This window comes from Pelophylax lessonae, assembly GCF_965119305.1.
Source record: "Pelophylax lessonae genome assembly, chromosome: 2".
NCBI lineage: Eukaryota > Metazoa > Chordata > Amphibia > Anura > Ranidae > Pelophylax > Pelophylax lessonae.
The window spans coordinates 100323347-100391209 of NC_138769.1; the positions used below are offsets into that span (position 1 = coordinate 100323347).

General features: G+C 43.3%; 1 protein-coding gene across 1 annotated transcript; it reads right to left on the minus strand.

The window, feature by feature from the left end:
• Positions 1-481: 481 nt before the first annotated feature.
• GART (phosphoribosylglycinamide formyltransferase, phosphoribosylglycinamide synthetase, phosphoribosylaminoimidazole synthetase) lies at positions 482-52139 on the minus strand. Its single transcript, XM_082247776.1, has 22 exons — positions 52002-52139; positions 49525-49671; positions 45785-45880; positions 45513-45687; positions 45258-45369; positions 38528-38596; positions 38010-38135; positions 37831-37918; positions 36045-36130; positions 34282-34450; positions 27762-27993; positions 21923-22017; positions 20233-20342; positions 19592-19790; positions 16666-16917; positions 16052-16204; positions 13589-13792; positions 11742-11891; positions 8211-8341; positions 7342-7483; positions 5259-5374; positions 482-739 (listed from the first exon to the last, which is right to left on the minus strand). The coding sequence occupies exons 2-22, from the start codon at positions 49667-49669 to the stop codon at positions 536-538; spliced, it is 3054 nt and encodes a 1017-aa protein (XP_082103902.1). The 5' UTR covers positions 49670-49671; positions 52002-52139; the 3' UTR covers positions 482-535.
• Positions 52140-67863: the final 15724 nt, after the last annotated feature.

A 67863-nucleotide genomic window follows, 5' to 3' on the forward strand; every position in this document is an offset into this window, starting at 1 on the left:
TCAGTTCATGGTGCTCAGATACAGTTTATTTCCACTGTAAGCTAACTTGGAAAAAGCTGGCTGGTTGTCATGTTGATCCACCATCTTTCACAACAAAAGATATGGAACAGATGTATGCAAATAGAAATCTGACTTTATCCTGCATGCTTGTTCCTGATTGCAAACTTTGAAACCCTTGATTCCAGAGACAGGCATGAAAAAGTATTGTTAGAAGCAGGTTAGATTTAGCAGACACTGGAGTTCTCACTGTACAGGTTTCCTTAAATTGGATTGGTTGCTATGAGCAGGGAAATAGATACTTCCTTTGCACCAGTTTGCAAAACTGAGCTCCATTGACTGGAGGGCCATTTCAAGCACTGTCATGTCATCTGAATAGAGGACTTGTCAGTTGGGCACTTGGTACGCTGCATATTAAACAGATCATCATCCATAGCAATCAATTAGATTACTGCAGTCAGCTCATTAAAGAACAGATGTGGGTTTGGTTGCTCGTGTCACAGTGCTTTGCATTCCTTTACTAGAAGGCTGGGGGCATCTAGTTTTTGTTGGCAGGAGTCCTGTCCCAGCAGATTTTGCCATCTGCTCCCAGCTTTGCCACCCCACTGGCCACAAGTTGCAAGGCCGCGGGAAAAGCTCGGTGCTCGGCCTTCTTAACCCTTTCAGACAAAGTTTCTTCTGTGTCCCCAAACTCCACTGGAACAGCCTCTTGAAAGATGATGGCCCCGGCATCAACTTCCTCCTAAAACAGTCACATATGGTAGCAGATTAAGAACTTTAACATCTGAAATATGTGCTTCCATTTGTAAAGGCTTACTTGACTTTTCTAAACATGTTTGATGTTGCACCCACATAAAGATCTCGTACACATGGGCCCTGAGGCCTATACATTGTGAACAGGTGGTTTGTTTAGGCGTCCTTAGTTGGCAGGTGCCAAGTTCAGGGAGCCCATTCAAGAGCTATACTGACACTGCTGCTTGTTCTGACAGGTGTGCTGGTGAACGGTCCCAAACACACGCTGGGGTTGATTTGCTAAAACCGAAGAGTGAAAAATCTGGTGCAGCTCTGCACAGAAAGCAGCTTTGTGTTTTTTTTTTTTTGTCAAAGCCTAATTGAACAAGCTGAAGCTAGATGATTGGCTACCATGCACAGTAGCAGTAGATTTTGCACTCTCCAGTTTTAGTAAAATCAACCTCATTGTCTGCATTCAGGGCCGCTCAGTCATTTGTCACATTAGGTCAAGTGACTGTGCAGCTGCTGCATCCTATGATTTGAATAGGCTGCCTGCATGCAGTACCTGCCAGCTAGGGATGCAAAAACTGCCAAATGACAGTCCTATAGTCCTCAGCACCCAGGTAAACCTAGCCTTAGGGTGCAGCATTAAACATGATCACATTCCCCAACTCCCTATCCTCAATCAGACCCCCCCCCCCCTCCACTTAACTGAATTGCAGGGTGCTCATCACCGCAGGCTTCTGTTTATGTCTGAATTCAGCACAGCTGTGCATGGCACCACCTGCACGGCCATGTCCTTAATTCACACTAATTTATGAATGGAAATACTACAAGTCCCATCCACCACCAGGGACCCAGAATGCACTGTCACCGCACTTGCAGTCCATTGTTTATTCCCTCCATCCCTGTAAATTAAGCTTTTTATCTCTATATGGACCTTGGGCTGGCATTTAAAACAATGCAGGAGCCTGTGCATTGCACCCATAACACACTGACCATGGTTGCAAAGCTCTGCTCTACAACGCAAAACTTAAGAAAAAAAAAAAAAAAAAAAGTTATTTTTTTACTTCCTTAAAAACAGTTTCGCTGAAGTTAATGGACAGACACAGCTCCTGATCTTTTTGACCATTGGGTTTATACAGCCCCCTACAGAAATCTAGAAATGGTCGCAGATAAAGCGGATAGTCCTTTGAGGCCCATCCGTAAGCACGATTAGGAAGTCAGAATTCCTAAAAGACTCCCTAGGTGCCAGGTACACCCGAATAGCCAAAACCACATCCAGGGAATGAAACAGTTTCCTTAGGATGGTTTGGCCTGGGACACAGGGAGGGAAGGCAACACAATGTCCTCATTCAGATGGAAATCAGAGACCACTTTTGGAAGGAAAGACTGAAAGGGGCGAAGAACCACCAAATAAGGGGAATGACAAGACCACACCGCCAAGTCCGACACCCTGCGCGAAGAGCTAGGATAGCCTAAGCAGGGGAATTTCCCGAATAATTTTCAAAGGGAGGCTTCTGTAGAGATCCCAAGGGGGTAATGTCAAAGCCATCAAAACCAGTGACTAAAGCAACATGGAAGATTGTCCCTTGGGACAGCAGATCCTCCCTGGGAGGTAGTCTCCCAAGGGGGCGTCGGCAACCAGCCACACCAGGTCGGTGTAGCAAGAGTGGCGTGGCCAATCTGGGGCCATTAGAATGACGGGAATTCCTTCAGCCTCAATACTGCACAAGAGTCTCAGCAGAAGCTTGAGAGGGAATGCGTAAATCAGATACTGGCCCCAGGGGGCCACCAGCACATCTATGGTATCTGCTAGAGGATCCTGTGTCCATGCCACAAACCTGTGCACCTTCCTGTTGAGTCAAGACACCAACAGATCGGGGGTGCCCCACTGGAGACACAGCTGGTGAAACTCCTCCGGATGAAGGGAAGAAGGCCGGCTACATCCAGAGCTGCCAATACACTTCTTGTTCCACCCTGGTGATTGATATAAGCTCCGGAAGTGGCATTGTCCAGGGGTGTCCGGTGCAAATCCAATCGAAGGCGATCCGTCCTGCGATTCGGGCATAGCCTGATCGCTCAGAGTTCTAGGACATTGATCGGGAGTCTGGACTCTTCCAGTGTCCAAACTGCGAGCGGAGTGCTGACCCAGGACACCTCCCCACCCAGACAGACTGACATCCGTGGTGACCACCGTCCAATACAAGGGGAGAAAAGATTTGCCACAGAGAAAAGCTGGACAGCGAAGACACCAGATCAGAGACTTGTTTTTCGGCTCAGCCGGTCCCATTTGGCCAAGATCTCCCTTTGCAGGGACCTTGTATGGAACTGTGCAAAAAAAAAAAAAAGGAGTAGAAACCATCAGGCCCAGCACCCTCGTGCAAGTCCAGAGGGACGACCACCCGCTGGAAAGCAAGAGATGAATCGCAGCATGCAACTTCTGGAGTTTGTCCAGAGGAAGAAATAACTGACTAGAGCAGAGTCCGACCCAGATAGTCCAGCCGAACGTAGGAGACTCTGCTTGCAAGAGGTCGTCCAGGTAGCCCAGCACTGCAGTTCCTCGCTGACATAATGCCAGCACCGGAGCCAACACCTTTGTGAAGACCCCAGGAGCAGAGGCGAGACTAAAATGTAACGCCACAAACTGATAATGCTCCTCTCCCAGGGCAAAGCGGAGGAAGCATTGGCAACAGACACCTATTGGAATGTGTAAACATCCTTGATGTTGATAGAGGCAATAAAATCCCCCTGAAGCAAGGATGCCACCATCGTGCGAACAGACTCCATTCTGAACTTCAGTACCCGCACAAAGCAGTTCAGGGCCTGGAGATCCAGAATTGGAGCACTTTGCCTTCTTTCTTGGGGACCGTGAACAGTTTTGAATAAAACCCCTGAAAAAATTTCGGAGTTGGAACCGGAACAATTACCCCTTGAAGTAACAGGTCTTGCACCGCCCCGAAGAGGGCTTGCAATGAGTCCAGGCACAGATGCACATTGGAAGGGGAAGGAAAGAACCGCTTGAGGGAAAAGAACAAAACTCGATCTTGTAGCTGGACCATATTACTTCATGGACCCACTTGTTTTGCACCAAGGAGGTCCAGGGGCTCCGAAAACCAGCGAAGACGCCCCCCCCCCCCCACGCACTGGTGAGGGTGCACCTTCATGCAGAATGAGCCTTGTCTGCGGGTCTGGAGAACCCCCGCTTTGGACTTGTCAGACCAAGTTTGCTTGGATACTCCCGAAGAGGCCTGGAAAGGCTTTGAACCCTTCTCAGCCAACCATGAGGGAGGAACAAACTTCCTGTGAGCCGAGAAGGACGGGCCACATCTGTGACAAGGTTCCTTACCCTTACTAGCCTGTGGAAGAAAGGTGCTCTTCCCCAACCCCCCGCCCCCCCCCCCCCCCGGTGAGACTCTTAATGGAGGTCATCCAGGGTAGCTCCAAACAGGTGATCTCCTTGAACATGAAGATCAGTTAAGGCTTTTTTATAGGTCAGACAACATTTGAGCCACAAAACACGCCAAGGCCCACTGGTGAGACAGACAGTCTAGAAATCAGGGGGCCGTGTCCAAAGAGGCATCAAAGATCAAACTGCAGCCCCTGGACCAACTGGTTCGCCAATCGGGGAATAGATGGCCCACAAGAACATCAGACTCAAGGGGAGGGCCTTATGGGAAGGAGGGGAACCCGGGTGTCTGACTGTCCCAGGGAGGGGCCCGCGTCAACCCCAAAACCCTCCAGGGGGAGTTAGCTACTCACCATACCAGAAACCAGGCAGGCACCACTCCAGACAGAACCTCCTCATCATCGAAATGGGGGGCTGTCGGCCAGGAGGAACACTGCGACGCAAGCCGAGACCTGATCATATGCGATCTCGCAAGGCGTTTAACTTAAAGGCCCGTGGGGCCATGTCGCAGCCAACCTAGGGCAGAGCTGAGGTCTGCGCGCGCTTGTTGGCCAGACTGGGGTGACCACTGGATCTGGATTATCCAGCCCATCGCCCAGTCCAGCAGTTGATTGTAGATCTCACAGGGGGAACAAAAACAAATCTTATCTAAAGAAAAAAAATTGCCAGGAACAGAGATCCCAGCAAGAAACTAGGTCCTTACTCCTGAGTAGGCAGAAAAAATACCTATAGCAGAAAGGGGGGGGGGGGAGGGGGAGTGTACCTCCTGGAACTGCCCATAGGCGTAGTCAAGTTCTTTTTCTGTCTAGTGTCCTCCTCCTGTAGGGGGCAGTAAAACCCAATGGTCAAAGAGATCAGGAGCTGTGTCCACCAATGAACGAAAGAGAAATGTAATAAACGTACATATTTTATTTATGGGTTTGCATTTGTACAATTGTAATGACTAAAACTGCAGAAAAGCCAGTTTCTGTGGGTAACAGACATGCCATTTATAATAATCATCACCAGGGTTACCCTCCTACTTTTACATCTATCAAGTTAAGTTTGTTTGTGTGTAGCTACAACGAAAAGAATGATAATCCTAGAGTTCTACAAGGAAACCGCAGATCTAGACACTTACTGCCACAAAATGAACCGTACATCCAGTGACTCGCACTCCTGCTTCCAAAACCAGCTTGTGTGCATGGGCTCCTTTAAATGACGGTAGCAGTGATGGGTGGACATTAAGAATCTTCCCTGCAGTCATAGAACAGTTTTTTTAATTACTGACAGAATTTATAACAGTACAGTCAATATGAGGGGCTCTACCCTCAATCTCGAATATATCACAATAAGCGATATAAGGCTGCTGACCCTTTTATACTGCAAAAACACTACACAATAAATTAATCAAAACAGTAAGGTGTGCCTATTAACCCAAACAAAAATGTATGAAACTCCATTTAGTGCACAACTCAATTAGAACATGTATAAACAGCCTTTTTCAACCAGGGTGCCCAGAAAAAATGCCTAAAAATTGTATACAAGCCAGCGTGTGGATGAAGCCTGCCTTTTAGTTACACTAAGTCACATGATTTCATTGTGCACCATTACAGCCTCCTAGCTGCCGGCATCCTGATGACCAATGGCATCAACAATTAATATGGAGGATGTCAGTCGCCTGCACAGCATCCTTGTTTGACCCTCTCCGGCTCTCTCTGCCAGTGCTGGGGTCACATTAGTGAGTGATGGAGAAGAAGAAAAAAAAAAAAAAAACCCCACACACTGTGGGAAAAGAGCCATTGAAATACTAGTCAGTACCATTGTGCAAAAGTGTATTGATTTGGAAGAATAAATCACCTCTAAAGGTTGGGTGAATATTTATGTATTATGTAAAACTATTAGAATCGTTTTTTTACATTTTTATAAATAGGGTGCCTCGACACTGTCCATAATTTTAAAGGGGGCCTTGATGGAAAAAAAGGTTGAGAAACACTGATGTATAAATTCAAAAGTTCATAGTAGTGATGACCTATAAAGTATAGTTAAGTATAAAATCAAAAGTCCATATATAGTATATACTCCTTCTTGTGATCATACTGGATTATTTATATTACAGTGATATAGAGTGGGAGAGTGAGGAGACTACTGGAAGAATTTGAACTGCTACCCTGAGAGGTGGATTTGGTTATTACCTGCTCAATGGTCACTTTGTTAGCCAGATGGTTCTGGTGAGCGCATATTTTACACGGTGAAGCACTGTTTACTGAAGAGTATGGCACAAATTAAATTTTTTTGAAGAGCACGGTAATTGGTCATCTGTTACCATATGGGCTTTTGATTTTATACAGGTTTTATTTGTGCCCCTAAATGGTGTTTTATACATTTTTGTGTTAATAGTAGGTCAGCCCCTCCTTTTTTTGAAGAATTTATAATAGTATAAACAATAACTTACCATATATATATATATATATATATATATATATATATATATATATATATATATATATATATATATATATATATATATATATATATATATATATATATATATATATACATACATACATACACACACACATACATACATACATACATACACACACACACGTTATTATGGATTTTCCCTTTTTTTGTCAAAGCTTAAATGAAGAACTATAGGTAACCCCTCCCCCCCCTCATTTCGGATAGAGTAAGGGAGAGTTCTAACCCGGTGAGGTTTATTTTTGCCATCTGTGTCTCATTAGGGAGACTTCCCTTCCTGTCTGCTAGCCAAAACAGGAAGTGAGAGGAGATCCCTGTAAATTAAATAAATGTCTTGGGGCCTCTCAGGTCACCAAAAGTAGCGACCCCCATTGGAAGATTTCCCCTTCATTACTTTTCTGGGGACAACCCACAATTTGGGATTTTCTTTCACTTTCAATGATCATGGTAAACAGGACAAATAGAGGGGCGATTTGCCCTGGATAGGGACAAAGAAAGCAATAAAAATTGAATAAGTGTTCCTATCTACATACATACATACTAGCGCAAGAAATTAAAACCACAAAAAGGTGATCAAATACCACCAAAAGAAAGCATAAGAAAATTTTTTTTTTTGGGTACAGGGTCATATGACCACGCAATTGTCAGTTAAATGTAACGCAGCGCCGTATCGTAAAAAAATGACCTGATCATTAACTTTTTTGTTCACTTATAAGTAGGAATCAATATAAAGCACTCACCGCTCCACTTCCTGACAAAAGGTCCTGACAGAATCCTCATGAAGCCGGCCAGACACACAAACTGGATAGAGAATTCCTCAAGAACCTTATCGACGGCATTGTCAAATTCTTCCCGGCTCCTGTACTGCCTGTGGTCAATGACCTGTAGCGAGGAACAAAAATTTAGTTGACAGACTTTGTGGGCTGCAATCTGAAAGCAGTCATATCAATCCTTTGTTTTAAGCTGAACCTCAGCCTAACCTCCAGTCTTGCCAAGTGTACCGACGGTTTCCTATGGTGGCACACCTGTGGGCTCGCTCCTGACCCTGGCTGTGTGCGTCTATTGACAGGATTTAATGAACAGCAGAAGCCAATGGATCCCGCTGCGAGTCTCGCTGTGAGTTGTGAATGGCCGGGCAATCTTCTGGGACCTGTGACGTGTCCCAGAAGATTGCAGGGAGGGAGGGGGAGAAGAGAACTTCGGCTCGAGCCGCCTAGGCGGCCCGAGTGGAAGTGGGAACCTGTCAAATCTAGGTGCCCGCCCACCCCCCCCCAAAAATGACATGCCAGGGGGTTAGCAGTATTTAAAGTGAAAGTTCCACTTTTAGGTGGAACTCCGCTTTAAGTATAAAGGGACAATACAAAGATTTACCTTAATGCACTTTCCACAAACAGACTTTAGACAAAAAGATGTTTATACTAGGGACAGGTCATGGCATTCATCCACTCACAGATTCTTGGGCTGAGTATAGCAGTACAGTAAATGTGGTAATATTGGAGTCGTTTTTTTAAGTCAATGGGTTAGGAAACCATTTGATTGGTTGCTTTGGATAATACTTTCCACAGCCTCACTGGGACAACATCACATGACAAGGGAACCAGTCAATCACCTTTGTTGGAATACCAGCTGCCTCTGCCTTCTGCAGCCCCGCAACTCCGGCTTTGTTGGAGATCACAAGGGTGATGTGGGCAGCACTTGTGGAAGATTTGGTGCTCCTAATTAATGCCTCCATATTGGTACCTTTAGGAAAAAAAAAAAAAAAAAAAGAAGAAAAGAAAATTAAAAGTCTAGGTTAAATAGATTTTATAATGCTTTTGTTATACAGGTTAGCTTTTCGCGTCAAATAAAAAAAAAAAAAAAAACAACAACTTAGCACACTTGGTAACTTTTGAGAGGATTTTAAAAAGTTTTGGCTGTCACTTCCAATTGCAGCTAATGGAACACGATCTGTACTCCATTAACTTTAGTGGAGTGTGTAATGGTTGTGCGTATTGAGCCCATGAAAAGCTGTAAGACATTCATTTTGTCATGTCTCAGCCATGTTTGAGACAATAGCATTGATCTTAAACCCCCCCCGAATACATATGCTTAACTTGAACACACTTCAAAAGAGCCCATTATCTCAACTTAGGGAGGGATAGCAGAAACAGCTAATGGAGTTCTGGCAGGATGTCTGTTTCTGCTGACCAGGCCCATTGTAAAACTATGACCAAATCACCAAAACACCTGAAGGACTCCAAGATGGTGAGAAATAAGATTCTCTGGTCTGATGAGACCAAAATAGAACTTTTTGGCCTTAATTCTAAGCGGTATGTGTGGAGAAAACCAGGCACTGCTCATCACCTGTCCAATACAGTCCCAACAGTGAAGCATGGTGGTGGCAGCATCATGCTGTGGGGGTGTTTTTCAGCTGCAGGGACAGGACGACTGGTTGCAATCGAGGGAAAGATGAATGCGGCCAAGTACAGGGATATCCTGGACAAAAACCTTCTCCAGAGTGCTCTGGACCTCAGACTGGGCCGAAGGTTTACCTTCCAACAAGACAATGACCCTAAGCACACAGCTAAAATAACGAAGGAGTGGCTTCACAACAACTCCGTGACTGTTCTTGAATGGCCCAGCCAGAGCCCTGACTTAAACCCAATTGAGCCTCTCTGGAGAGACCTAAAAATGTCTGTCCACCAACGTTTACCATCCAACCTGACAGAACTGGAGAGGATCTGCAAGGAGGAATGGCAGAGGATCCCCAAATCCAGGTGTGAAAGACTTGTTGCATCTTTCCCAAAAAGACTCCTGGCTGTATTAGATCAAAAGGGGGCTTCTACTAAATACTGAGCAAAGGGTCTGAATGCTTCGGACCCTGTGATATTTCAGTTTTTCTTTTTTAATAAATCTGCAACAATTCTGTGTTTTTCTGTCAGTATGGGGTGCTATGTGTACATTCATGAGGAAGAAGAATGAACTTAAATGATTTTAGCAAATGGTTGCAATATAACAAAGAGTGAAAAATTTAAGGGGGTCTGAATACTTTCCGTACCCACTGATATATATAAATAAAAAACACCACACACACAAACACACTGTAAGGGAGGGCCACGATACTGTCAAACACAGGACATCCCATGGCAACGCCTCAGACGCCTAATTGGTCAGACGGCCTCTGTCAACACCCCTTTGATCCCAGAGAGGAAAAAAAAAAAAAAAGGGAGATGCCGAGATAGTTGACAGTTCTCATGTACCATCAAACCAGGAACATCGCTCAAGTTTGAGAACAGATATTACCTGGCTCATCGACTGAACTTTGCTAAAACCAAGAACACTGCAAGTTATCTTCCTTTTCAACTCTTTAACTCCCTGTTGCTTTGTCTCTTTACTACACCCTTTTTCTGTAAATATTTTATTTGCACCAATTTAACCTTTTTATTATTAAACCTTATTTTGAGAACTGTTAACCCTATCCCTAAGCTTTTAATGCAAAATAAAAAAGAATCTGTCTCTTGGAGGAGTGCTACTGTATAGTATAAATCCTATGAACATACCTGTCTGTGGTGACGATGTGTGTTACAGACTATCATGATTCTAAAATATGGTATTGCTAAGAGTACGATATTCCTCCTACTCGGTCAAAAAGGGGAGTTGGTAGCTTAAAGGGTTAATTGCCTAATTCAAATTTAGCCCAGTTACAAACTCAGGTTGCTGGCACCTAGATTGGGTCCTGCAAGCTGGAAAATCTTTGTGCAGGGTGCAGCTGAGAGTGGCATTGTTAGGCAAGTGACAGTGCAGTGCGAGATCGACCATGGCCAGTTCCATATCAGGAGTTTGTGATGGAAGCAGATATCAGATCCCTGCCTTCTTCACCGAGTGCAGTGGAGAACATGAAATCTAAATCGAACCCTGATGCTTAAAAGAGCATGTCACACAATGGTATCTGATATTCAATGTAATAGTTATAAAGTTATGTGAAAACAGTGTAATATATATATATATATATATATATATATATATATATATATATATATATATATATATATATATATATATATATATATATATATATATATATATATATATATATATAAAAAAAAAAAAAAAAAAAGGGACAAGCAAGTATTAAAAAATAAAGAAAAAAACCCACCACTACATAATTTATGCTGCACCTAGTTGTTACAGGTTACATGTCACTGCATACTCCAAAGTGGGAGTAATCAATCGAAGGCAGCCATCTAGCCATATATTGTTAGAGCATTTGTTACCCAAACACTCCATATGTCTGATATGTGCCTGCTGTACCATGTACTTAGATACATAGTCAGTCATGGGAAAAATATCCTGTTCTCTGTATCGCTTCCTTTATGTGAAATACCTGGTGTTTCTGCCAGTCCCTCAGCTTTCCTATTAGAAACTGACCACACTAAGCAAGAGAGCACACAAGGTCAGTTCTCTAGCTGTGCTGGGAACTCAGCCTGCTCTCCTCTAATGATTAGACTTGTCTTGACACGCCCCCACTGCACAGCCAATCACCGGGAAGCTCTGTGTGCTGCTGCTTCTCCTTCCCCCCAGCTCTTATGTAGCTGAGAACATAGGGATTGGGATTCACTTAATAAAAAAGAAAAAAAAAAAAATGTATCTATCATTTATTTTATTTTTAAATATAGATCCATCCACAAAAAAAAAAATGTTTTGCCTTTCATTCCTATGTTAAACTGAATGGAATGTTTTACAAGGTGATGGTACAAATCACTTTAACTCTAAACTGCTGACCTGCAAGGACTTTACCATCATTGCCTTTGGACAACATTGTGTACCAGGGTTTGTGGTCTCACAGGAACGCACACAATTTTTGGGGCTTGACATGTTGGGAGTCAAAAAAAAAAAAAAAAAAAACACCCGGGAAAACAGACTTTAATAATTTACCAAGAAGTTGGGTAACATTGTGCGCAATAAACATAACTATAGTTTCATTTTTTTTTTTTTACAGAAAAATGTCATATCCCCTTGAATACGTGCCATAAATATTAGAACTACCACAATTTTATTCACCAGTGTCTGTTTTAAGAAAATATGTTAACTAATCTTTAGGCCTAAAATGTACATTTTACCGAAAAGAAAAACCAGCTCTGGCAGTGAGTTAAATGCTTACCGGTCCCAGAGATGAGAACAGCCACTCTGGTTTTTCCTTCAGTCCTCTGGTCCTGTCCATTACAGACAGATGGGATCACATATTTCTGCAGCTGTACATTTGTCCCCTGCAGAGCTGCCATCAGATTTCGGACTTCCACACCGCAAGAGTCTATCAGAGACAACAAGTCACTTCTTCATACTCATCACCTGAATATTAACTACATCATAAAAATGCCACTTCTGTTTAGTACAAGATGTGTAATTTTCAGTAAGCTATAGCAACCAGTCAGATTTAATATCATGCAGCTTGCCGCCCCTTCGATGCATTTTCTGCATTCATTTTCTTCTTTCAGGCCTATTTTCCTTTTCTGCTATGGCTTTTTGTCTTTCATGAAAGTTTTAGTCTTCCTTTTGCAACATGTTGGAAATGTAGCAATACTAAATCAATGCGCATGTACATTTTTTGCAATGAAGCCTGCAGAGCATTGCACCCTAGATCAGTGCATCATGAGAGCAATGAACAGGCTTTCAATTTTTTTCCCCCAGCCTCAGGTCTATACGGAGGTACAGAGACCTGCTGTTCCCTAGCTAGAGGAAGTGTAGCTGGACTATAGAGGAGTGGTGTTACAGCACTGCCGATTCCAGCTGTGCCCCTCAAGCTTAGACACACGGCTGTAATTTATCCCCGAGAACGCACCTGGCACTTGTCCCCGAAACTGACAATACTTAGGCCTCATGTACATTGCAACTTGTAAACAGCCGTTTAGGAGCAGTTGGGCATCTTTATTTTCCGAAGCCCCTGAACCCAACTCCATGTTTTATTATCTGTCCATGTACACAGGGTCGTTTACAGTCATTTGCAGGCAGTTGAGTTCAGTGACGTTTTTTGGAAAGCAATTATTTGCGGTCGAACGTGTGTTTCCTGGCGTTTCAAACGCAAAAACGCGACCGAACGCGATGACCCGTGTTTAGCGCTCGCATTTTTCCATTTTAAAGGGGAATGATTTTTTGACCTATAGAAACGGTTCTAAAACACAAACGCCCGCTAAATGCAGGTGCAAACGCGACACAACGGACGTTTTAAACGTCCTTTAAATTCCAGCATTCAAGGGACTTTTTAAATATCCCATGTACATGAAGCCTTAGGGGAGGTATGAATAGAAAGGGAGACAAAAAAGGAGGGAGACCGAGTTGCGCATGCACAAGCCCTTTGACGGTGCAAAAAGGGAGAGGGAATCGCCAATGGGATACATAGGGGAATTTACTGATCCTAAGCCTGACAGTTATTTTAAATGGCCCCTTAATCTATCTAGGCAAGGTAACACTTCACATACATCTTCTGAAAATTCTAGAGTGCAGTGTTAACAAAAAAAAAAAAAAAAAAAAAAAAAAAAAAAAAATATATATATATATATATATATATTATCTCTTAAATGTTTGCAATAGGATGGGCCACTCTCTGGTCTCTGCCACTGGCAATCAAGACAAGTGGAGGATGTCAGTTTGAAACATGGACTCTGCCCCCATGATGGAAAGGGAAGTTGATCTATTCTGTTCCAAGGAAGACAAACTCTCAATCCATAATAATAATAATAATAATATATATATATATATATATATATATATATATATATATATATATATATATATATATATATATATATATATATATATATATATATTTTATATATATATATTAATGGCCAGGTGGGCATATACATTTGCCTGGGTGTCTGGAACATAGCTCCCTATACGGTGCTCTCTTTTTGCAAGGAAAGTGGCGTTACTTTAAATTGCATTCAGTTGTTTTGACAGAGCTTCCCATTATAAAATACACTCCTGCTTTAACTCCCACAAATACAAGACCTGGAGGGCGGGGCGTCATTTCTCCGATGATCCAAGCATCCTCTGCAGGCTGGAGATCCCTCAGAACCTCCTCAGCTCGTGTTCTCTCCACTACCAAGATGGCGCCAATCCCACAGTTAAAGGTCCGGCTCATCTCCTCCTCCGACAGACCTCCATGCTTCTGCAGCCAAGAGAATATTTCCGGGACCTTCCAACAAAGCGCATCTGAAAAGAGGGTCACATTAGCCGGAAACATGAATAAGAAGATAAATGGACATCGTGGCCTTTGGGGTAGAAGTCTAAAACTGCTAGCTACTCCAAAATCACTCATTCAAGGAACTTCAAAAAGATTTACCAGTCTAATAAAAACAAAAACCCCAAAAACAAACCCACAATCCCCTCTGGGTGATCAATGTACATTTCAGGGATTTTAACAAAAAGCGTAGTCGAATCGCTTTTGTTATTCTTAAGAAATAGCCGTTTGTTTCATCATGTAATTGAAGACCGAATTTGGTTCATTATAAAAGCATGGTGTACTTTGAGTGCTCTTTCACACGGACGCTCCGTATGTCCCCATGTATGTTTTCGGGTGATATACGGACATAATGAATGTCTATGTGGATGACCATCCGCTGACATCCGATTTTCGTCCTTTCAGTTCTGTTCCGTTTAGTTCTGTTCCGTTTTTTGGAACGGAACAAAACCCTATTTTTGTTACGTTTAAAAAACGTAACGGATGCAAAATCGGATGTCAGCGGTGTCATCCGCTGACATCCGCAATGCCCATAGACCTACATTATGTCCGTATATCATCCGCAAACGGATGGGATGATATGCGGACAGAGAGGCTGACACTTGTCCGTGAAAAAAAAAAAAAAAAAAAAGTGCCGGAGCGGATCGCAATACGGTCCGCTCCGTGTGAAAGAACCCTAATGAGAAAAGCTGCAGGGTCTGCAATCCTTCAGAAGTATTTAACCCCTGAGGGGATATCACACCAAGACTTTAAATACCTATTGCAAGGGGATGACTAAAATTTAACATTTTTCTGGGGGTGTTCTATACATTGATTGTGAACAGAACAACTCCAGGTTACCATATTGCATTTAATTTTACAGAAAAATAACAGCAGCTGCAGATTGAAAAGGAAAGGTAAAAAGGTTAATAACATTAAATCACAATATGGCTTGTGTAACAATGGTACATGCTAGATTTGTTTTGGCTAGATTTTTTCCACAAAAGTGTTAAATGTTATCAAGCTAAAGCCTGGTACACACTAGGATTTCTGTTCCCTTTAGTACACCGTTCTCTTCGGCCTATTGGTTGTGTTCTGACAGGGTGATGCAATTCCAAATCAGCAGTCTCCGCCATTGGCTGAGAGCGTGATCGGGAGTCAGTCGGCTGCTAGTTTTCCAGCATGCTTGTCCAACAGAAGCTGGCCAAACAGCCATCTTCTGTCGGACCGGCTCGCATACACATGGGCCGACCGTCGGCCAGCAATCGTCCCGGGTGTACGGGGCTTTATTTTGAAGGCAAGAGAAGCTGCCCATAAAGTCCTATATGAAAAAAATAAAATAAAATACAACACACACACACTTCACCATAACACAACACAAGACAACATCCAGGCTAATAGGCCCCAACATTATTTAAAGAAGAATTCCAGGTATGGATATTTTATACATAGTTGCATTGGTCCATCTCGTAAATTACTACAATACAGGATTTATATAGCGCCAGCAGTTTGCGCAGTGCTTTACAACACGAGGGCAGACAGAACAGTTACAATTCAATGCAGGAAGAATCAGGGGGCCCTGCTCGTTAGAGCTTACAATCTAATACAGACACACACTACCTGGCCAATGCCCCATAAAGCTGGAAATTCTAGTTACTCCAGTACTCTAGGTGAAGTGAGGTCACCTTGCCTCTCCATCACATCCAATCAGAACGCTTTCATTCATTCAGAATACACAAAGCATTCTCTGAATGGCACCGGTGGCAACAAGCTAACCCCTCTGTTGAGAATCCAGCAGGGCAGTCACTCAGCAGGGGACCCGGAAACAAGTGGCGATTACTGAATTAGCAGTGCCCAGGTTTCACCAGGTTCCAGTGGCATCAGTTTAGGTATGGTATATGCACATAGTTACCTAGGTCCAAATTGGACCAATGTAAAAATGTCTAAAATAACCATACCTGGAATTCATCCTAAATAACAGAGCTCCAAAACAGCAACAGTCTTCTTTATTGGTAGGATTATGTACACTGAAAAGCTGGGAGACATTGTGTTATGCCAGACCGCTGAAAAGAAAGCAACTGTAGGATTTCAGATGACATATGAACCCCATCATTTAAGCCGAGGTGTCCGATGCAAGAAAAAGTTTGCATCTGCAATTACATTTCCAGAGTTATTGTAATGCAAGTGTGAATACTCAGATCATTGTTCGATTTAGTTAGATCATTTTGCTTTTTTTTTTTTTTTTCTTTTACCTAAAGTGACTCCGATAGATGCAGGCAGAACTCTGGGTATGTTCTCCAACAGACCTCCCCCCGTGATGTGAGCATAAGCTTTCACATGGCCCGATTTTAGGATGGGTAAGAGTGTTTTGCTGTAGATTTTTGTTGGAGTCAGTAAAATCTCACCTGTTAGAGAGAAAAGAAAGAACAAACCACACACACTTTAAAAAAAGACATTAAATCATTAACAGTCATTTACACAGGCATCAAAACAGTGTGCGTTTAGATGCTTACAACATAGTTTTGTACGCATGTAAAAACACCGCACAATAGGAATCAAATGGAGCTATACACAATGCAGCGACAAAAGCGGAAAAACAAAAATACAAAAAAAAATAATAATAATAATAATAATAATAATAATAATAATAATAATAATAGCAGATTTTGACCAGTTCACCAGGAAGTAGCCAAAATGCACGCATTGTACAGCCAGCTTTGGTATCCAAATTCTTTGTTCACAAGAGGCTTCTGGCTGGAATATTTCATTCAAGTGATAGGTCACATTAAACTATACAGACAAGAAAGTGGTTTTAAACTTGCAAAAAACAGTCATTACTCGTTTACTTCATTAACAGCACACTCACCAAGTGTCTGCGTCCCACACCCAAAGGGAGCTGGAGAGGAGAAGCCCAGGCTGGAGTTATCCAGAATCTTCCTAACCAGACTGAAACCATTGCTATGGACCCCGGAGGAAGCCACACCGATAACCAGATCTCCTGCCGTGATCCTGTCCAGTAACGGCAGCATTTGGCCCCTCTCTACCGCTCCTACTGCAAACCCAGCCAGGTCATACTCCCCCGGGCCATACATGCCCGGCATCTCTGCTGTCTCGCCCCCTGCCAGAGAACAGAAGAAAAACATGACTGTACAACAACATTACCAATTACAATGAGTATAAATAAAAAGGCAACACAGAATAGATTTATCCAATCTTCTAAAAGGTGTCTGTTCTTGCAAGATTCAGGTTTCATTGTATAGCCCTTTCCTATGTTAAAGCTCAAGGAAAACTTTCCCCCTAGGTTTTGAAATAGCAGGATTAGAGCCTTTTCTAGTTTGCATTACTGTGTCCCCAACTTGGCAGACTTCCTGCCAGGACAAGAAGCAATAGCAAATCCTAATGGGGACACACAAAAAAAAAAAAAAAAACAAATTGACAAGGTTTTAAATTATACCTAGATCTTCCTTAGGAAGACAGAAAATCCCCATCCTCAAGCAATTGCTTGCATGGGTGTCACAGGGATAAGAAGGCAGGGCAAATCTCCACAGTGAGGTTACAGAATGATTTTATCCTCAAGCAACTGCTTGCATGGGTGTCACAGGGGATAAGAAGGTAGGGCAAATCTCCACAGTGGGGTTACAGAATGATTTTAACCCTTCCCCACCTGATCTAAAACTAAAAATGTGTTTGTGCAGGTGGTGGGAAGCATAAAGTGCAAAGTACAAATTGGATTTTGCCTTACCGCAAAATCCATTTCACTGTTCATTGAGGAACGCTCCTGATTCTTAACCATTGGGTTATACCCCACCCCCCCACAGCAGGACACTAGGCAGAAGAAAAAAAAAAAAAAAAAGTCTGGCTATACACCTATGGGCAGTCCCAGGAGGTATACTCCCTCTCCCTGCTATAGGTACTCAGTTGTGGTACAAGCAGTGTCAAAAAAAGCCTTCCCAGAAGAGTTGAAGATGTTATAGCTGTGAAGAGTGGGCCAACTCAATATTGAACGCTACAGACTAGGACAGGGATGCCATTAAAAAGTTAATGTGCATGTAAAGGAAGGCGTCCCAATACTTTTGGTAAAAACATACATACATAGTAGCTCGCAAAAGTGAGTACACCCCTCACATTTTTGTAAATATTTTTTTATATCTTTTCATGCGACAACACTGAAGAAATTACACTTTGCTAAAATGACACTTTGCTACAATGTAAAGTAGTGAGTGTACAGCTTGTATAACAGTGTAAATTTGCTGTCCCCTCAAAATAACTCCCAACAAAAGTGAGCACACTCCTAAGTGAAAATGTCCAAATTGGGCCCAATTAGCCATTTCCCTCCCCGTGGTCATGTGACTCGTTAGTGTTACAAGGTCTCAGGTGTAAATGGGGAGCAGGTGTGTTAAATTCCGTGCTATCGCACTCCCATACTGGTCACTGGAAGTTTAACATGGCACCTCATGGCAAAAAAACTGATGATCAAAAAACACACACACACACACACACACACACACACACACACACACACACACACACACACACACACACACACACACACACACACACACACACACACCCCCCCCTAGTTGCTCTACATAAAGATGGCCTAGGCTATAAGATTGCCAAGACCCAGAAAGTGAACTGAAGCACAGTGGTTTACTAGGACAGGTTCCACCCAGAACAGGCCTCACCATGGTCAACCAAAGCAGTTAAATGCACGTGCTCAGCGTCATAGCCAGAGGTTGACTTTGGGAAATAGATGTATGAGTGCTGGCAGCATTGCTGCAGAGATTGAAGAGGTTGGGGGGGGGGGTCAGCCTGTCAGTGCTCAGACCATACGCCGCACACTACATCAAATTGGTCTGCATGGCTGTCGTCCCAGAAGGAAGCCTCTTCTAAAGATGGTGCACAAGAAAGCCCATAAACAGCTTGCTAAAGACAAGCAGACTAAGGACATGGGTTACTGGAATAATGTCCTGTGGTCTGATGAGACTAAGATAAAAGAACATATTTGGTTCAGATGGTGTCAAGCATGTGTGGCAGCAACCAGGTGAGGAATACAAAGACAAGTGTGTCTTGCCTACAGTCAAGCATGGTGGTGGGAGTGTCATGGTCTGGGGCTGCATGAGTGCTGCCAGCACTGGGGAGCTACAGTTCATTGAGGGAACCATGAATGCCAAAAAGTACTGTGACATACTGAAGCAGAGCATGATCCCCCTTCCTTCAGAGACTGGGCCGCAGGGCAGTATTCCAACATAACGACCCCAAACTCCTCCAAAACAACCACTGCCTTGCCAAAGAAGCTGAGGGTAAAGGTGATGGACTGGCCAAGCATGTCCCCAGACCTAAACCCTGTTGAGCATCCTCAAATGGAACGTGGAGGAGCACAAGGTCTCCAACATCCACCAGCTCTGTGATGTCATCATGGAGGAGTGGAAGAGGATTCCAGTGGCAACCTGTGAAGCTCTTGTGAACTCCATGCCCAAGAGGATTAAGGCAGTGCTAAAAAAATAGTGTCCAGACAAAATATTGACACTTTGGGCCAAATTTAGACATATTCACTTAGGGGTGAACTCATTTTTGTTGCCAGCGGTTTAGACATTAATGGCAGTGAGGAGTTATTTTGAGGGTACAACACATTTACATTGTTATACAAGCTGTATACTCACTACTTTACATTGTAGCGAAGTGTCGTTTCTTCAGTAAGGTCACACGAAAAGATCTAAATAGATTTGCAAAAAATGTGAGGGATGTACTCACTTTCGTACTATATAATATACATACACACGAATAGTTACCCAGAAGAGCACATCCGGCCATCTGGCAGGCCTTGGCAATACCAGAGACCACAGAGGCCGCCACAGACACATCCAGGGCCCCACAGGCAAAGTAGTCCAGAAAGAACAGAGGTTCTGCTCCCTGCGCCAGGATGTCATTGATGCACATGGCGACTAGATCCTGTCCAATAGTGTCATGTTTGTTACATGCCTGTGCAATCTACAAATAGGGAACAATGGAAATAATAAGCTAAAAGATCCCAAAATAAAGAGATCAACTAAAAATGTTAAAAATAAAATCTAAAAAAAAAAAAAAAAAAACACGCCTTTTAGAAAAAAGGTATGTAGAGGAAAGGCAATAACAAATTTAATATGAAAATGAATTAGTTACCAGAATTCACCAGTGAATCTACGCGTTTAAAGTGTAGAGATAAACATATAGGCTACCACTCAGACCTCTTAAAAGGTAGGCTGGCTAGGATAGTGATCCCATAGCTCTATGGGATCTATGAACAATCCATAGGTGTGATGGTCAGATGTTTCCAAGCGTTTGGCCACTTAGTATATGTAGTCCAACACCTCGCTGATGCTACTCATAAAATTACTAACAGCCATCTACTGTATGTCAGCCATTAACAGATGCTTTTCTTGTTTTGGATTACCTTCAGTTTTGTTCCAACACCATCTGTCCCAGACACCAGAATAGGGTCTATATATCCTGCTGCTTTAAGGTCAAACAGTCCAGCAAAGCCTCCAAGCTCTGCATTGCATCCTGGAAAAATACTCACATAAAAGTATAAAAAGTAATACACAAGTGACAACCGCAATGACGGAAGCGCTAACTGAAACATGTAGAGGGCCATTTATATGGCCGTACTTCAGACACTTTCTAATTATCAATTCTGCACCATGTGTTTTCAGGTGGGATCTTATATTAAAGATCACAGTACTGGCATGCTGGGGTTCTCACACAGGTAAGCAAGCGTTTCATCTGCTCCTCCTTACTCCTGTTTATTCAGAAAAATGCTTTGCATTCTGTAAACCACAAAAACAAAAGGCATCCTGTGAATGGAGAGGTGCATAAGATGACCTGATCGCTTTGCTGTATGAGACCTCCAGCTCTCGTACCTACAGCATGCCTGAAGAACAGTGGTAGATGTATTTAACTGACACACAAAAGTAAGATCCGTGAAGATTTATTTATAATCTAGAACAGGGGTCTCCAAACTTTCTAAACAAATTGACTGTCTTTCAGACTTTAGGGGTGCCAAACTATGGCCATTGGGAGTAAAGATTTCCCTGGCGTCAGTGGAAGTAAACAACGCACTTTTGATATGGGGGGGGGGGGGGGGGGGGGTTGGAATAACGCCCCATCATTGGCATTAGTGGGAGAAATGATGCCCCGCTGATGTCAGTAGCAGGAATAAAGCCCCATTGGTGGTGTGTCAGTGGGAGGTATAGGGTCTTGTATCAATGGGAGGAAAAAGTGCTCCAAGGGCCAAATAAAAAGCAAGCAAAGGGCCTCATTCAGTCCCTGGGCTGCAGTTTGGAAACCAATGGTCTAGAACGGGGATCCTCAAACTATGGCTCTCCAGCTGTTGTGGAACTACACATCCCATGAGGCATTGTAAAATTCTGACACAGACATGACTAGGCATGATGGGAATTGTAGTTCCTGCACAACTGAAGGGCCATAGTTTGAAGACCCCTGGTCCAGAACATATAACCAGAGGTAACTTTCTCCCAGTTAAGAATTTATAAATTAGTTTTATTCAATCCTTACCTATTAAACACTCAATGGGATTAGGTCTTCAATACACTCAGACCACACTACTAATCATTGATCTGCCACTTTCCACCAAAACCACACGGTGCAATTAACAAAGACCTTGCCTTCCTCTATAGAGTTGACCTTTACCCAGCTATTGTCCAATGCTTAACAATTAATATTGGACTTCAGATTACTGGTTCAACCTTAAACTGTAGTGTCAAAATGTTGAGATTAGAAGGTAAAAATTTGGCTTATGCCCAGACATACACTTTGACAATACAGACACTTTGACAATACAGGCATTTATAGTCCCCAATTCACATTATTATGGAGAGGTCATGCCTCTATAGACATAACTTAACATTTCCTGTCTGACAAGAAAGTTCTTTGTCTTAACGGACTTGTGACCAGCAGCAGGAACAGCTAATCCAGCTCTGCACATCCTCCAGCTGCTTTATGGAGGAAAATCTCTCTCCTTATTTCACCCCTTTCACTATCTGATCTCCAGTGATGGGAAGCCCAGAACCCCCGGTCCACATACAACTCTACAATACCTAACCCATTGGATTGTTCTGGCTTACCTGGTCTAGCAGTGGCAGCAGCAAAAGGCTTAATTCTCTGCACCAGAGTGTTCCCAGCCTCTATGTCCACACCACTGTCTTTGTAAGTCAGGGGCCTGTCAGGACACAGGGAAATATTAATACCCAAGTATCTTAAATTCTAAGTAGAAAAATCTACATTCACAGTAGAAAGGTACATACAGGAACCGTAATGCATGCCAAAAAAGGTGTTTATACAATTAGCAGGCTCTTTGAATCTACCAACTTTTGCTGTGCTAGGCTGCTGCATCATGTATGGGAGAGCATTTTTTTTTTTTTTTTTCTTTTGGGAGACTGCAATTGCGTCACATTTTTGGGGTGGGGTTCGATATGTGCAAAGATAGGTCACAAATACTTAAAGTATAAAAAAAAAAAAAAAAAAACACACACACACACCATTTTCTTTTCAAGGGCCTCAGCTTTCAGAAAATATAGAATGTTTGGGGGTTCCAAGTGAACTTTCTTGCAAAAGCTGCAGATTTTTACATGTAAAAATTTTCAAAATTGCCCTGGGCAGCAAGTGGTTTAAGTCCTGGCACCTTTTATGGGCATTTAATTGGAGAATACAGCAATCACTGGAAAATTATTTGTTGCATCTATAAAAACACATTCACGACAACCAACTATTTTTCAGTAGTGCATGGGGGTTTCTGTAATATTAAAAAGGGCTGTAAAAGGTTTTTTTTTATCTGAATGCAGTCTATGCAAGAAGATAAAAAGCCTTCAGTCTGCAACAGCCGCCCTCCAGCACCCCCTAGTACACAGGTGTAAACACAAGGCCCGTGGGCCGAATGAGGCCCCCCATGCCATTTTATGTGGCCCTCGCACCTCTCCTGCAGCAATCCCCTGGTCTCTGCCCCCACCTTGTCTCAGTAGTCAGCAACAGAGGACAGAACTCCTTTGCCAGATCCTGTGGTTCTCTTTGCTGCTGCAGTAAGGCTTGTCTTGGTCCCCCCTTTCTCAGCAGTCTGCAGCAAAGAGGAGGGCAGACCTCCTCCTACAGATCCTGCACCTCTCTGTGCAGCCACAACACCACCTTGTCTCTGCCTCCCCTGGTTCCAGCATTAAGTAGACTCTGTAAGCAGAGTCCAGCCCTCCTTTGGTCATCCTCCAGACCTTGCACTCGCTTTCCAGATCCACCCGCATCTTCTTCCTGGCAGTAGCACCAGGTAAGGGGTTGCATTGTGATGTAAAAAAAAGGGTGGGTGACTCTTGACTTCTGATGGTGGAGGGACTCTTGACATCACATGCAAGGGTGTAAGGGGGGCGTTGGGTGCCCTGGACATCTAATCCTACAGATAACCGGCCCTTTGAGGGCAACCATAATGCTGAGGTGGCCTGCGATGAAATGGAGTTTGACACCCCTGCCCTAGTACTTACCGAGTCCCATCTTCCTCCAGCGATGTCGACGAGTTTCTTGGCTGTCCAGGGCTCTCCTCCTGATTGGCTGAGACACAGCAGTGGTGCCATTAGCTCCTGCTGCTGTCAAAGTCAGTTATTCAATCAGGAGAGAAAGGGGGCAGGGCAGAAACGGGGCTCCATGTATGAATAGACACAGGGAGCTGTGACTCCGCTCAGGTGCCCCCATAGCGAGCCGCTTGCTGTGAGGGCACTCAACAGGAGGGAGGGGCCACAAGAGCCAAAGGGGGGCTTGAGAAGAGGAGAAGAAGGAGGATCGAGGTGGCTCTATGCAAAACCAACCGCATAGAGAAAGTATAACTTTTTTTTTCCTCAAAATAAAATAAAAAGTGAGGAGACAAAAAAAAAAAAAATCACTTTAAGCCCCCATTTAGGTGGTTCCATTTGTGAGAACACATTCACCTTACAACTCACCTTTCAGTGCCAGATCTGCAAGTATGCCATCCTGCTATCAAATATATATACCATATTGACCATCTCCAGGAGAAAGAGCCCTTCAGCATGTCAACCATGGCTCATCTGTTGCACGAAAAAGTAATCTTCAGGTTTTTCCCAGATTACAGGTGAAGTTATTGTGGTGGTGTTTCAAAGTGAAGACCATTGTATATTCTAGGTTCAGAGCATGTGCTATTTCCGCACAAAATACCCCTTGAGGTGTAGGTTCTTGTACAGCTACCCACAAACTTTGATTCTTTTTGGAGCGGTTGTAGAGCCCAAATGAGGAATAAAGCTTTGACTGTGCTGTGCAATCCGTTCGCAGTTTTGGGCTTCAATGACGAGTGCCACTTCCTTGTCTCAACAAACTTGTAGCGTCATTAGTGTCCCCAGACTATAGATGCAGGTGCTGGCGGCACCTCCCAAACAGAAGTGTACACTCCTTCCACTTCCTACAAATTATGGCACAGTGGCAAAGTTTGAAAAAAAAAAACCTGCCTGATAGCCAATGGCATTGCAACCATAAACAAGGCAATGAATTGATAGACATCACAGCAGATTGGCCCAACTTTACATCTTTGTCCCCTTACAGAGCTCGAAAGCTGGAGCAAAAAAAAAAAAAAAAAAAAAAAAAAAAACCACTTTACAAAAAGTAGATGAGTCAGAGCAACTCCTCTTCCAATCTCCAGATTTTTGAAGGGGAAACCACCCCACCCCCCCCCCAACAAACACGGCTTTTGGGATTATCCCAAGGCCCAACAGAACACAAATGGATATTAAAAAACGTAGACACACCAAATGCATTTGTAGTGCTTTATTACAAAAAAATGTGTGGACAATACAAACTGTAGGAATAGTTCAAGCACAACAGTACTCCTTGAGATAAGACCACCCCCACATAATAAACAATGCCAACATTGAAGAAAATTTAGCCCAACATATGCACAACTACAGATTTTTGATTTGTGATCAGTCTAAGCTGCATACCCACAAAGCTGTAATCTTCTGGGGATGTGGGAATTAACAGAAGTGGTGAACCTGTGACAGGCACTAACCAAGAGTGCAGACTAGGCCTGCCCTTTCCACCCCTTCCCCATAGAAGCTGTACTATACCTTCCATCCAGGAAACCCTTCTAAAAATGGAGAATGAGGGGACAAAAGATCCACCTCCATTCATAAAGCACTTTTCATTCATAGAAGCTACAGTACAGCTTCCATGAATATTGGAGGGGGCAGATAGGACAGGCATATTCAACACTCGATGAGTTGTGACTAAAAACTTAGGGTTTAATATGTCTTCTGTTCATTTCACCAAGATGAAGCTCGCTTTTCCTAAAAATGTTCAATTAAAACAAAAATATGAAATAAAATTTCTAATGAAAAACACACTTTACCTGTTAAAAACCTTATTTTCCCAAAGTTTGTTGATTTTTGTAGAGTATAAGATCACCTCTGCTATAACCGTTACTTCACGCAGTAAACACCGAGCATTTAGTTGACACGGACTTTCAAAAATATCATTAAAACCTTGACAGTGCTCAAAATCTCCAGACTAAGGGCCTGTGTTGATGGGAGGCACCCATCAATGAATGGTGAAGGATAGATCTCATATGGATTGCAAATGCAATTGGAATATACTTGAAAACCCTGTTTACAAAAGGCCCAAAAATGTGAAGTGGGCATCTTACGCATCGCCTTGGCAGCAATTCACACATGGGGGTGAACATGCCTTCTTAACAACTGGCAACACAGGATTACAGCCTTGTAGCTGAGAATTGTGCATTGCATCTAACATGTAGGGGGGGGGTCCAAAAGCCTACAAGAGGCATGTCATTGGCTCCGACATGTGCTCAATCTAAATACAGCAAGTACTATTCCACGGCTGCTCAGTTTTTATTGGGGTCCTGACCCATCAGCTGCCAAGTACCAAATGCCATTACAGTAAACCCAGAGAGCTCAACAATTAAGCAAAAATCAAACAAGACTGCTAAATCGATCAGATGGGGAGGTCTCTAAAATCACTTTAAGAGCTGTCAAATTTTTTCTTGAACGTATCAAATTGACAGACATAAAAAAGAAAGGCAATACTAAACAAAATATATCCAACATGGTTTTATAACCAACACCAAGAACTAAAAGCAGGTTTTTTTTTCCAACAAGTCTCCAAACACTGATGCATCATTGGATTTGTAGTTTTTCTTTTAATTTCTGGTACAAGGTTTCTCAGTTCTGAGAACCATACCCTGCACAAACATCATAAATCCCATGCATTAAGTGAGCAAGGGGAAAAACAAGCACAAGTAATAGGATGGGGACTTGTAGGCAGGTTGGCTAGTTGTCTAGGCTGCCCATGGAGGGGGGGGGGGGTTTAAAACCTCTCTTTACATTTTCCCCAGGCATTGCTGGGCTCTGCCCTCCACCCTGTGCATTAAATAGCCCTCTGAACCGAACCATCTCCCTTTTTGCCTGGGCCTGCATGGGAAGAATTAGAAGGCCAAGCTTGAAAATTACAGCCACCGGCATATCTGGAATGCACTTTAGGAAGGACTTCCTGAGCCAGGCCTCTACCTCTTATGGACGCTCACCTATGGGAAGGGTATGCCTGGGTAATCTTGAGGTCTATGGACCTCAAAATGCATCAAAGTCAGACCAAAGAGTGTGCAGCGACTACTTCGAAGTCGCACAGATAGGAATGGTACTTCATTGGAAATCATGGGATACGACTTATGTGACTTTGCAGTCCCAAGTCACAGGACAAGTCGAACAAGTTTGAAAGGGGTCTAAAGCAAATTGGTAAACACAAATAGTTTGGCACTGTTACATGAAGTTCCAAAGTCTTTAGCCTTAGCCAAAAAAAGGAACAAGTCCATTGTTTCAGAGCTAGCCTTCAGGAGGAGGAGGGAGTCGAAGCAACTTCCCAAAACATGTATAAAAAAACAGAAAGAGAGGTGCCCGAGTGTAGACTGCAAGATTATTTTGTGTAGAATAAAAGAATCAACCTTGCATGGTTGTGTGTAACAAGCTTTTCAGGACTAGGGACGTCAGAGGCGAGTGCTGTGTTCCAGCATGCAGTCAACCCCTCAGTCCTGGCTGTCTCCTCATCCATCACAGACATTGCCGGCCAGAATCAGCGTTACCAGTGGCGGACACTGCTCCAGCATAGGCACTTCCAGCCCCTACACCTCAGAATGTCCCCTGGGTGATACTTCACCTGAAAGGCTTGTGTTCCATATACACATGGGAGTTTGATTCTTTTATTCTACAATAAATAACTCCACTCAGAGGTGCCTCTCTTTCTGTTTTCCTCTAAAGCAAATTGGGACTGAACCCATGGTACAGAGACTTCATGGACCGAACACAGGCTTGCCGGTGTCCCCCTCTAAATGCTATATTCAGAAGACAAGGTGTGCAGAGATCAGGGACAGGATTGTTTCACAGTAGGACTCTTCATGTTGATTCACAGCTGCACAAGGTGAATGGTTCTTTTAGTCTGGGTTCTGCTTTAGGTTGAGCTTCACATGACCACGCCCCTGCCAGGCCCCAAACATTAGCAAGCACATACACACGGAAATGTAACACCCGCGTACAGGCCGTGTCCGCAAAAATAATATTTTAAGTAAATCTACATTCTCTCTGCCCCCCCACCATTTTAGAGGGAGTAGAGGGTAATAAGCACTTTGCCCCATTGAAGAGATTACCCTTCCCTTCCTGTCCCACAGGCAAAAACAGGGAGAGGCAATCCCTCCCAGGGTCACCATAATTAGTGTATCCCATTGTAAGATTTTCCCTCTATTCCTGCTCTGGTGACGCAAAACAGACAGAGTGAATCTCCTCAACAGGGACCCCGATAAAACACCCTTCAGGTTTTCTTGCCATCTCCACTTTATCAAAAAAATAAAAAAAAAATTTGCCTTTGGTTACACTGTAAGGGCTTTAAACCAAAGTTTCAATCTTCCTATGCACACACCTGTTTTGCCTGAGATAAGCGATAGCTTGGTAACCAATGTCCTTTCTGTATATCGCGCCCGAGAACTTTACGGCAGCTACTCCTTTGTTGGCTTCCTCCAGAGCAGATACCAAGTCCCTCCTAAAGGCAGTGACCGTGAGAACACGCCCACCGCTGGTCACCACCTTCCCATCCTTCAGCGTGGTGCCAGCATGAAACACCTCCAGACCAAGCTCTTTGGCTTCATGTAGCCCTAAAAAACAAAACAAAGCGTGATTTAGTAAAACTAGCACAGAAAACCAACCCAAAATGGGGCCAGCGCCCACCACAACCCAAAATACATGCTTTGGATAATATGTGCAACAGATTTTGTAAAACAAAAGTTTCTAAAAAAAGCCATTACTCACATCAGTACATAGATAAAAGTGGACCTGGAATTCCTAAGCCGTAAAAGTGAAGAAAAAAGTATTAACACCCCCCCCCCCCCATTATAAATATATATTTTGCATATTTGTAAAGTCTATTCCTCTGATGTTCACTTAGCCATAGCGCCTGATCTTCTTAACCATTGGGTTATACTCCTCTCTGCTATAGGTACCCAGTTCTGGAAGCAGTGTTAGAAGAATTGCAACTCCACAGAGGGGTGGGTGCTGTGTTCGTCAATGATCATCAGAAAAATGGATTTTGCGGTAAGACAAAAATCCCATTTTCTCTTTCGCTCATTGACGGACACAGCTCCTGATCTTAAGCATTGTGACATCCCAATGCAGTCAGTCAAACGTGAGGGGAGGGAACAGCAAGATAGAAATTCCCAAGGATAAACCATTGCTCACTAAGTAACAGGAGCGCAACCAAACAACAACTGGCCAAAAGAAGCATCCGCAGATGCCAACACATCCACTTTAAAAAAACTTTGTGGACCGACGACCAGGTGGCCGCATTACAAACCCGCATCACTGACTCCTGAAAGAAGTCCCAGGAAGCACCGAGTGCCCGAGTAGAGTGCGCCTTGACAGGGAAAGGAGAAACCTGACCCTTGATTGAATAGGCCTAGGTCACCGCTTATCTGATCCATCTGGAAAACGGTCGCAGAGGAAGCAGACAGTTCCTTTCCGAGGCCCATCCGTGAGCACAAATGGTGAGTCTGACTTCCTAAAAGATTCCGTAGCTACCAGGTACACCTGAATTGCCCGAACCACATGCAGGGCATGCAAAGCAATTTCCTTAGGATGTTTTAGCCTGGGACACAGGAGAGCCAACACAATGTCTTCATTCAAATGGAAATCAGAGACAACCTTTGGAAGGAACGATAAGGTGTTGCTTCACCCCTGTCTATGTCTGAACTACCAAGTAAGGTGAATGACAAGGTAATAATGCCAATTCCGACACCCTGCACGCAGAAGTGATCACCCCCAAAGAGCCACCTTCTGGGACAGTATAAGCAGGGGAATTTCCTGAAGATTTTCAAAGGGAGGCTTCTGGAGAACGGAGAGCCCCAAGTTGAAGTCCCATGGTGGTAACGGAGACCACACTGGAGGAGCCAAGTGTCAACCCCCTGAAGAAAGGGACGCACCAGGGAGTGCGTGGCCAAAAGTCGTTGAAGAAAAAATAAATAAAAAAAAAAAAAAAAGTAAGACAGCCAAGGCCGACACTTGGCCCTTGATGGTACTCCAAGCCAATTTCTGCTCAACTCCCCGCTGAAGGAAGACCTGAGCCACCGAAAATGAGCGAGGGTGAACTCCAAGAGACTCAAACCACGAAATGTACGCTTTCCACGTACAATGATAGATCTTCCAAGAGCTAGACTTCCTGGCCTTCAACTAGGGATGCACCGAAATGAAATTCTTGGCTGAAGCCGAATAATAATGAAATGTTTGGCCGAAGGCCGAATACCGAACGCGGTGTTTCGCATTTTTTCCATTTATTTTGCCAATTTTTTGTCCTCTTGTCCTCTCGTGTCTCTCTCTCTTGTCCTCTGTCTCTCTCTCTTGTCCTCTCATGTCTCTCTCTCCCTAAATGTTACTGTAGGGAATGGGATTCAGTGCACACTGCAGCCTTGTACCATAGGGTTAATGTTAGTGACACTGTAGAGATTGGGAAGGATGCTGGGAATGAAAATCAGGAAGCATGCAGGCAGCCTTGTAAATTTTAATTGCAGATACAGGGCACTGGGCAGGTCAGGGTTAATATGGTAACATCAATTACTCAGTGACAGTCAGTCAGTGTCAGTGTGGACTCGATCAGATTATACAGTGACAGACAGTCTCTCATAGTGGTGGTAGTAGGAGCCTGGAAAGGAGCACAGCCGCATACATACATTACTCACTCATGCACTGCAGCCCGCCCCACACATTCAGTGAGTCTTACTCTCCTCCCTAGTTTTTTCAATGGCACATTCAGGAAGCCAATCACGCCGTGAGTAGCGGCACAGCGGAACCAATCAGGTGTGCAGGCACGCATGATTGGTTCGCTGTGCAGCTAATCACGGCGTGATTGGCTTCCTGAATGTGCCATTGAAAAAACTAGGGAGGAGAGTAAGACTCACTGAATGTGTGGGGCGGGCTGCAGTGCACGAGTGAGTAATGTATGTATGCTCACCGCTGAAGTGTCCCGGCTTCACGGAAGTCTGTGAGTCCTCCTCCGAGTCCCTTCCCCCTGCCTATGTAAATATCGTGACCTCGGCGATATGAATATCGCCTACGGCCACAGAACGATAGTCGATATCATATCGACTATCGTTCAGCCCTATTGTTCGGCACAAAATTATTCGGCCTTTTGACTTATTCGGCCGAACACCGAAAGTGCCATTTTTTCTATTTTCGGCCGAATAATGTTCGGCCGCCGAACATTCGGTGCATCCCTACCTTCAACAGCATTGGAATCACCAACACAGACAAAACCCAATCCTTCAGCACCTGGCTTTCAACAGCCAAGCCATCAAAGCCAGCGACTAAAGCAGGATGGAAGATCGGCCATTGAGACAGCAGATCCTCCCTGAGAGGTAGTCTTCCAAGTGAAGTTGGTGACCAGCTGCACCAGGTTGGCATGCCAAGATTAGCGAGCCCAGGAGCCACTAAAATGACTGGAATCCCTTCTGCCTCGATCCTGCGCAGGAGCAGGGGAGGGGGGGGGGGGGGGGTAAGAGAACTAAGGATAACGCCAAACTGAGAATGCTCCTCTCCCACAGCAAAGCGGGGGAAGCGGTGGTGACCGGCATACTGGAATGTGTAGGTAAGCGTCCTTGATGTCGATAGAGGCAAAGAAATCCCCCTAATGCAGGGACCCCACCACTGTGCAAATGGGCTATTCTGAACAAGCACAAAGCAGTTCAGTGCCTTGAGGTCCAGGATTGGACGCACCTTTCCCTCCTTTCTGGGAACTGTAAACAGGTTTGAATAAAACCCCTGAAGACATTCCGAAGTCGGAACAATCACCCCTTGAAGCACCAGGACTTGCCCCACCCCAAAGAGCCTGTAAGCAGTCCAGGGGCAGGCGCACATTGGAAAGAAAGAACCTTTCTGGAGGGAAAGATTGAAACTTGATCTTGTAGCTGGAGGTCTTGATCCCTTGTCACTTGACCCTGAGGGACGGAAAAAAAAAAAAAAAAAAAAAAAAAAACTTCTTGTGAGCCAAGGAGGAAGGGCCGTGTCTACAGGGACCACCAGACAAAAGATTAGGGGTGCCCAACAGGAAGGAGGGAAACCCAGGGGTCTTACCGTCCCCCAAGGAGGGGCCCACGTCCACCCTAAGATCCTCCAGGGGGAGAAAGGGGGGAAAGGGGGAAAACTACTTACCATACCAGGAAACAGGCGGGCACCGCTCCTGTCACAATTTCCTGGCCTTCAAAATGGGGGGGGATGTCGGCCAGGAAGAACGCTGTGACGCAGACCAAGACCCCTGGCGTTTTAGTCGCAGATCAGCCCCCGTCCGGTGGGGCTATGTCACGGCCAACCTAGTGCAGGAGTTGAGGTCAGACTGGATCTAGATTATCCAGCCAGTCGCTCAGTCCAGCAGGTGTCCTACTCCTGTAGGGGGCAGTATAACCGAGTGGTTAAGAAGATTACGAGCTGTGTCCGTCAAGGAACAAAAGAAAAAAAAAAAAAAACAAGTTTATTACAGTTCCATTTATGAATTAGCAAGGGGGGGGGGGGGGCTGGGGTTAATTACTTTCACATATGGGCCAGGCAGGTTTGGACAGCTTTTCTTCCCCCCTTAAATTAAATCATTTAAAAACTGCATTTTGTATAATATTAAAATAAAATTTGTTTGAGGATCTGAAAACTATAGGTATGATGGTTGCATACAATTTCTTTTTTTAGGCTTCCCCTGCCCCCACTCTTTATTTTCACCTGGTGATCATATCAGTAACTCTGCCTTATGCTCCACTCACACCTATGAATGTTTGAGCGTTTTGACACACGTTTCTTATGCGTATGATTCAATCTATGTTGTTTTTTTCCCCATTTCCCATTTTTATTTTTGCCAATTTGTTGTTGGGTTAAATAACGCAAAATGTGTCACTACATGCTTTTCTGCAGAGTCTCCATAGAAGTCTATTTAACCAAAAAAAATTTGCACTAGCAGATTTATATCCGATTGACTAACAAATTAAAGCTGAACTCCAGCTAACATTTTTTAATCAGTTACAGCAGTTTTTTTTCTCCATTGGGGATAAAGACTTTACATTTTATATTAATTTATTTCAGGTACTTCTATTGCACTGGCAATTTACGCAGCGCTTTACATATACATTGTACAATCACATCAGTCCCTGCCCTCAAGGAGCTTACAATCGAAGGTCCCTTACTCACATTCATACATAGTAGGGCCAATTTAGACAGGATCAAATTAACCTACCAGCATGTCTGGAGTGTGGGAGGAACCCGGATTACCCGAAGGAAACCCAGGAAGAACATGCAAACTCTAGGCAGGTAATGTCGTGGATGGGATTTGAACCAGCGACCCTTTTACTGCTAGGTGAAAGGGCTCACCACTACACCACTGTGCCGCTGCCCATCAATGAACACAAAGCAGGTCATTGTAAGCACCCTGTCAGTGGTATATGGTTGGTATTCTCCCTATAACTGTCATGGTTTGGTCTTGCTCAGAAAATTGGAAAAAAAAAAAAAAAAAAAAACCAAACACACACACACACACAAACGACTAGCTGCCTGAAGCAGGTGAAAATAAAAAATGGGGGATAAAAAAAAAAAAAAAAAAGGCAAAAAAAAGGAAATCAATGCAGCCACCACATATAAGAATGAGTCAGCTACAAAGAAAACATTTTTGTTTTTGGTTTAGCACTGCTTTAATATTCAAGAACATTTAGAAGTGTTAATTGTAGCAAATCGGTGCCTTAAAAAGGTCTCCTGAAAAAGCAATGTATCTGGGCTTTGAACCTACAGCTTAAAGTAGAACTCCACCCTAACACTAAAATCCCTGGATCTACAGACAACCACGATCTAACACTAACCTATCTAGCCCTGTAAAGAAGAAATCAGTATACATGCCTTTTTGGAAGCCGATCCGCACGCTGAGCGGACAGCTGCTGCTTCTCTGTGGAGGCAGGTGCCGGAGGACACAACTGACCACGGAAGCCCCATAGTAAGTCTATAGGTGACGTCACTCCCCATTCATTTCACAGCCGTTGTCAGCCGTGTCATCTGCTGGAACGTATCGGCTTCAAATAAGGAAGGTTTACTGATTACAGGGATTTTAGGGTTGACTTAGAGAAAATTTGACAGTTTCAAAATAATTTATTCTGTGGATTTGTAGGTTTGTTTTTGCCACCTATCTTACTGATTCTTGAGCATTACCCCACCAGTCATCGGTGGAGCAGCTCAGTCATAAACAAGCAAAAACTCATTGTCTACCAAGAGGGCCGCCTGCACACACAACAAAGCAAGGTAAATCAGTAACAAAGAAAAGATCAGCTGCAGGCAACCACAGGAAATATTGTTCTTTAAACTTGAATTTTCTTTTTGGTACATAGTGCCAAGCACTTAAGTTACGTGTAATGGTGTATAGCCTATTACTTGCAGAAGGCTGCGTCTATTGACTGCCTTCTTCGTGGCTGCAGAATATTGCTCTGAGCAGTTATCTTTAGGTGCTGTGAGAATTAACAGCAGCCAATGCTACTGAGAAAAGTTACTGTTTCTGCCCCCTACACCATACACAGAACTGAATGGCAGATCTCCACCACCCATCCACAGAATGCTATCAATAGAGAAGGCAGAAAGGGGGGCGAGCGAGCAGTGCAACATTTCTCAGGAGCCAGCGGCTGCTGCTCAGTTGTATCCTGAGGCGCTGAAACTGATATTTAACAGAAGCAGCCATCTGCAGGTATAGGGATATACACCATTACACATAACTAATGGTGTAATAGAAAATGCAGTTATAACTTGTACGAAGCTCCAGTATGAGAAGTATCAGTGAAGCTGCTAAGGTCTGAGATACTGCACCAACATAATCACATAAGCCAAGAAAAAAAATAAAATCATCATCAAAGAATTGCACAATGCACTGGAGACAAAGTTCTCACCTGTAATTTCCAGGCCTTTGGCATAGCTACCAGGATATCCCCCGCTAGCCATAACTACAGTAACAGCAGCATGGGCCTTCCGCCACACTGGCATAGAACCAGCAAGGCGTCCATCTAGAGTGGCCTGGATAACTTCATACAAGTCGCTCTGAAGAAGCGGCAGTATCACCTAAAAACACACAAAAAAAAGAGAATATATTATTTTCATAAATTATATATATTTCCCATATGAAATGCACAAGCAATGTAAGAGATCGCTTTGAGTGAGGAGTTGGCTTTTAACCACGTGATTTGCATTCGTCTCCTACCTCACTATAGCCAATATAATCTACATGCCTCATCTTAAAGCAGAACTAGCATCAGATCTGTTTTTTCCGGTCCAGTCCATCCATGCGAAGTAATGTTTCCCTCACTGGTTGAGGTGCGAATCAGGTCCAGATTTTTGTCCGAATTTCGCACCTGAATCGGACCCAAAGACTCACAGGCTCCTTTTTGAATACGGACTGCGGCCGCCCCATACATGTGTGATTCGGCTCCATTGAGAGCCGATCACACTAGCCTGTCATGCAAATTGGATGCGGTAGAAACATGCATCCTATTCGCATATACATGAACCCTGCCTAAAAGTAACACTTTCAGTTATTTGATAGCTCCCAGAAATCACATTAATCCCCCGCCTTTCATCTACTTTTACCTCCAGTAGGATGGAGCCATCTTTGTTCAGGTGTTGCTCAAAGCTACCGTTTACTCTCTGGACTGGGATACCAGCTCACAACCCTTGTGCCGGTGCTTGGTTTTTTTAAATGTCTAACACAGGGATTCCCAAACTACAGCCCTCCAGTTGTTCAGGAACTACAATTCCCATCATGCCTTGTCATGTATGTGAATGTCAGTTTTACAATGCCTCATGGGAAGTGTAGTTCTGCAACAGCTGCAGGGCCTTAGTTTGGGAATCCCTGGTCTAACACAAATCAGCCCCTGCTACAGTAGCCTTACACCTTGTATAACACAAGTTACAATGTTTCAGTCTGATAACTGAAGGCAGAGGAGACAGACTTCCTCCTGCCAGCAGCAGTGATGAAATCACCATGGCCTTGGCCAGGGGTGTCCAAACTTTTTCAAAGAGGGACAGATTTTAAGAAGTGAACATGTGTGAGGGCCGACCATTTTGCCTGACATTCTTTGGACCATTAAAATTAAATCCAAATTAACCATTTTATGCAAAGTTTATTGCAAATGGCATACTTTTAATTTCGTCACATGGATGACAAATCCAAACCGGTGTTAAATCACTCTGCCTTTCATATCTGAAGGCCAGGTGAAAAAAAAAAAAAAAAAAAATCCAGGAAGCTGAAACACGTCAGGAACATTGTAAAGTCCATTACACATTGGTAATAAGGGTTGTCTGTAAACTTTTAAGTTCATATGAACAGGAACAGAACATGTTGTATCCAAATATATTTATAACCGATTTAGACCAACTGACATTTTACAATGTAGTCATCTCAATTCGGAGCATGCGTGCTCCCTAATCAGTCACACAAGGGTTAACCACATAAGCGTTATATGAACCCACCAATCATGATTAATGATGGCAGCAATAACAATGATGCCAATGTATTTTTCCAAATTACCTGTGGGACCATATCAAAGCAGCCTGGACTTTGGACATGCCTGGCCTAGGTAAAACCACCTAACTGGAGCTCACAGACATACATATATACATAAATATGAGCATAAGCAAGTGTTACTCATTCACACACCTGACATTCTGGATCTCCAAATCGGCAGTTAAACTCGAGCACCTTCGGTCCATCTTTAGTAAGCATAATACCAGCATAAAGAACACCTGAAAACACATACATAAGACTGTCGTAACAGAAAATATACAGCAAGACATCAGTTATTACAGTCAGTCAAACAGTCTTATATAAATCTTCTCCGGCTAATACTTCCCTTATACCCAAGTTCAGACAGGCTTCCTCCATGTTGTGCAACCAGTTCCCAGAAGTCTCTTCTCTTTAGTGTTCTGGTTGTTGGTTGCACACAGATGTAACAAATTACACGGAAGGACCAATAGTTCTGCATTGTACGCAAGTAACCACCCACATCCCTGAGCGCTCAATGGAAGGGAAGAGCACCAGAACGAGGAAGATAAATTACACATTTGTAAGGAAAGCCATGCTCCTAGGAATGCTCACAGAAGGGTCCATAGAACTGTGCACAGAATTAGGACATTGCATGCATCTACACATGAACATTTGTTCGAGCATGCTTGTTGGAGCGACTTGGCACCCAGTGGAATATTTAAAGCCTTACAGGGCTCAGGTTTTATTGCCAAGTAGTCATAAGCTCATTCTGATTGGGACCTGATCCTGTGGTCATCCGTACCTTGACCCGGTTTGCTGATCCTGATCATCGGTTGCTGACTCTGGCTTGTGACCGGACCCCGCTTCTTGCTTGCTGTTCAGTACTACTTCTGCTTGCCCAGCGCTGACATGGATGGGATTCTGCTACCGGTTCCTGACCAGAATCCGCCTGCTGCCAGCTGGACTGCTTCAGCTCTGCCATCAAAAAATTCAGAACCAGATCTACAGGCACCTGTGCCAATATATCCAGTCATCTCCAGGGGGAAACACGAAAAGAGGTGATAGGACAGCCATCTCGTTAACTTGGTCTCAACCAGGTATGTGACAACCTTCTTTCCCTACCCTCCAGGCTTACAAACCTGTGTGCAGAGCACCCCCCATACTTACCTGAGCCCCATCTAGATTCCAACAATGTTGCACAAGAGACTCAGCTGTCCAGGACTTCCATCACTGGCTGAGACAGCAGGACGGCACCATTGGCTCCCGCTGCTGTCAAACTCAGCAAACCAATAAGGAGAGATAGGGGGCGGGGCTGGGCAGCGGCACCATGTCTGAATGGACACCGGGAGCTGCGACTCGGCTGCCCCCCCCCCATAGCAAGCCACTTGCTGCGAGGGCACTCAACAGGAGGGAGAGGGCCCAGAGCACAAAGAGGGACCCAAGAAGAGGAGGCTTTAGTATCACATCACTTTAAAAAAGGATAAGTTCATTGCTGCGAGGGCACTCAACAGGAGGGAGAGGGCCCAGAGCACAAAGAGGGACCCAAGAAGAGGAGGCTTTAGTATCACATCACTTTAAAAAAGGATAAGTTCACCTTTGGAACATGTTACAGCTCCTGAATACAAAAGTACCATCAGCCTCTGCAGGCAATGGCTTGTAGTGCAAGGATGCTGGTGAGGTGAGTGCTCCCATATTTCATAGATTATTCCAGCCATACAGTAACTGCCTAGTACATTGTAGTCGTGATTTGCAATTCTCGGGTGCAGGGTCTTACAGGCTGCATTTAAAAAAAAAAAATAAAAGCACGTTTTTTACCTGCAAAAAGATGTGCATTTGTTATTTTTTTTGTAAAAGGCGACCTTATCGTTTACCATGCATTTGAACCTGGTAGTAGTTTTAGTCATCAGTAGGAAACTATGCTGTCTGCCACCTGAAAAGTTTCAGATTACACTGATCTTACCTATATATGGCGTTCCCTCTTTCCGGATTCCATCTACAGCTCTCTGCAGCACTGTATCCTGGATTTTCGCAAGCAATGCCTCCGATATCTGAAGTAACAGCCGCATACAAGAGTTAGATTTTATGGGATTCAATTTGGAGCTAGTGTATGTTGTTGCAGAAGCATTTTCCAGTATATACCTGGGGTGCAGGGCAATAAGCTCCCATCCCTCCTGTGTTAGGGCCTTGATCCCCATCCTTTAGTCTTTTATGATCCTGGGCTGGAGGCATGGGAGCAACAGTGACCCCATCTGTGAAACAGAGGCACTGCAATAGAATAACCAGCATTTCAGTTTAGGTCAGAGTAACAAACAATTACAGGTATTTATGTACCACAGTCAAACTTATCAGCCAATGCCCTCAATGAGCTTACAAATTAGGGGGCCCATCTCACATGTACACATACAATTTAGACAGGAGTCAATTACCTATCAGTATGTATTTAGAGTGTAGGAGGAAATTATAGGATCCAGAGGAAATCTATGCAAGCACAGGGAGGACATGCAGAGTCCATACAGAGTGTCCAGACTGCGATTCGAGTCGTGACACCAGTCCTGGTGCTTTCTGAATGGAGTACACGGGTTCAAACATTGTATACTGCAGGGAGCTACAAAGAAATGAGCAAAAAGCACCAAAAACAAACATGAGAAGATACATACGGACACTTCTTCACCCTCCAGCAGCTCCTCCACTACAACAGTCTCCCCAGCTTCTCCAAATGTCTTGTCCTATAGGAATAAGTAGACAAAAGTCAATCATAAGAAACAATTATACCACGTTGATATCAACACCATGAATGTGGAAGTACACCACACTGCAATATACAGGTCCATATATATATATATATATATATATATATATATATATATATATATATATATATATATATATATATATATATATAGATTAGATTTGTATAACTAGACATAACAACCGATAATCTGTGAGGATAATTTTGGAGCATCTAAACACAAAATATCAACTGTGGAATGCTCTAGTATGAGTGTAACCGTTTGCAAAAGTCAAACCCCCCCCCCCCCCCCCCCCAAATGTGTGAATTTTTGTGGAAAAATTCACACATGTTCAATTTTTTTCAGTCTAGGTCGGACCCCTGAGGTCGTCAGACAGACTGACGAGACGGTGTTTGATGGTGTTGGAGAGATGTCATTTCTGGTTAGCTGGAATGCGGTGGGAGCGCAATCCGGCGATTCCCATACAATACATGCTGATCCCGGTCTTCTTTGTAAGTGCAATACAACCTTTTTTAAAAATACACGATTTGATATACTGCACCATGAGAGCGTTTCTTCCCCCTCCCATTCTATATGGCAACACTAGAGCTTTAAATACATGTTGGATGACAGTAGTGGTTTGAAATCATTCCTGTGACCTCATTTATGACATCTTGGATTTTCCCATATGCGCAATTCGACTCCCTGTAACAGGGGTCAATTAAGTCTGGTGTGTGCATAGTGAATCTGCATGCTGGTGGAGGGAAACTCTTTCCTATACTCACTCAGGATGCTATTCACGTGTGGGATTATATATGGACTTGACAATTTTTATGTATTTTTTTAAATTTAAAAGAAGATATATTTGTCTATTCACTATTGTTTATTCATTTTGGGGATATACATTTTAGGATGCAAGAGCACGGTTTCTTTTCACGCTGTAGGCATACACCTTTTACAACACGCAGCTCTTTACTGTAGTTTGTTTTTTTGGTTATTGATTTGCACGGGTTTAGAACCTTTTGGGTTCCTATATTGTCTTTTGTGTTTAAAGGATTCCCAGAAAGTCCATATGAAGTACAATAGAATAACCTTGATATTGCCTGGGAAATTCAGGCAATCCAGTGCAATGGCTCTATAACCCCAATTAGGAATTCCAAGTTCATAAAATCATCCTCATCTAGCCCTTAAAAAAATCAGCATGTTTCGTTATTAGAAATTACTTCTGAAGGATCCATGCTGACAGATTTCAGAGATTTGCTCATCATATGCAGTCTAAGAAAACAGTATCTAAAACCAAAACCATTACAAAAAGGTCATCATAAGTCCAATCCAATGGACCAACCTAATGAGACCCCAATATAAAAAAAACAGAACACACATCCAAGTCGAGGGGGGTAGAAAAGATACTCCAAAATATATGCTACACCCAACAGGACAACCACATCAATTCATGTGATCCCAATCCTCATTTCTTCTGCACAGACATCACACAAGTGAGGTCTAAGTTTTTTTTTTTTTTTTTTTTTAAATGCTTTATATCATTTCAAAAACACACATTACAATAAAGGCAAAAAAATATACTATGTATATTAGCGCACCAGAGAGGTAGTAGCTGTAGCCTGGTTAAGATTTATGTAAATAAATTAATTAAATTAAGTGCAGCTGCTAGTAAAGTGCGGGTGCAAATTGGAAGAAAAAGTATTCACAATAGTGATACCGCTAGCGCTTGCTAATCCCTACTGGAAATAATATATTACAATATGTGCTAAAAATTCACAGTGGATATAAATAATAAATAAATATTAAGTGCAGCTGCTAGTAAAGTGCGGGTGCAAATTGGAAGAAAAAGTATTCACAATAGTGATACCGCTAGCGCTTGCTAATCCCTACTGGAAATAATATATTACAATATGTGCTAAAAATTCACAGTGGATATAAATAATAAATAAATATGAAAATAAATCACTTCAAAAATAACTTAAAAATAATAGTCCATCCAATGTGTGGTGATAAGTCAATCAACATTAATAATAAACCATAAAATTAATAAAGTCCAAATCCAATAATTGTGTACTAAAGTGCTGGTGCTTCTTCCTTAATAACTGGTGCTTCCTTTCCCGTGATAAATAAATAAATTGCCCACTCACCAGATGTTGTGGGTTCTATATGTCTTATGACATTAGAACCTATCGTGCTTCAATAGAAAATCCTTTCCAGGTTCGGGTTCCCTCTCCCTGGGTATGGACAGACCGTTCGGTTATTCTTCCACCATGGGATGAGTCTCCTCCAACCACGGGCCAAAGTATGAGATGTATTCCCTGCAAATAACCTCCAATCACAAGCCGTGATGGGGGAATAAATGGATAGTGTGGTATTGCTTTTCAAAGTTTTATTGCACACACCAAAAACAATATCGCACACTCAACGGTCAAATCCGTAAACTCCAAAAGTGATAAAAGCAGGTGTCATACACTTCCACATCTTCAAAAACAATATCCAGCAAAGTGAATAGGAAAAAACCGTGCTCAATCCAAAAAAATGGCAGACAAACAGGACAGGATCGTCATACACGTGTGCTGGAGAGTGGAGAGCGGTAGTTCCGGCTTGCGTTCCACTCAACAACGTATGACGTCACGGCGTGCGTTCCAACTAACGCGTTTCGTCATTGGTTCAGACGTCTTCAGAGGTGGAGTCACACGTCTAGCTCAACCCTTATATGCCGGAGCTGCCGCTCTGCACTGCGCACGACTCCGCCCAGTTAATTCTCTGTCGGAAACAGGAAATAACTCCCGTGTCCCCGCAATAACATTGTGCTATGTAAACCAAGAAAATCATAACAAAATATCTTTGTGCTATTTCAAAATGTATTTGTTAAACCGGCTCTCATTTTCCCCTAGATTAATAGCGCTTGGCATTCATAGTGTGTGTGTGTACTATTTTGTTATTTCTCAATAATACTTTTATTAAAAATTTATAAAAATTATTTTTAAACTTTATTTATAAACCTAAAACAACATTATGACCAATCTTTATAAGGTTTTGTGGCATATAATTACTTTTATAATTTATATATGTATAGAGATTTTTAAACTTTATTTTATTTAAAAGAATATAATTTATTAAATCAATACTTTTACTAATATATTATGTGGATATATTTAAACATTGTAATCTATTATACATTTATTATGTAAAATACGTAGATCCAGAAAAATATAAATATGATTAAAAAACATATTATATTTAAAAAATTTAAAATATTATAAATATTTTTAAAATTTACAAAAATTAAGCGGACATTTAAATATTAAGATAATCTATGGATTTGATATAAAACAGTTAATATCCATGTCAACGTTCATACCCTTGGGTTGCAGGGTGGAAAGTTCATAAATCCACCGAGATTCATTTTGGGAGACAGCAATTCGCATGTTACTGCCCCTCCAGTTGTGCTCAATCCTGTCAATGCCCAAAATAGTAAGAAAGGTGGGGTCCCTATTATGTACCAGTCTAAAATGTAGGGAAAGGCTGTGCTTTTTAAATCCTTTCTTAATGTTGGCGATGTGTTCGCCCATACGCACCCTAAGTTCTCTTGTGGTGCGACCAACGTATTGAAGCCCACATGGGCAAGTGAGGAGGTAAGTGACATGGGTACTACGGCATGTGATTAATTTCTTTGTTATATTTCTTTTTAGTCACATTTGATTAAAATTCCAAGTACTTGTCGTTTTCGGGTTTTCACAGTTCTGCATGATTTGCACCTTCCGCATGAATAAAATCCTTTGTAATCTAAAAAGGTTAAAAGTTTCTTAGGGGGATCCAGAACATTTTTCACCAGTTTGTCTCTGAGGTTGGGTCCTCTTCGATAAACTTCGGGCGAGTTGGAATAACCCCCCTCTCATCTATATACCTTCGGTACATTACCAGATGAACTGGTAATGTACCAAAGGTATATAGATGATGTGATCATCGTTTGGAAAGGATCGGAAGAAACTGAGGCAATATATAGAAGATTTGAACATCAACCGTTACAAAATAAAATTCAGTGGAACATGGGATAAAAATGAAATACACTACCTGGACCTTACCATATTTAAAGGAGAAAATGGACTCTGCACTAAGACGCACTTTAAAGCAACAGATAGGAATGGATATATCCCTACTCATAGTGGACACCACCCTAACTGGATAAAAGGAATCCCTAAGGGACAACTGATGCGCCTAAGGAGGAATTGCAGCAATGAACAGGATTACATTACCCAATCGAATATGATACTGGATAGGTTCCAAGAAAAAGGATACAAAAGAAATATATTGGAAAGAGTTAGAGAAGATGTAAAAGGTATGAACAGAGAAACACTTCTAAAAGATAAGAAAAAAGAAAATTCGGATTACTCTGAACTTCATCACACAATACAACGTAAGATATAAGGAAGTGGAAGACATCATAAAAAAGCATTTGGCACCTTCCTTTGAGAGATGAAAAGTTGAGGGGGGGTTATTCCAACTCGCCCGAAGTTTGTTTATCGAAGAGGACCCAACCTCAGAGACAAACTGGTGAAAAATGTTCCGGATCCCCCTAAGAAACTTTTAACCTTTTTAGATTACAAAGGATTTTATTCATGCGGAAGGTGCAAATCATGCAGAACTGTGAAAACCCGAAAACGACAAGTACTTGGAATTTCAATCAAATGTGACTAAAAAGAAATATAACAAAGAAATTAATCACATGCCGTAGTACCCATGTCACTTACCTCCTCACTTGCCCATGTGGGCTTCAATACGTTGGTCGCACCACAAGAGAACTTAGGGTGCGTATGGGCGAACACATCGCCAACATTAAGAAAGGATTTAAAAAGCACAGCCTTTCCCTACATTATAGACTGGTACATAATAGGGACCCCACCTTTCTTACTATTTTGGGCATTGACAGGATTGAGCACAACTGGAGGGGCAGTAACATGCGAATTGCTGTCTCCCAAAATGAATCTCGGTGGATTTATGAACTTTCCACCCTGCAACCCAAGGGTATGAACGTTGACATGGATATTAACTGTTTTATATCAAATCCATAGATTATCTTAATATTTAAATTTCCGCTTAATTTTAAAAATATTTATAATATTTTAAATTTTTTTAAATATAATTAATATGTTTTTTAAATCATATTTATATTTTTTCTGGATCTACGTATTTTACATAATATATAATATATAATAGATTACAATGTTTAATATATCCACATAATATATTAGTAAAAGTATTGATTTAATAAATTATATTCTTTTAAATAAAATAAAGTTTAAAAATCTCTATACATATATAAATTATAAAAGGTAATTATATGCCACAAAACCTTATAAAGATTGGTCATAATGTTATTTTAGGTTTATAAATAAAGTTTAAAAATAATTTTTATAAATAATTTTTATTAATAAAAGTATTATTGAGAAATAACAAATAAAATAGTACACACACACTATGAATGCCAAGCGCTATTAATCTAGGGGAAAATGAGAGCCGGTTTAACAAATACATTTTGAAATAGCACAAAGATATTTTGTTATGATTTTCTTGGTTTACATAGCACAATGTTATTGCGGGGACACGGGAGTTATTTCCTGTTTCCGACAGAGAATTAACTGGGCGGAGTCGTGCGCAGTGCAGAGCGGCAGCTCCGGCATATAAGGGTTGAGCTAGACGTGTGACTCCACCTCTGAAGACGTCTGAACCAATGACGAAACGCGTTAGTTGGAACGCACGCCGTGACGTCATACGTTGTTGAGTGGAACGCAAGCCGGAACTACCGCTCTCCACCACACGTGTATGACGATCCTGTCCTGTTTGTCTGCCATTTTTTGGATTGAGCACGGTTTTTTCCTATTCACTTTGCTGGATATTGTTTTTGAAGATGTGGAAGTGTATGACACCTGCTTTTATCACTTTTGGAGTTTACGGATTTGACCGTTGAGTGTGCGATATTGTTTTTGGTGTGTGCAATAAAACTTTGAAAAGCAATACCACACTATCCATTTATTCCCCCATCACGGCTTGTGATTGGAGGTTATTTGCAGGGAATACATCTCATACTTTGGCCCGTGGTTGGAGGAGACTCATCCCATGGTGGAAGAATAACCGAACGGTCTGTCCATACCCAGGGAGAGGGAACCCGAACCTGGAAAGGATTTTCTATTGAAGCACGATAGGTTCTAATGTCATAAGACATATAGAACCCACAACATCTGGTGAGTGGGCAATTTATTTATTTATCACGGGAAAGGAAGCACCAGTTATTAAGGAAGAAGCACCAGCACTTTAGTACACAATTATTGGATTTGGACTTTATTAATTTTATGGTTTATTATTAATGTTGATTGACTTATCACCACACATTGGATGGACTATTATTTTTAAGTTATTTTTGAAGTGATTTATTTTCATATTTATTTATTATTTATATCCACTGTGAATTTTTAGCACATATTGTAATATATTATTTCCACTAGGGATTAGCAAGCGCTAGAGGTATCACTATTGTGAATACTTTTTCTTCCACTATAACAATAAAACCCCATTAACCTTCAGTGCTTATATTCTTACCCCATTTTAGGGTGTGTGTTTGCTTTAAAACAATGAAAACACCATTATTTCTTACCTGCATGATCTCATTAACAGCTTTACAAGCCTCTTCCTTGCTGCTGGCCACAATCACTCCCTTTCCAGCCGCTAGGCCACTTGCCTTGACCACCAGGGCCTGGAAGTCAGCACTGTAAAGACAGACAAAAGCAACAACAACTCTAGTTAACTCTACAGCCTTGGATGTATGAACAGGTTGAAAGGATTATATTTTCTAGACTTTTGCCAACTTTGCCGATTTTTACCATTCCTCTTTAGATACTCTGATAACTACCTAGTAATAAAGTCACACGCTTCTTTGGGGTCAGTGAAAGATTTCCACTTAGCTGTTGGAATGCCATGACGGTCCATAAAATCTTTAGCAAAACTTTTACTGGCTTCCAGCTGAGCAGCTTTTGCTGTGGGACCAAAACATTTCACTCCAGCCGACGTCAAATCATTCACTACACCTGAATAAAAGAGAAAGGGAAGGGGATCCAAGTAAAACACAGGCAAATGCTGTAGGTTGAGAAACATTGCTGAAAAACAAAGCCTTAGCAGCATTACCTGCAGCTAAAGGAGCTTCTGGCCCAACAACCACCAAGGCGATGTTATTGTTTTTGCAGAACTGTATAACCTGAGCATGGTCTCCAACCAGGAGATCTGTAGTAACAAAGGAAAATTAGCCAGAGGTTACCCTAGCATGTTCTGCTCGTTCATACCAGTGTAACTACAGAACAAACAAATTCACTGGTAAATATATATAATACACACACAAGGAATTCAGCATTACTGTATGGTATGCTTCAATAGGCTCATCTTTGCCAAGATTGTAATTCTTTCCACCAAGGGTCACAAGGAAAAAAACTGACTGACTGGGCATGTGAGAGGCACATGTCCTCTGAAGGATATGAAAATTGAACCTAACTGCATTAAGGGCTGAAAACACTCTACACATTCAATCCTTCCAGGCAGGAAGCATTGCTTGAAATTGGGAATTATCTGCTGCCATGATAGATTTTCCCCACCCCCACACACAGTCTTTGGAAACTCTTCCCCTTAAATTCCTATCACCCTTACAAAGCTTGACACAGTGGTTGCTTGATAGATAAACACCCAGATGCCTCCTGCGCAAGGTGTGGTCTCTCCAAGCATATCTCATATAAAATATATATATATATATATAGTAGGTGAGGTTGAATAAAGACAATAGTCCATCCAGTTCAACCTGTGTGGGTGTGTGTGGCTGTAATCATCTCACATAGCCCTGAACGTTCTGATCCTTGAGATGTATGTCTAAGAGTCTTTTGAAAGCCACCATACTACCCGCAGAAACCACCTCTTGTGGTAGAGAATTCCACAATCTTGTAGCCCCAACAGTAAAGAACCCCCCCCCCCCCCCCAACGTTGCCTGAGGTTAAAACGCTTCTCCTCTAATCGCATTGTATGTCCTTGAGTCCTAATGCAACCCCTTCGACTGAACAGCTTATTTTCTAAGCTGAGATCCCCATTGAGATATTTAAAAATTGCCATCATGTCCCCCCTCAGGCGTCTCTTCTCCAGGGAGAATCAATCAAGCGATTGCAGACGCTCTTCATAATTAAGGTCATCCAATCCCCTAATTAGTTTATATATATATATCCCCCACACACACACACACACACACACCTAACCACCATAAATAGAGTTTTTCATACATTATTTCTATTATACTCCAAACTACGCCTGATGGGCTTTATGGAGAGGAATGGATATCACCTTTAGTACCCATAGCCTGCAAACTCATTGCTCAGAAGTGGATCTCCCCTTCTCCACCTGGGATTAAAACAGTCAATACTTTGAGACATTTACATATACTAAACACGGATGGCGGATGAGAACTGGGTTGGGACAATCAGACATCTTTGAAATGCTTACAAGGCCATGTATAATTTGAGGTCTTGATTGCTGATAAGAGGCTGTGTGGATAGAGGTGGAGGGGGAAATCACTGGAGCACACCAATTAATTATGCATGGACTAATTTACTGATAAGATAACACCGATTGAGTCTTTCCCCCCCTTTTTGTGTTGAAGGAAGGTTAGATGGATGATCATTGAAGACTTCACTGAATCATGTTGTGTTTGGTCAGACACAAAATTTAGAGAGCGCAACAGATGGTGGAATAGATATACTAAACATGGCTGCCCAAACAAGTTTGACATGCCAAGGAGAGATTGGCTGGGTACATCAAGAATAGCCCCTACGTCACCAACAGGTACACATCCAGCGGCCCATTGGCTCCTGGGACAGAAGTGTCATCAATCCCAGGAGTCAATGGGCAGCCTCTGCAATACAAATTTGCAAGAATGGGAAACCCGGAAGAAGCTACGGGGTGGGCTTCAGGGGCCCATACCGAAGATGGGAGCGCACTTACTAAGGTGGTGATGGTGAGTACTTTGCACAACATTCTAACCAAAAAGAGTTCATTTTCTACATATGCCATGATGTATTGTACACGAGGCAGAGGAGGCCACTGGAACTCTTTTTTTTGAAGAGCAACCCACTATTGGGGAGCCTGAGAGGGGATGGGATTGTTTGTCTACCCAACTAAATGGTCAATAAAATTGAAGCAAAAAGCATCTCCAAACAGCTACCTTGGAGAGAATTTCAGTAGTACATTGATGCTCAACTTGTGGCCCTCCAGGTGTTGCTGAACTACAAGTCCCTTCATGCCTTTGGGAGTCATGCTTGTAACCTGTCAGCCTTGCAATGCATCATGGGACTTGCAGTTCTGCAACAGCTAGAGGGCCAAAGGTTGCGCACCCATGCCCTAGTAGGTGCCTCCAAAAATTAGTTTTATAAAACGAGCTAATGAATCTGGAATGTGGCTAAAAACGCATTGTATGATAGACAACCTCACAAGCGCACTGTGTCCCTGTTGAAGTAGCCATTTTGGTGGAGGTGTGGTGTTGCTTATGTACACAGTAACACAGCAGGGCACTATCAAATGTCCCTTCACACCTCCTGAGACTAGCAGGGTCAGAGGTCTTGGAACTCCCACTGCAGATATCTAGCCATGAGGCAGTAGGTATGAGAAGCACACATACAAGGACATTTTTACAATAGCACTTAGGCACTATTAACCACTTGCCGAACCAGGCTTTTTCTGGCACTTTGTTTACAAGTTTAAAATCAGTATTTTTTTGCTAGAAAGTTTACTTAGAACTCCCCAAACAATTATTCCCCCCCCCCCCCCAGGGTCTCTGCTAAAAAACCACCACACCAAACAAAACGCATCTGGAAAAGCGCCAAAAACGCATGGGAACATGTCAAAAATGTGCATGCAGAAAAGCATCTGGAACAGATCTGGAGTGCATTTTTTGTGGTGTGAACCAGCCCTAAAAGGGGTAGAAGGGACATATACTGGTAGAGAAGAGTTGTTTCAAACCCTCCACCAAGAAGGATTGGCCAATGCTAAATTTTGAGACCAACGTAGACATTCACTTGGATAACAGTCATTCAATTACCATGCTGTATGCAGTCCTTGTACAACTTATTGACTTCCACATGATTTGGCACCAGCACAGAAATCATAAATCCCATCCATGCTTTACCAATTTGTTGAAGGATTTAAAGCCCAACTCTAGGATATTAGCAACCCCATTTTCAACAAAGATGCACCAAAATGTCGGCGGCCGAAACATATTGGGCAAAAATGGTGTTTTCTGCATTTTGCCAAAAAGAGAAAAAAGGTGCCGAGAATGGTGCCGAAAATGAACCCAATTTTACTGTCCTTTTGGTGTTTTTCATAAGTCATGTGACTCAAAAACAGCATAAAAAAAAACCTAACACGGGTTCATTATTACGGCGTTTTCAATGCATTAAATTGTAAGCTCTTCTGAGCATGGCCCTCTAAATCCTCTTGTATATGTACTGTCTCCCTCTAATATTGTAAAGCACTGCGTAAATTGCTGGCGCTATAGAAATCCTCATTAATAATTTCAACAGGGAGGTGCGTTTTTGGTGCAGTTTTTCCAGCAGGCCACAAATAAGGCAAGCAGGATTTCTAACACCACAACGGAAGCGCAACAGACCAGTGTGAAGACATACATAAAATTTAAAGGGAAGGAGCTTTTCTTGCCCTAAATGTGGCAATAAGAGCCGGCAAATATATATATTTTTTTAAATTCATGATATTAAAATTAAAAAGTCGAACTAATATATATATATATATATATATATATATATATATATATATATATATATGAAAAAAAAAAAAAAGCTTTCAAGTCACTGTCCACACTCCATACTAGACATGGTTCTTACCAGAATTTGTGATCTTCCCATTGTTGGCAGTACCCGCGTTTCCTGGAGCCACAAGGACTTGTTTCACATGGGTAGACTGTGCCAGCTTCCAAGCTAAGGCATGCTCTCTCCCACCGCTGCCAATCACCAGAACTACTTCCGCCATCTCTGCAAAGTTGAAAACATGTTAGTGGGATCCAGACTCTGGATGGGCTAGGTATTCCATATCCAAGTATAAGCAAACGTACAACAATGTCTGAAAATACCTTTATGCAGACCATGCAAAAAGGCAATTTTAAAATTGGTTCTAAAGTCAGAAGTTCTCATCTTAATGAATAAAGATAAAAAGCCCTCTGTGCGCCTCATCCCCCTCTCAATCCACTTATGTCCACGAATTCCTCGGTTGTCCGGTGACTCTCCCTCTTGATTGGCTGAGACAATGGCTCCCACTGCTGTCAAACTCAGTTAGCCAAAGAGGAGAGAGAGGGGTGAAGCTGAAGCACGGCTCCGTGTCTGAATACAAAGGAGAGGCGCCAGGAGCTCCAGCCAGGGACCAGAGAAGAGGAGGATCCAGGCTCCCCTGTGCAAAATTATTACACAGAGCAGGTAAGGATAACAGGTTTTTTTTTTTTTTTCTATTAAAATAACAAAGTTGATGAAAATATATTTAGCAGTTTTTATTTTTATTAAAACAATTACATTTTCATGTTCTGTGTACTGTGGGAGAGCAGATCTAGTGATTGCAGGGACTTGGGGTTTGGTTACACTTTAAAGAGGTTGTAAACCAAAAAAACATTTTTTTTTTCTTTTCATCCTGAAAGAGAAAGACATAATGAGCTAGTATGCATCGCATACTAGCTCATTATCAAATACTTACCTTAGAACGAGCCCCCTCCATGCCGCTCGCTTACCTCTGACGGGCGACATGTCCAGTCGCCTGTCTTCTGGGATCGCGGCATCCGGCCATCTGATTGGCCGGAGCCGCGGTGACGTCACTCCCGCGCGCGGGAGCAGACGGTCAAGGCACGGGCAGCCGTTCCTTCAGAGTGCATGCGCCAGTGACGTCACTGGCTGCATGTAAGGTAAATATCTCCTAAACGGTACATGTTTAGGAGATATTACCAGTACCTATAGGTAAGCCTTATAGGCTTACCTATAGCTAAAAGTGTCAGAGGAGGGTTTACTTCCTCTTTAAAGCAGCTAAAAAAAAAAAAATAATTGGTTTCTTGCTTCTGACTTTGCCAAGTGACCTTGGTCTTGAAGCTATGCAAGCACCATCAAAACGAAGGTCATCAAGCCACAGCTCAAGAAACCCCAAGCAACCTCCTAAAGAACCCAAGGGTTCCACCTAACCCTGGTTGAGAATGGCTGGCCTAGATTATCAAAAACAGAAAAAGATGACCAACCAACATCTCCTTACTGCTAGATTGCCTCAATTTAGACATTTTTGTGATGGAAAGCTTGGTGGAATTGGTTGAAAAAAAAAAAAAAAAGTCTAAAAAGTGGTCATGCTATCTAGGTACAGCTTAGAATAGTTGGTCATAGTCATAAAGACTTGCTCTCTAATGTTTAAAGTGTTTTGCCACTTGTCCAATTGGTTTTCTCAAATATTTGACACTCAAGGCTTTGATGAAGGGGTGAAAAAAACTCAAGCCCAGATGAATGTTAACCATGACGAGACACCATGACCTAGATGAATGTGACCAAACTACTACTAGCTAGATCATGATTTTGATGAATGTGACCAACTACTACTAACTATACCATGACCTAGATCAACATGTCCAACTACCACTATCTAGATCATATGACGTAGATGAATGTGACCCACTACTGCTAGCTATACACGGACCTAGAGGAGTATGACCCACTAGTACTGGCTATACCATAATTTAAATAAAGAAAAACACACTCAATTGCAGAGCAAGTCCAGGTGAAAGTAACCAACTACTAGGGGACTTGGTTAAAGCTCTAGGCTCCATGTACACGGGACGTTGTAAATGGCCGTTTAGGAGCAGTTGGGAGTTTTTTTCAGAAGCCCCTGAACCCACCTACATGTTATCTTATCTGTCCATGTACACAGGGTCCTTTAGGCATTTGCAGGCAGTTGAGTTCAGGGACGTTTTTTGGAACGCAATTTGCGTTCGAACGTGTGTTTCCCGGCGTTTCAAATGCAAAAACGTGACCGAACGCGATGACCCGCGTTTAGCGTTCGCGTTTTTCCATTTTAAAGGGGAATAATTTTTTTGACCTCTAAGAACGGTTCTAAACGCAAACGCTCGCTAAACGCGGGTGCAAACGCAACCCAACGGACGTTTCAAACGTCCTAAAAATTCCAGCATTCAAAGGGACTTTTAACAACGTCCCGTGTACATGGAGCCAAAGAAAAGTTATTTTGTTTTTATTAAAAGGACTTGAGAGAGTCTTGAATCAAAGTTCCGAACACCACACATCTGCCACAAGGGTATCTAAGCCTTACCGCCGAACCTTCCGTTTACTTTAAAATTGTGGGAAATATTGAAGTAGTAATCAGACTCCCTCACGTGTCTGCATCAATACACATCACAGCGTAGACGTCCTTGAGATAACAGCCAAGAAGGGGGTTTGGGTGAGCGATTGTTCCCAGCACCGTCTACCAAAAACGTTCAAAAGAAGACTTTGTACTATTCTGTCCATCACAGCAGAAAACAACTCCCATTCTCCCCCCTCAAACATATTTATTTAGGACTACATTCTCTGCGGGTGTGTTTGCATGTAACTAGCAGCAGTTGAGTGCAAACAAAACAAATTCCTCTGCTAATCTTTATGCCAGGCCTGCGGTATCTTCTACTGGCACAAAGTGTATTTAGACTCTGAACCCAGAGAACATGGATTCCTCTAGAATAAAATCATTTTTGGTTATGCTTTGATGCTGAGCTTGCATGGCATAGCTTTTCATTCTCAATATAGTATAGGAAAGCTGCACTGTACTAAAAATGCAATTGCTACTGCTATTAAATTGTATTATAAATACTTTCCAGCTAATCTTCTAGTTTACAGGGATTTTATCACCTTGCCTGTTTGGGACAAAACGGACAGGTCCTCTTGAAAGCCACCAACCACATAAGACTTTTTGCATGCCCTCTTGCTGCTCAGTTGGTATGAAAGTTTAATCCACAAGTAAGCTCTAGGTGGGTTTATCTGTGGGGTTTTTGTCTTTAAATTTTGAATAGAGTGGAGAGGGATTAGAACACCTGTCAGATTTTATTGCTGTCTGCACCCATTAGGGAGATTCACCCTCTGTGTGTCCAGTTTACTATGATCATTGAAAAGTAAAACCCCAAATTTTGGTTTGTACCCAGAAAAGTAATAGAGGGGGAAAAATTCCAATGGGTACACTAGTTCTGGTGACCTGGGGGTCCCCAAGGAATTCCCTTGATTTACAGGGATTTCCTTTCACTTCCTGTTTAGCTATGGACAGGAAGTAAAGGGAAATCTCTGCAATGAAAAACCGATGAAGGAGAAAAAAAAAATCTGACATGGTTTATAACTCTCCCTTGCTCTAACCAAAAGAGATATGCCTATAGTTCTAAGTCTCTCCTTTCCCAGGTGAGAAGTCTCACCTCCCGGCACACCTGCACATTATTGCAAATTTACTTTTGGAGTTTATCCCCCTCCAGCAATGACTAAGGCCCCTTTCACACTATCCGTCCATTGGACGGATTCAGTTTCTCAGTGGGGAATCGAGCCGCCGATCCCCCGCTGAGCAGCAGGACGACAGCTGTGTCTCCGCGCTGTGTGCGGAGACACAGCTGTCACTTCCCCATGCATCTCTATGGGGGAAATTGGATGGGAACGGACCTTCGGTCCGTTCTCATCCGATCCAAGGATGGAAAATAGGGTTTCCATCCGTCCAGATTTGACGGATCGGGTCGGATGTCAGCGGACATGTCTCCGCTGCCATCCCATGCCCCATAGGAATTCATGGGGGGGGGACCGTTCAGATCCGCCAAAAAAATGGACAGGGGGATCTGAACGGTCTGCCTGTGTGAAAGGGGCCTTAAAGCAGCACTGCCCCCAATAGTCATGGACTGTCTTCAACCACTTACCTTCCAGAAGCAACTCAGTTTCCAAAGTAAGGGCTCTTTCACACGGTCCGCCTCCGTAGGCGGATCCGTGTTGCTCAGCGGGGATCGATCCGCGATCCCCGCTGAGCCGGCGGATGACAGCTACCTCTCCGCTTGCAGAGCGGAGAGGGAGGCGTCTCAGCACCCGCTGCCCTCTATGGGGGATCGGATGAGAGCGGACCGCTTGTCCGCTCTCATCAGATCCGCTCCGCTCCGATTACTGAACGGATGGAAAAATAGGGTTTCCATTCGTCCAGATTTCAGCACAGGATCGGATGCGGATGGCAGCGGGTGTCAGCGGAGGTGTCTCCGCTGACACCCGCTGCCCCATAGAGCTGCATGGAGGATCCGATCAGATCCGCCTAAAAAACTGACAGGCGGATCTGATCGGACCGCCCGTGTGAAAGAGCCCTAAGTCACAATTTTGTAAGTTTATTCCCAGGCACCTGAAAAACTGTCAGTGCCAATCTTACGTGCACTGAGCACCTGTTTTCTTCATCTACCTTGGAGCTGCATGCAACTGCATTCACTATAGGAGTAGATGCAGAGGCTGCACAGGACACAATGTTATGCTTCTACACACGTCAGACTTTGACATGTAGCGGTGTCCCATGCAGCCACTGCGTCTGCATCCACTTCTATAGGCTGCTGTGTGTAGCTCCAAAGCAATTGTAGATGCACAAAAACAGCAGCTCAGTATGTAGGACAGATGTCAAACACATCTGAATGAGCCCTTTAAGTATATCCGGTGTGTGGGACCAGTCAACCAAAAAATAAATAAAAAAAAAAAAAAAAAAAAAACAGTCACAAACACTTTTCTAGATAGAGTGGTGATGAGGGAGCAAGCAAGGGCATTATTTAATATTAAAATATAGCCAAATCACGTTCTGCCTTATGCATTTAATAAAAAAAAAAGATACCTAAAAATAAAATAAATGGATCCTTGCACACAGTACTGCTATATGAAGGCCAGATTTTCCTAAAAGACAGATTCTAACAGTATGGTCCATATAGTGTGTGCATGTACACGTGTGAAAGGGATCAGTAATGTCAATTTCTTTTTATTTTCCACCGATAAAAAAAACGCAGTGCTACATTACTGATGTTTACGCAACTGTGTTTACAGGCCCTTTAAAAGTAAAGAGCTGAATTCAGAGCAATTAAAAAAAATACTCACCCAAATTCCATGGTGTTTTTAGCACTCATGTGCGAAAAAAGCCCTATTGCAGCTTACTGGTCTATAGATGTGGTGGCTGCATGTTTTAATTCACCCCCACCCCCCCCCCCCCCATTTTCCTGCCAGTAAAAACACCTGTTCTAGAATTGCAGCACTTATGCCTCGTACACACGTTCAGATAATCGTACGATAAAACTCGCTTTTGACTTAAATCGCACAATAATCTGATCGTTAGTACACAGCTTTAGACAGCCGATCACGACATTTCGTCAAACAAAATCCAAAGGGACAAACAGGAAAACTTCTGTTGTACGATAGCCTAGCGAACGACAATCGTTTAATCAGTACAGTATGCGGCCGCTAAAAATCAATCGACAAAGACCGCGCATGATCAGAAACACTAAAACCGCATGGAAAAAGCCTGGCTGCCATTGTTTTTGTTTTGCACCATCTGATATGTAGCTACGCAACCAGGAAGTTTTTCCGGAATCGTACGAAAAAAAAAAAATCCTACGTTTCTATGCATTGTTGAATTCGATATTAGTATCATGCAACAAAATGCGAACAATAAAGTCGTCCGATTATCTGAACGTGTGTAAGAGGCATTAGGGTCCTTTCACACGGGCGTTATGCATGTCCGTTTTTCCTCCCACCCATTTGCGGATGAAAAACTGACATAATCTATGTCTATGGGATTGTGGATGTTAGCGGATGAGGGCTGAATTCAAGAACACTCCAAAAAATCAAAGTTTAAAAAATGATGCAGCAGGGTGGTCTATTTTGCTGAAATGTCATTGCAGCAACTCAAAAATGGTGCTTAGTAATTCGTATGGCTCCCATGTGCTTGTATGCATGCCTGACACAGTCGGGGGATGCTCATAAGACGAGGGATGGTGCCCTGGGGTATTTTCTCCCAGATCTGGACCAGGGCATCACTGAGCTCCTAACAGACTGAGGTGCAACCTGGCGGCGTCAGATGGACCGAAACCTAATGTCCCAGAGGTGTTCTGGCACATATTGATGTGCCATCCTGGAGGAGTTGGACTGCCTGTGCAAACTCTACAGGGTCCAGGTATTGCCTCATGCTACCAGTAGGGACACTAACCCAGTGCCATCTTAAGAGCATTAAAGGGCCCCAGGCAATGCAGTGCACTGGGGCCCCGTCTACACAATCCCTCACGAGAATAAAAATGCAAATTAATCGATAAGGCGATATTTATTGGTACAGCAGTGCCAGGCTAATGACAGCTTCTAAGTTGGGTGACTGGGTCTGGTGAACACACATACAGACTGGAGTCAAACTTGACTGTCCTGTGTGTGCCCGTTCCCGGGGAGGCTGTCTGGCATTCTTGCACTTGTGGGCTCCCCCTCCACGGTCCAAGTGGCCGACAGGTGCTTGCCACCTGCTAAGTTCAGCAGCGGGATGCACACAGAAATCGGGATTAATGCTTGGCTATGTCGCTGGGCAGGTGGGGACCCCGGGAAACTGCGCAGCATGCCCATACGGTAAGATGGTCCTCCTGCACTAACGCTAGCCAAATGCAATACTAGTTTAAAAAAAAAAAAAAAACACACACACCAGTATAAAAGATGGGTAGGGAAAAATATATCAGTGGCCTCCACCTCTAAAACCATTCCTGTTTTGCAGGTCATCTCACTGTTGCCCATCTAGTGCACCTGTTAATGAACACCAAAAGCAACTTAACTGATTAAAAACCCCCTCTGCTACTCAACTGACCAGATCAAATGGGACAGGGATTGATAGCTAAATCAGGAATCAGGAGGGGGAGGGGGGGGTGACAGTTGAGTAAATCAGTAGGGGTGAGAGCAGGGATGTACAGATTGAATGCTCTGCATCAGAACATGATATATATCACATATACCATGACTGGCAGTGATCATCATATTATGGAGGGGTGCACTTACCTTCTACCCCTGTGTCCTGATAAGACAGCTCTCTTCTATTCTTCCACTCCTCTATACAACCCACGTGTGCTCTGATCAGGCTGCTGCTCACATTTATCTGCACAGAGCACAATGTACCACCTGACCGGCACCGCCCCCTCCTGGCCGGATGTATGCTTTCCTATAATCTGCATCATGCTTTAATTATTACAAGTGTCATTTCTGAAAGTGAAATGCTTCGAGTGCCAGCGGGAGGCATGACGGGAATTGTAGTTTTACAACCGCTGTTTTGTACGGTGCTTCGACAGAACACAGACAGTTCCAGCGATGTTCAGATCTAACCTCAGCAATGCAAAGCACACTCCAGCAGCTGCGACCACTACGGCCACCGTACAGCCAGGGGGATCTACACACAGGCTACGCTGCTCCCACTGTGATACTGCAGCGCCATCTGCTGGCGAGAGCATGCGTTCCAGGTGCCCCGTCCTTTTCCAGCTACAGTTTGCGCATGCGCCTGGGTGTAAAAGGTTCACCAATAGTGAATCCTAGGTGGAATCCCTGGACTCCTTTAGATGTGATCAACAGTTCTTTCTTTCATTCTTTCTTTCTTCTTCCCTACCTCCATCCCTCATTCTTACTTTCTCCCTCCATCCCTCATTCTTTCTTTCCTTCTCTCTCACTCTATTCCGAATCACTTCCAATGGCACCCCAAAGGTGGTGAGATTTTGTCGCGATTGTTGCCAGACGAATCCCTGTAAAATCGTGCAAACAGAGGCATGTTGCCAAAAAATAAAAAATAAAGCACTTCTTTTGGGCAACAGGCGTCCCGCAATTTTGTTTGCGCTAATTTACCACGATTAGTCAGGCGACAATTAGGGAAAAATCACGCCGCATTTGGGCTGCCATTAGAAGTGACAGAAATCGCACGGGCATACCGCGATTTGCCGGGATTCACCGTGATTGGGAATCGGGGACGTCAATATGTGAACGGAACGGAGCCTCAGATGTGATATTAGTGATGTTTATAAACGCATCCATGAGCCCCGAGTGCCGGGTTCGCATGTAATATCGGAGCGCACTGCTCCTTCATTACATGCGATCGGCTGTGCAGTGCGAGTTTAGCCATACACTTTGTATGGCTAAATTCGCACCACAGCCGCAGCAAACACGCACAGGGACCCTTTTTGGAAGCCGCATCAGGATCGGATCGCACAGCGGTTCACACTTGTGCGATCCGATCCTGTGCGAACTGCACGATCGCACTGCGATATGCGATCAAACTGGGGGTGTCGTTAAGATTACATTGACACCCCCAGCGTATCGCATATGGCAGTGTGAACTGCCGGGGGTGCGCGTGCGATGCGGGAACAGGCTGCGAATTCGCAGCCTTCCCGCACTCGCATAAGTGTGAACCGGGGCTGAGTCTTCTTCAGATGTGATATTAGTGATGTTTATAAACGCATCCATGAGCCCCCGTTCACACTGGGGCGACCTGTCAGGCGACCTGGTCGCCTGACAGGTCGCCTGCCATACAGAAGCTATAGACCCGTTCTAATAGGAGTGACGCAAGTCGCTCCGACTTAGAAAAAGGGTCCAGAGCTTCTTTGGGGCGACCCGGAGCGACCTGCATAGACTTCAATGTTATGAAGTCCGTGCCGGCCGCTCCGAGGTCGCGGGGCGAGCAGCGCGCCGCGACCTGTGAGGTCGCCCGGTGAAGTAGCGTCGCCCCAGTGTGAACGGGGCCTTAGTCTTCTTCAGATGTGACATTAGTGATGTTTATAAACGCATCCATGGGTCTTCTTTAGATGTGATATTAGTGATGTTGATGAACATAACCACATTCACACCTAGCAATTTAAAATGCATTTTTCTTTCTTTCACACGTTTTTCACATTTCTGCGCATGTTCCCAGAATGCACCAAAAACATGTATCTCGCTTGCGGTGCCATTAATTGTAAATGGCACCGCAAATGCGGCAAACAAACATGCATATTGCCGCATACAAAATAGAAAAATGCCAAATGCAGCAAAAAGCATGGTAAATTAAAAGAAAAAAGCTTGCAAACTGGAACGTGGCAAAATGCTCTGGGCCTCATTTACATTTAGCCACTTTAGAACACTTTTTTTTTTTTTTGCTTGTTTTTCACACTGTCAGGGCAGCCTATTGATTTCAATGGGCTGCCCTATGCGCAACATATGTGGCACAGTAGCTCATGGAGGCTCCATTCACATCTCTGCATGCTTAGGAAGGTGTGGAGCAACATTAAGTGTAGTAGCTGTTGGCGTGGCTAGGATGTAAATGTAGCATTACTCACAAGGGAGCTGCTGAGTGTGGGTCCCCCTGGGTTACTGCTAGCAACAACAGTACCTTTAAGCATGAGTGTGAGCGCCTCAGACAAGAACCAGTCCAATTTCTTTGGTTTTAGGGTTTATTTGAGAACTTGGACAGTAGAAGGGAGAAATTGGATACTCCAACAACGGAACTATGCACAATTAGGCAGGGACACTGAAAAATGCTGCTTGACGCTGATTAGCGCTTCACTGATGCTGGTTAACGCTGACCGATGCTGGCCTCGGCTAGGCCAGTTACTAGGACTTCACCTCTGACTGTGGAAAAGTCCCTTTAAACTCCCCAAAACTCTCCTTTCTGAGGTAACTGATTTTAATGCAAACTGTTTTGCTGAACACTTCAGGGCCCTTCTTGCGACCCTTTTACTCCCCAAACTTCAGGGCTTTACTACTTGGCACCCCTTTTACCTTGCACTCCTGGTTAGCTGGTTCCTGGATCCCCTTTGACCTCTCTGGAGTGGTCCCCTTTCCTAGGCAGACCCCTGGGCAGATCTTGAGTACTCACAACACTATTTTTCCTGAAGATCTCTGCCCAGCAGCTCCACTCGGTCAGCAACTCTGGATCCCTTGCAGCCCAGCTCAACCTCCGGTCCCTAGGCCGAATGCCTGGACCACCTTCACACTTTTACAGGAGGAGAGACAGCTCCCGCCAAAAGACACTCTGTCATATGCTCCCCTCCAATTTATGTGCAATCCCAGGATGCATTGCAGGAATGCCCTCCCACTGGAACTGACATAGGTTTCCTCCACTGTCCAACGAGCTCCCTCATTGGCTGCAGTGGGGACACTCCCTCAGACCCAGTGAATCACACTTGGAAACATGTAACAGGCTAAACTAATAGATCAGGCCCTCCTGATAAGCAGACAGGGCCACAAATATGCTTTTCCTAGCACCTACCTAGGAGGGTGCTACATAGACAAAACAGGATGTACTTTCTAGGAGCTCCACAGAATCTGTCTCCATCTGACTCCATTGTGGGGTAATCTGCAGCCCCCGCAGGCTGATATTGCCCCATCCATCGCAGGCAAGCATGGAGGATTCATGTCCAGCCTAAAGTCTGCTTCTGTTACACAGACTCTCCGGTCTCAGAGAGCTCAGATGCCTCAAGGCGCGTGCGCGATCACTGCCATCTTTCCATCTCCCAAGCTGTCTTTTCCTGGCAAGGCCGCAATCGAGAATGTAGAAGGCTGCAAAGAGCTTGGACGGGAGTCCTTCGGCAGTATCTGCTGCATCATCCACCACAGTGGTCCTCAACTCCGGTCCTCAGGGCCCACTAACAGGCCAGATTTTAAGTATTACCTTGAGGAGATGCAGACTAGAGTACTGCAATCACTGAGCTGCAAATGATATCACCTGGGATGTATTTCAGTTATCTTCCAAATCTGGCCTGTTAGTGGGCCCTGTAGGCCAGGGTTGAGGACCACTGATCCACCACACATGGATCGAATCCACAGCCGGAGGGGGACTCCCCAGTAGGGGACATAACCACACCAATCCTGGCAGCCACAGACAACTGTAAGGTGGCACTCATGCTGCTCATTGATCATCTAGCCTCTGAATGCACCCAGTCAGGACAGGATTTGGAAAAGATCAGGGGGCGCCTAACAGGAGCAGAGGAGCGAATATCAGAGATGGAGGACACCACAAATACCAATTCCACACAAATCGTTGAGGTGCAAGCCCAGGTGGGCAATTTGGCTGATAAAATAGAGGTTGCTGAGAATAGACAAAGTCACAATAATATCAGCGTTGAGGGCCTTCCTGAAAAGGCTGAGGGGAATCATCCTTTATTTGCTGAACGACTTTTCGAAGATCTTCTTAATCTGACAAATGTGTCCCCCACATATGTAGTGGAAATAGCTCACCGTGTGCCAACAGGTGCGTGGCCCCATCGGCCCCACTGCGACCATTCCTGGTGCACTTCCTGAATTTTCGGGATCGTGACAGGATCCTGATAGAGGCCTGTAAAAAAGAGGATCTGCAATATGCCAATGAGAAGATAATGTTGTTCCCTGATTTCTCTGTAGAAACACAGAGGAAACGCCGCTCATATGTTGAAGTCCATAAGCGTTTGCAAGCTAAAAGCCTGAAGTATGGTATGCTACAGTGCCTTGCGAAAGTATTCGGCCCCCTTGAACTTTGCGACCTTTTGCCACATTTCAGGCTTCAAACATAGATATAAAAGATAACAAAGATATAAAACTGTAATTTTTTGTGAAGAATCAACAAGTGGGACACAATCATGAAGTGGAACAAAATTTATTGGATATTTCAAACTTTGTTAACAAATAAAAAACTGAAAAATTGTACGTGCAAAATTATTCAGCCCCTTAACTACTTGCCGACCGCCGCAAATAAATATACTGCGGTGGTCAGCTCCGGCCAGGCAAAGTGACGTATATATAGGTCACTAGCCTGTCACCGGCTTGTGCCCGCCACGGCTCGTTCACCAAGCAGTCAGTGCGTGTGACCGGTGGACCCGATGTCCGCCGGTCACTCGCCGATCGTCGGTAGAGAGGGAGAAAGGCAGACGGCTAATGTAAACAAGCCGCCTGTCATTCTCCCCTGTGTAAAAATGGAGATCAGACGGTTCTACTATGTAGAACCGTTGATCTCTGTTTTTACAATAGTAGACATGTCCCATCACAGTAAGAAACACGCCCCTAGGACACACTTAACCCCTTCCCTGCCAGTGTCATTGTTACAGTAACAGTGCATATGTATAGCACTGATTACTGCAGTAATGTCACTGGTAACCCCAAAAGTGTAAAAAATGTCAGTCAAGGGTCCGATCTGTCCCCCGCAATGTCGCAGTCGCGCAAAAAAAATAAATCGCAGATCGCCGCCATTACTCGTTAAAAAAAAAAAAAACACCAAAAATGACAAAAATCTTTCCCTTTGTTAGTAAAAGCGATAACTTTTGCGCAAACCAATCAAAATATACGCTTTTTGCGTTTTTTTTTACCAAAAATATGTAGCATAAAACAAATTGGCCGAAAATGTTAAAAAATTTAGATTTTTAAATTTTTTTGGGAATTTCATATAAAAAAATGTGAAAAATATTGTTATTTTTGCAAAATTTACGCTCTTTTTTTGTTTATAGCGCATGATCAAAAAAAAAAAAAAATCGCACAGGTGATCAAATACCACCAAAAGAAAGCTCTGTTTGTGGGAAAAAAAGGACATCAAATTTGTTTAGGTACAACGTCGCACGACCGCGCAATTGTCCGTTAAAGTCACGCAGTAAAAAATCGCAAAAAAACCCCTGGTCAGGAAGGGGGTAAAATCTTCCGGGGCTTGAGTGGTTAAGTTAATACTTTGTAGCGCCACCTTTTGCTGCGATTACAGCTGTAAGTCGCTTGGGGTATGTCTCTATCAGTTTTGCACATCAAGAGACTGAAATTTTTGCCCATTCCTTCTTGCAAAACAGCTCGAGCTCAGTGAGGTTGGATGGAGAGCGTTTGTGAACAGCAGTTTTCAGTTCTTTCCACAGATTCTCGATTGGATTCAGGTCTGGAATTTGACTTGGCCATTCTACCACCTGGATATGTTTATTTGTGAATCATTCCATTGTAGATTTTGCTTTATGTTTTGGATCATTGTCTTGTTGGAAGACAAATCTCCGTCCCAGTCTCAGGTCTTTTGCAGACTACATCAGATTTCTTCCAGAATGGTCCTGTATTTGGCTCCATCCATCTTCCCATCAATTTTAACCATCTTCCCTGTCCCTGCTGAAGAAAAGCAGGTCCAAACCATGATGCTGCCACCACCATGTTTGACAGTGGGGATGGTGTGTTCAGGGTGATGAGCTGTGTTGCTTTTACGCCAAACATAACGTTTTGCATTGTTGCCAAAAAGTTCAATTTTGGTTTCATCTGACCAGAGCACCTTCTTCCACATGTTTGGTGTGTCTCCCAGGTGGCTTGTGGCAAACTTTAAACAACACTTTTTATGGATATCTTTAAGAAATGGCTTTCTTCTTGCCACTCTTCCATAAAGGCCAGATTTGTGCAGTATACGACTGATTGTTGTCCTATGGACAGAGTCTCCCACCTCAGCTGTAGATCTCTGCAGTTTATCCAGAGTGATCATGGGCCTCTTGGCTGCATCTCTGATCAGTCTTCTCCTTGTATGAGCTGAAAGTTTAGAGGGACGGCCAGGTCTTCGTAGATTTGCAGTGGTCTGATACTCCTTCCATTTCAATATTATCGCTTGCACAGTGCTCCTTGGAATGTTTAAAGCTTGGGAAATCTTTTTGTATCCAAATCTGGCTTTAAACTTCTCCTCAACAGTATCTCAGACCTGCCTGGTGTGTTCCTTGTTCTTCATGATGCTCTCTGCGCTTTAAACGGATCTCTGAGACTATCACAGTGCAGGTGCATTTATACGGAGACTTGATTACACACAGGTGGATTCTATTTATCATCATTAGTCATTTAGGTCAACATTGGATCATTCAGAGATCCTCACTGAACTTCTGGAGAGAGTTTGCTGCACCGAAAGTAAAGGGGCTGAATAATTTTGCATGCCCAATTTTTCAGTTTTTTATTTGTTAACAAAGTTTGAAATATCCAATAAATTTCGTTCCACTTCATGATTGTGTCCCACTTGTTGCTGATTCTTCACAAAAAATTACAGTTTTATATCTTTTTTATTATCTTTTTTATCTTTATGAAGCCTGAAATGTGTCAAAAGGTCGCAAAGTTCAAGGGGGCTGAATACTTTCACAAAGCACTGTATATCCTAGCAAGCTACGGGTAGAATATTAAGGTACTGTAAAGTTCTTTGAATCTGCAGGGGACGCCACAGATTGGCTAGATTCCATTTATTCTTACTTGTATACAATTATATCTGTCGCAAGTCTTTGGATATCTCGAGGCTGGGATGAGGGCCTGCTGGGTCCTTTGCGCAACACCTATGCAAGAATGTTTATTTTGTTTTCTTTAATGGTTATATGGATTCCTCCTTATGTATACTATCATCATAAAGGGTGACATAACTGTCTGTTTTGGACTAGAGCTGCTCTCCTTGCTGGAAAGCAGGGGTATATGCTGACTGTCCTGTACCTTTTTGGAGTATTCACATAGGATAAGGTGACCAGATTTTTAAAATAAAATCCAGGGACATATTTTTTTTTCTATTGGCAAATGGCACAGGACTGCATAATACACAGAGCGCTGGGCACAGGACTGCATAATACACAGAGAGCTGGGCACAGGACTGCATAATACACAGAGCGCTGGGCACAGGACTACATAATACACAGAGCGCTGGGCACAGGACTACATAATACACAGAGAGCTGGGCACAGGATTGCATAATACACAGAGCGCTGGGCACAGGACTACATAAAACACAGAGCGCTGGGTAAAGGACTGCATAATACACAGAGCGCTGGGCACAGGACTGTACAATACACAGAGCGCTAGGCGCAGGACTACATAATACACAGTGCACTGGGCACAGGACTGCATAACACATGGAGCGCTGGGCACAGGACTACATAACACACGGAGCGCTGGGCACAGGACTACATAATACACAGAGCACTGGGCACAGGACTGCATAATACACAGAGCGCTGGGCACAGGACTACATAATATACAGGAGGTTGTTAAGCATAGAGTACTGGGTTCAGAGGTTTGCTATGCACAGAGGACACTTCTGCCCCCACATCCATAGCTTACCTCTGCACCCTTCTCCCACAGATTATCCCTGCAGCCACCTCTTAGCCCTCTCCCCACAGTAGCTAAACGTTTCATCTCTCCATGCAGCTGCATCACCTCTGACCCCTGCTCCCCCACTGCCATCACCTGCGTACAAACAGAACCCCCTACCCTTTTTTTGTTCTTTTCTGTTGGACATTTTTGCCACAGGACGATTGCAGATGATCAACATCTGCCAAAGTGCTAGCTACTTCCAGTGACTGTTGATATGGGTTTTGGGTTTACGCCGAATGTCAGGTTTCTAAGTTGTTTTGTTATTGGGTATTACAGCAGGGTCAGTTTTTCCAGGTTCCAGGCGCCACCATGTGGGGATATTCTGCAACTCTGTCATGCTAATCTTATTTTTCTTTGCAGCTTCTTTGGAACACAGCGGCAGGGCTGTTGGCCTGACTCTGTCTCCCTGGATAAGTCGCCATATAATTTAACCACTTTAGGACCGGAGGATTTTCCTGCTTTACGTCCAGGCCACTTTTTGTAACTAGGCACTGTGAGACTTTAACTGACAATTGCGAGGTCATGCGACGCCGTACCCAAACTAAATTTACGTCCACAAACAGAGCTTTCTTTTGGTGGTATTTGATCACCTCTGCGCTTTTGATTTTTTGCAATATTAATAAAAAATAGCGATAATTTTGAAAAAATAACAATATTTTTCTACTTTTATCAGTTAAAAAATATCCAAATAATCAAGTTTTGTCATATATTTAGGCCAAAATGTATTTAGCTACATGTCTTTGACAAAAAAATTCTCAAGGAGCGTATTTTTAACCGTTTTAAGACTGGAAGATATTACCCCATTCCTGACCAGGCCATATTTTGCGATTCGGCACTGCGTTATTTTAACGGACAATTGCGAGGTCGTGCGACGCTGTACCCAAATTAAATTGATGTTTTTTTCCCCACAAATAGAGCTTTCATTTGGTGGTATTTGATCACCTGTGCGATTTTTACTTTTTGCGCTATAAACAAAAAATAGCGACAATTTTGAAAAAATAACAATATTTTTCACATTTTTTTATATGAAATCCCCCCCCCCCCCCAAAAAAAATGTAAAAATCAAAATTTTTTAACATTTTAGGCCAATTTGTTTTCTGCTACATATGTTTAGTAAAAAAAAATTGCAATAAGCGTATTTTGATTGGTTTGCGCAAAAGTTATTGCAGCTACTAACTATGGGAAAGATTTATGTCATTTATGTTATTTTTATTGGTTTTTTTTTTTAACGAGTAATGGTGGCGATCTGCGTTTTTTTTTTTTTTTTTGCGGAACTGCGACATTGCGGCGGACAGATCGGACCCTTGACTGACATTTTTGACACTTTTGGGGGGACCAGTTACATTACTACAGTAATCAGTGCTATAAATATGCACTGTTACTGTAATAATGACACTGGCATGGAAGGGGTTAACTTTATTGGTGATCAAGGGGTTAAATGTATGCCTGGTGCTTACTGACGTGTGTGGGGGGAGGGGATTGTGTGACACAGGCACAGATCGCAGGTTCAGCTATGCTGAATCCTGTAATCTGTCCCTGCCTGTCACATAGCGGGCAGATTTCCACACTCGATCCCCGGCGATCGGGGAAGAGCGGCGGTGATCACCGCCTCTCCTCCCCTGGCCTGACTCCCGCTGTGTCTGAATACAGCGGGAGCGCGCCGCCCACAAGGGGAGGAGTCCAGCGTCGTAGGTCTACGTCTCTGGATGGAATCGAGCCACTTTGCCGCAGTACGCTCAATGTGAGCGGTCGGCAAGTGGTTAAAATATTATGGCTAAGTCAGTTAAAATACTATCCTGGAATGTCCGGGGACTTAATGATAAAGTTGAAAGGGCGGCCATGTTTAGCTATCTAAAGGTAGTCAGACCGCAGATTGTCCTCTTACAGGGGATGCATTTGGATGGTAGCAAGGTGTTATTGTTACGTAGGCCATGGATACAGCATATGTTCCATGCCTCTTACTCCTCACATGCCAGGGAAGTAACTATTTTGATCAGTAAGAGTATACCTTGCTCCATCCAGAAGGTGATCTCTGATCCGGGAGGACGATATGTTATTCTAGTACTGGGTATGTATCAAACAACAATGGTGATTGCTAGCATTTACTTACCACCACCCTTTCAGCCGCATTTATTATATGATTTATTAGTGACGTTGGCTCCTTATATGCCTCTTCCTCTTCTCCTGGCTGACGACTTTAATACTATTCTGAATGGCAGATTAGATACCTCTAACCCGCAGCGACTGGCTTCCACTGATCTCCTCTACTAGGTATCTGCTGCTAAAATGACTGAGCTGTGGTGGTGTAAGAACCCAGGTGTTCCGAGTTACTCATGTTTGTCTCGAACACATAAAATGGCTTCTAGAATTGATCTCGCCTTTGCTAACACCAGTTGTTTGCATTTAGTTCATGCTGCCTCCTCTCTGTCGGGTGGTTTGTCAGATCACGACCCTTTATTGATGACTCTCTCGCTGACAGCCGGGAGTGGAGGAAGTGCATGGCGCTTGTCGTCTGGTTAATTGCAAACTAGGCAGGTGGTACAGAAGGTACACAGTCTCCTATGTCAAACTTTTGGGATGAAAATTCTTCCTCTGCGGCAGATACGGTGGTTTGGGATACATTCAAAGCTGTAATACATATTGGCCTTTAGGCAGTCTGTAAAGACTATAATGCAGAGAGGGAGGAACGTAGGCTGGATGGGGAATATGCAGCTGCCCTGGGTGATGTAACTTATGCAGCCCTAGAGGGAGCTAAGTGTCAGCTTGTCTTGTTTAATACTAACTTGGCGCATACTACCTTGCTTCATAGAGCGGAGTCCCTTTTTGAAAAGAGTGACAAAAATGGCAATTTATTGGCATTGCTTGTGGCAGATCAGAGGGCACCGGTTAGCGTTCCCTGTATTGGTTCTCAAGCGGGGGAGTTGGTTAAGGATCCTGAGGCCATTATGGATATCTTTGTAGAGTATTACTCAGGGGTATATTCTCCAATACCTGTATATGATAAGGCAGAGTTGATGGGTCTTCTCTCTGATCTTCCTATACCTGTTTTGGAAGCTTGTGACAGTGCCTGGCTTAATAGGGATCTTACTCTTAAAGAAATAG

Excerpts from the sequence above, each read along its gene's own strand:
- GART (XM_082247776.1), bottom strand. The coding sequence starts at position 49,669 with ATGGCGGAAGTAGTTCTGGTGATTGGCAGCGGTGGGAGAGAGCATGCC. Across the intron at positions 22,018-27,761 it reads GCTTATCTCAGGCAAAACAG|GCCCCTGACTTACAAAGACA; the intron begins GTGTGTGCATAG and ends GTGTCCTGACAG. Across the intron at positions 5,375-7,341 it reads TTTTGTCAGGAAGTGGAGCG|GGAAGATTCTTAATGTCCAC; the intron begins GTGAGTGCTTTA and ends CTATGACTGCAG.